The sequence below is a fragment of the Manis pentadactyla genome, chromosome 6 (genome assembly GCF_030020395.1).
Source record: "Manis pentadactyla isolate mManPen7 chromosome 6, mManPen7.hap1, whole genome shotgun sequence".
NCBI lineage: Eukaryota > Metazoa > Chordata > Mammalia > Pholidota > Manidae > Manis > Manis pentadactyla.
In genome coordinates this window covers 99,025,409-99,097,497 of record NC_080024.1, presented here as the reverse complement: position 1 = coordinate 99,097,497, position 72,089 = coordinate 99,025,409, and the positions used below count along the sequence as shown (strand labels likewise).

Sequence of the window (72,089 nt, the reverse complement as noted above, 5' to 3'; positions counted from 1 at the left end):
AAGCTGCAACAGCTTCAAAAGATTAGCCTTTTGAGACAGCAGGTGTTAGATTCAACAGGGTCCTAATGCCAGGAACACATTTACATTCAAATTAAACTGAACATAATTAGAAGTTATTTCTTCAAAGTAGGAACCCCTTTGTGTAAGAAAATAATTGCAACTCCCACTTATGCAAAATTTGAATTAAATTTTTACACTTAAAACACCCATCTTGGCCATACTAATAAAGATGCTGAAAATTGGCTTGATAATTTTCCCTTTTGAATACTACTATGTATTTATCCTTCCATAAACTCTCCCATCATTTACTTTGAATTCTAATGTGAAAAACCAAAAGTGTATGCCCATATGCAAGCCAGACAGTGACTAAAAGTCTGATTTTCATTATGATCACCAAAGTTCTTTGAAATTTTTAAAGAAAGGAGACATAAATTTCTATGGTCAAAGCAAACCCCCCTAACCACCCCCTGCCAGCAGCTACTATCAATACTTCCACTGAAACATACTTCCCTCAATATAAAGTCTGATTGTGATTCATCCAACCTGATCCCTTTGCCGTACTGCCACGTAACCACCCCTTAGAAACATTTCTATCAGCTTGGTTGTCTGTGCCCTCTGCTATTTCTCCTCTTATCTTTTATCTATCACAGTTTAGTCCTCGTAGCTGGCTTCTCTTTTCTTGATTGCCCATAAACTGAGGCATCTCCAGAGCTCTGTCCCTCAGCAGATGTCTCTTCCCAGCCTCCACTGTATAATCTCATTCCCTGATTCTTTTATATTTGATGGTCACTTGCATCGTCCCGTCTTCTAGAACATTCTAAGTCACTCATGTGTTCTTCTTCCCTTCTCTTGACCAGCAGACGTCTTGGGTTATTATTTTTGAATGTCTATCTTCTGCACATTAATAATGTGACATCCCACAAAGACTTAAATTCAGCATATTAAACACTGATCTCATTTTCACATTCTACTTGTATCCTCTTCTCATCATAGGAGCCTAGCCTGTTTCAGTAAATCACACTGTCTTCTCTCCTAGTTACTAAATATTTCTGTCTTCTATGTCTCCTTCTTCCCACCTCTCCATATGCAAGGCCAGTCTAGACTTCCACTTGCTGGCATTTCTTCAAATTGTTCTTTTTCTGAGACCACTAAAACTTCCATTGGATTTTCATCATTGTTTACCAAGATTCCTTCTTTAAGTTTCAAACTACAGTCCCTACCTCCAACTGTCTTTGTAGGTCAGATAATGAGCCTCCAAAAATGTCCATGGTCTAATCTCTGTAACCTGAGACTATGTAACCTTGCATGGAAAAGGGTCTTTGGAGTCACAATTAAGGTTGAAGACCTTGGGTGAGAGATCACCCTAGGTTTTCTGAGTAGACCCAGTCTACCACATGAGTTCTTGGAAACAGGAACATTTCCAGGATGTAGCCACTGACAAATGTGATGACAGGTCGGGGATGCAGCTGTGCTATTGCTGAGGACAGAGAAAGGGGCCAGAGCTGAGGACTGCAGCTCATCTCTAGATGCTGGAAAAGTCAAGGGAACAGGTTCCTAGCTAGCACCTCCAGAAAGAAATATGACCTGCTGACACCTTGATTTTAGCCCAATGAGACCTGTGTCTCTCATCTGACCTACAGAAGTGTAAGTAATAAATGAGTGTTGTTTTAAGCCATTAAGTTTGTGGTGATTTCTTAGGACGGTATAGAAAACTTGGACATATCCCTCTGAATAATTTTTCACTTCACTATCAAGGGATCTTGCTAAAATGTGAACATGCTCATGTGAATATGCATATTAATTTTCTATGCTGTGTAACAATTTACCACAAACTTAGCTGCTAAAGAAAACACACATATATTATCTCAGTTTCCATGGATCAGGCATAACTGAATCCTCTACTGAAAGTATCAGCCAGAGCTGTAATTTCATCTAAAGCTTATGATCATTGTCCAAACTCATTTGTTCTTGGCAGATTTCAGTTCCTTAGCATTGGAGGTCAGATGCCTTTAACTCCTAGAAACTACTGGCTGTTCCCTGCCAGGGACACCTTCTCCATATGCCAGATTATTTCTTTAAGCCTACAGGAGACCAGCTGCTATTCTTCTCCTTCCTGTGACCTCAAAATCTTCTCCTAAACGCTGCCCTGATTAGGTCAGACCCATCTGAAATAATTTCCTCTTTTTATGTTTTGCCTTCACACAAGCAATACGTATTTATTTAACTCACAGCTTCTGTGGGTCAAGGTCTGCATAAAAGTACAAGATCCTGGGCTCTAGGTGTCACTAGCCTGAAATCAAAGTGTTGGCTGGGGCTGTGATTTTGCATGAGACTCAAGACTCTCTTCCCAGACCAGGTCATTGGTATCAGAATCAGTTAATTGTGGATGAATGACCCTAAGCCTAACCCTATCCCTGGCCACTTGACCTGAACCCTCACCATCAGCATCAACATCACCCATGCTTCACCATAACTCTGAACCTCAATCTCGCGCTGTTGTGTTTTTGCTGTTGGCTGAAGACTGCTTGCATCTTCCAGAGATCACCCTCAGGCCCTCGCCACATGACCCCTCCTCTCACAAAATGCTTATTTTTCTTCCAGATCAGCCCAGTGTGAGTGTGTTCTGTCCGGTATGCTGTTGCAGTTAATTTATACTTTGGTTAATGTTCTGAATCATAGCTGATAATAATTGCGCAAATAGTAATGCTAGATCTATGAGAGACTGGTAGAGAATCAGAGACTGAGGAGAACAATTAATATAAAAATGCAAGTTTTCCACATAAACTTGTAGAGCAAAATAGAAGATAAAAATCATCAGACTATTAGGTAGATGAAAGCCATTTCATTGTACATTATACATATACATTTCATCACATCACATGTATTAGACAAATTATATCCAGAGAACCTTGGTCTTACAGCATGAGGCCTACTTAATTTTAAGGGTGTTTTGGATACCCTGAAGAAGCAGAATGGACACCGACCCACCTCAAATTTTGTCTGAATATTAATAATGCCACACATATACCAAGAGGGTACAAAAAAGGTTTATTTCTTATATAATAATGAGGCTTTCAGGAGCAGCAGAGCTAGTCTGGTGGGGCATGAAGGGGCAAGGAAAGTCAACCAGCTTGGAGTTTTTATTGTGATTAGGAGCTGGACACAGGCTGAGGGATCCCATACGCAGGCAGTAAGTTGTGTGGTCTGAATTTTCCATCAGTGCCAAAGGAGGGTGAATGTGGGTTTTCATAGCTTGCACGAATGTAGCATGAAAAGGGAGGGGCAAAGTTTAAAGCTGTCAACAATTAGCATCAAAATCAGCATCAGGCCCTATTGCAAAAGAATTTGGAAGATTTAAAGAAGACTGACAACATGTTGCTTGGAATTCATTTACATAGAAATACTATAAATACGTATATATTAACTATTACATGCACTACATCAAGTTTGCATGACCCACCCAACTCCCAAGGACACACAGGAACACAAGTGATTGTCTATTTAACATCCATACTTCTCAGCACTAGGCTTTGAATAACCTGAATGCAGGGAACATATTTCACATGTCTTGGTATTTCCAGGTTCTAGCAGAATGTCTGGCACATAGTAAATGTTCAGTAAATGTTCTGTTACAGAATAAATGTATCTATTAACTCTAATATACTACAACATTTTTTTAAGCTACTGGAGCATAAATGGTCTGATAACTGATATAATAGTTCACCCTATGAGCAATTTAATAAAATGTACAATACTTTTATTAGGATTACATACTCCAAAGTGGTTAGTTATCATTTTAAACACTCTTATCAGAAGTTCTCATTCCAGAGACAGTTTCTACAAGAGCTTTAAGTATATTTATTTTATCATAAGCTCTTAAAGGGTGGGAATTGGCACAAAGGATTCAGAAATTATATTTAATTGGTAGAATGAATTTTGTCCATGGTATGTGGTTTGACTTGAAACACATCACAAGTTCCTTGGCCTTGGAATGAGCATGATGTAGGACGCTGACACGCGGAGTAGCCTGTGGTGTTTATGACTTAGGGCTCTGTCCAGCCTTCTGCTGAGACATACAGAGAGGAGTCTGAACATCTGGGCTCCTGGGTGCAGCTGTAGGTAGCTGAAGCCCAAGGGCAAAGAATCTCCGGCCTGGGGTAGCTTCATCCTTTGCCCATAGTCATACCAGTTGATGAGGGTGTCATGATGTAGAGAATGTTGGGAGGACCTACTTTTATTGTTGCTTCTGCCTCAAGTGAACCTTTTTAGAAGATGCTTATCCAAGTGCCTAAAAATGATAAAGAGCTGGGGCTTCCTGGAGCTTTACAAGAACAACACAAATCCTTTCTGTGTCTGCTCTCTAATCTTTGCTTTGATGTATGCAAAGCTGAGTTTGTAACTTGCTTGATTTTAATATATAGCCAGGTAGTGAGGTTATGTAGGAAGCCTACAGCCATCATCTACCTCCAATAATCAAAGATGACTGATATCAGAGGAGGAAATATAATAAATGTAAACCACCAAACTGGCTTACATAAGTTCACAACACCCCATCTCTAAAATTTACTGGTTTATCATAATAAAAAAGAGCATTTCTTAAGACTCTGTCAGACTTATAATTAAGAAGTATTTCATGAGGAGAGTCTCTATTAGTTTCCTAGGGCTATTGTAACAAAGAACCACAACCTGTATGACTTAAAACCATGGAAATTTATTGCCTCACAGTTCTGGGAGCTAGAAATCCATACTCAAGGTGTTGATACTCCCTCTGAAACTTGGAGAGGACCCTTCCATGCCCCTGTCTAGCTTCTAGAGGCTTGCTGGCCTTTGGTGCTCCTGGGCTTGTAGATGTGATCTCCTGGTCCTGCCACTGCCTGGCCTTCCTCCTCAGGGTCAGGGGCCCACTCTACTCCAACATGAGCTCGTCTTACTTATGACCCTATTTCCAAATGAGGTCACATTCTGAGGTACTGGGCCTTAGGGCATATCTTTGTTTCAGGGGGAAACATTTCAACCCAGAACAGAGTCTGTTTGTGAACTTGCCCATCTGAGTTCTAGATCCCAAAAGATAGCTGATTTTTAATTTATTAATCAAGGGGTCTTTTTGAGTTTTTCTCATATAATGGGATTGAAATTTCAGGCCTGTTCTCAGTGAGGCATCAGTCTAATAAGGCTCGCACATAAGCCTGTGAACACTACATGTAAGGCTCCGTTCTGATGCTGGACATGCCTCCTCATGGTGAAGCTCGTCCTGGTGAAGCGTAAAATCTGAAAGATGAAAATAATTATAACAGACTGGGCTGCCCACTATTGAGAGATCAAATAATACGCACATGGCCCTGAATTCTAAAATGCCCTAAGCTCCCACTAAGAACTGCCTTCTGTCTAAAAGAAAGACTCTTTAATACCCTAGCTCAGAGAAAATAAGGCTAATAGCCTAGTGAGGTGACTCAGCAGTTCAGAGAGCTGTTCAGGGTGCAGACACCAGAGTGAGTCCATCAGCTCCCATCTCTCTTGTGTCATAGGAAGTGATCAGGGTCGTCAGCCTCAAAGAAGCAAATAGAATAGTAGCTCTTGTGTTTTCACTGACCCATCGAACAGTGTTCCAAGTGCTTCAGCAACAAGGCAGTTGGCTTTGGAATATATTTTCTAATAAATTTAATGCTGTGTAACCTGTTTTACTATGCACTTAACATCAGAAACTCATAGCAACACATTCATTTCCTGCAAAGAAAAACAAAACAATAATAACAACAAAACCTCCATGTAGCTCCTCAGAGCAGCAATAAGGTAGGTCCACAAAGGTGCTCAGAAAAGCTCTTAATTCCAGGCTCGAGCCATGGTATGCAAAGAACAGGACCCATGGTCAGAGGATCCTTGCGGCTCACCCACTTGCCCCTAGACTGGGGAGCAGCCAGGGGGTTCATCCCGAGGATGTCCAGCGCTCTCTCCAACACTTTCCCACTGGTTCCTGAGGCTCTTAAACCCTTTCTCCCTCTCCTGTCCTCCTACCCTCCAAGATCCCTCCCCTTCGCCGCAACCTCAGAGCTCTTGAATACAATGCTTCACGGTCATACATAGAGTTAGTAGCCATTTTCCAAGACATGTTCTAAAATGCATTTTTTAATTCAATATGAATGTGGTAGGCAAAATAATGCCCCCCACCCTGAAAGATGCTATATCCTAATTCTCAGAACCTGCATAGGTGTTACTTTACATGGCAAAAGGGACCTGCAAGTGTGATTAGATTAATGGTCCTTTACTGGATTACCCAGGTGGACCCAGGTGAAACACAGGGGTCCTTATAAGAGGGAGGTGGGAGGGTCCTGTCAGAGGAGGAGGAACACAGAAGCACAGGAATGCAGGCAGCAGCCAGAAGCTGGAAACTCAAGGAGTGGATTCTCTCCTTTAGCCTCCAGAAGGAAGATAGCCTTTGCTTTTAATCCTGTAGGATCCATTTCAGACTTCTGACCTCTAGACTATAAAGTAACAAATTTGTGTTGTCTTAGTCCAATAAATTTGTAGTGATTTGTTATAGTAGCAATAGGAAACAAATCTAGCGGGTCATGTTACTGGGTACAAGAGAATCCACAAAGAGTAATCTTTGAGTGTTTGAACACTGACTTCAGACAGACCCAGTGAATATGTGCTGCTCTGTCTTGTGTCGCATACTAGGCTGGGCAGTCAAGATCCTCAAGCCTAAATATTTCTCATACGTCAAATGAGCTTAAAAAATAGGATCATTGAAAAGTTTTAAGGAGATGTTTGTACAGTGCATTAAATAATGTCCAATTCTAGCAGGACCTTACTACAAATATTAGCCACTGTTAGCACATATTATAACTATTAGTACATATTTTTTACCAGACATTCATGAGTGTTTTTTATTAATATCAGATGAACCCTGGAACCACCATATCTTAGGTGGCCATTATTATCTCCCCATTGCTGTGAAGGAAATAAAACTTCAACAACAGAATTGAATGTGGTTAGCCAGAGCCACTGTCAGGATTTTATGGTTAAATATGAAGCAGAAGATAGAAGTGCTGAATCTGGAAAATATGATCCATGTATAACATCGCAAAATGGAGGGAAGAGCAGAAGATTAAATTGTAACTTGGATCACTCTTTTTTTTTTTCAAATATTCTTTTTTCAGAAACAAAAGCCTAATCAGGCAATTTGCAGTCAGCTTTCTATTATAGATATCAAACCATACTCTTGGAAAACTTGAAGGTAATAGACTTTTTATTCATTTTTAAATACCTGGAGCTATAACTTTAACCTACCTTATAAAACAAATGTGGCTTTTTATTTTCACATCAGGATATTTTTAAAAGGTTAGTGTGGAGTGCCTATAAATATGCAAAGATTTCAACTGCTAAGACAAACATCTCAGTAAATAACTTAATTGAGCTGTGAATATTTAGTGATTGAAATCCGATTACTTTGTGGCTTAATTTGTGTACTGCTCGACTGCTCTGCAGTTTCAGGCAATTTAACAATGTAGACAGTATATGAAGATGGAATGTTAAATAGTGACTGAGGCATTCAAAGCAAAAATGTCTGCCTTGTGTTCATTTTTTTAAGCATACCACTGAGTGGGATTCAAATCAACACTCCAAGTAGGCAGAATATATAAAAGTCATGGGAGGCATAGGTTTTCCCCCCATGTTTTGGATAATTAGTTTTGCCCCCTTGTTGAATTTTGGTGGCCATCAGGCTCATAAAGGTTAATAGCGTAGTGCACAAAATCACCTTCCCACCTGTAAAATACAGTCTCTGCGATGGCAAGTCCTAGGGTCCGCAAGTTTTTGTGATGGCCTAATGCTTATAGAAGACATGCAAACTCCAGGCTCTTCTGAGAGATTTGTTGTTATCCTAAAACCCAGCTAAACAGGTTTCTGATATTTGACAGAGCTCTATACCTAGCAACACTGAGTTTTCAGAGATTGGTAATAAGTTAGATCAATAAAGATAGCAAATTTGGACCCTGCACGACAGTTTTTTCTCAGTGTCTTTTTACTAGCACATTCCAGAATATTGCTTCTATCATCAGTTAGTTTATTCTGCCTTCGAAATAAAGCCGTAAGTTCTGTCCATCTCCACCCTCAGCACTCTAGCAGGGGTCCCTTGGGCTAATACAAGAATTTGTTTTCTGCATCAATCTCATCCCCCTGCCCCAATTCCATTCTTCTTAACAGAAGCTAAATAATCTCTTCAAAAACCAGCCTTGTTACTACTGCTTTCTGAAAAGCTGTTGATGTCTTCTTCAGCAGTTAGGAAAAAATCCTAAATCCTGCTTCCAGCCTCTTTATTCATACCAATATATCCACATGTGAATATTCCAACATGTAATCAATATGACAATGTCAGTAAGCTAGCTCATGTCCTTCTTGTGAAACTAAGTGTTCAAACTCTGGCTCAGCACTTCTCAATCCAGAGTGACCACACGCCTGGTGTTCAGAGGCCGCACGTGGGGCCCCTGCTGGACAGCGCAGCTCCCGCGGACTGATTACAGGGGGGTCGCTGAGTGTATCAAGCAAAGAAAAGCATAGGTCATGGAATAAATTGTTTCCTTCACAAATAAGAAAATATTTTTCTAGAGTCAAAAAAAATGTCTGAAAAGTAAAATCTTTTCTCCAAACCAGTAAGTATGAGTATCTTAGCTTAATCATTTTTTGCCAATATAAATTACAATTAGATACCAAATAGAATCTAATACCTTAGATTTAATGGCTGTTCTTTCCTGAATTTCAAGTTTTTACTTCCTAACAATTACATATTAGTGTTGTAACAAATTAGAAAGTTTAAATATAACTACCTCATACTAAAGTGTCTTTACCAACAAAGAAGTATGTCATTAAAACCATTTGGGGCCTTTATAATCAAATTAATGCAACAGCAAAGGGTAGCCAGTTCATAATTACTGTTCATAATGTGGACTAATTGAAGGAATTAATAACATCTATCCTTAATATATTAAGATCTTGCTATTAAGGGAACTGAAAATGAATTTAAACATTTTCTACTTTTTAATTTCAATAATTTTATAAGATTGAAAACTATGAAAATTGATTGTAGTGTGCACAAAATCAGTTCTGCCCTGAATTAGCTTTCTCTCTGGTTGATTATAATTTTTTGGCTCTTACATTACTGAGAACTAAGTAATTGTACCAACATGATGGGCCATTTACATGTGGTGGTTTTAAGAGGTCACTTGGACTTACTAAGTAAAACTGATTTGCCAGCATCTCAGTGGCAGAGATCTTCTGGTAATGGGCTGGTGGGTCACCTCTTCCCACAGCAGAAACAAGCTCTTCAAATGAATCAGTGATCACAGGCACAGCCAGAAAGAGGAGTTTAAATATAACTTCGCTTAAACCATCTCTACCTAAAACACAGAATTAAAACAACTCATTACATCCTGAAATGGGGGACTCCTGTGGGCAAATCACCGGGAAAGAGCCAGGCACTAAGGATGTGGCAAACCTTGCTTTCTCCTTACTGACATGTCCCAGCTCCAGCCCGAAGAAGCTATTTCTTGAGTCCTTGATAAGAAGTAAAGTTATCTCCATCTGTAAATCAGATGTGACTTCATGTTTCAAGGGGGGACTGCTTTCCTGAGACTCCAAGCTGCTGGTGCTGCCCCTTCACGTCAAATACAGAATCACATGAGACCACCCGTGTGCCCCTCGGGGACCTGTCCCGGCACGCTTCCTGGTCCCTCTTCCAGCTCCTTCTGGTTGGGTTCTGCATATTTTCCAGCTTCTGTTCCATCCCTTAGATCTTCAGACAGTGTTTCTAGACCCTTCCTCTCATTCCCTCTCCTGCCTTGATATTCTTTTCCTTTCCAGGAATTTTTCTTCTTTCACTAAGTTTTTGTGACTTTATAAAAATTACATCCCCAAGATCAATATGTTCATCTACATATTCATGAAGAAACCGATTAACTTGTTCAAACTGGTATTTTGGTTTTCTTCATGCTCTGTCGTGGCTGAAACTAGCAGCAGAGTGTGGACTGAAAGAACAGGTCAAGCCAAAATCAATTAAAAATGTGTATTTTTTTGTCTGTTACAAAGAAACAATAAACTAACTTAGGAAAAGAGATGGTCAAAGTGTATGTGCAGAAAATGGTGAAGGACCAGAGTCCCTTCTCCAGACTGTGACTGCCTCTACCCATCCACCTCCTCCTCTGCCCTCCGCGGCACAGCCGGCATCTCTGAGGAATGGTGCCCACCTCTTTGCCTCCCATTCTCTCATCCATCCTCGGGCATGGGGACTCTGAAGCCACCTGCCCCGAGATGGATAGCAAGCCCTGCGGCTTCAGCAGCTCTCAGGGCACTGGTGAGAACACACCTCATCTCCTGCACAAATATTTAGTCTATGCTCCGGAAGCTGCATGTTCTCTTATATTTCCCACAGGCACTTTACAGCCAATATGCACAAAACTAAATTTGTGATCTTTTCCCCAACTTTTATTACCAGAACCCCTTAGTCATCCTAGTCAGAATTAAGAAACCAGTCTCGATGTAGAATCTCTCTTGCTTTCCCCCACAAAATAGACAATCTTGCTCCACAAAGTATGGTCTAAGCACTTAAAAGTTTTGACATCATCTGAGAGCTTGTTAGAAATGCAGAATCTCAGCCCCTGCCCAGACTAACTGAAACAGAGTCTGAATTTTTTGCATTCTCTGTTTATTCTTACATACATTAAAGGTTAAGAGGAACTGCTCTACAATTTAAGCCTTAAAAACTCTCTAATTCAACTCCTGGTCTCCATTCCTGCTGCTCCTATCCTGATCTGGGCCTTGAGTTCTCAAAATTAGCTGCATTTTATAATCACTCGGGGATTTTTTTGTTTTTAATACCCCTCAGGTTCTGCCCCTGAGATTCTGATTTAAAGAGTCCATTGTGGAGCCCGGGAATCAGTAATTTTAAAACACTGCCAGGCTGTTTTGCATGTAACCAGTGCCGAGCCACTAGTCTAGGACAGAATCACCCTTCGACTAGATTCTTATAATCATCTGAATGGTCTCAGTGTCAGTCTTTCCAGCTTTCCTTATCCCTAACAGAATGATCTTTCTTAAAATCTGTGTTTAGAGCCTTTTAGTGGCTGGTGTGGACCCCAGCGTTAGGTACAAACACTGAAGGAGGACGTGCAGAGCCCTCTACCTGCTGTCCCTGCTTGTTTACCCAAAGCCATTTCTCCCCAGAACCTCCCTTCCCCTGGTGGTCCTTCTGCAGCACAAACCCAATTGTCTGCCCTTCACCTAACAAACCATGGTGTTTTGTGCCTCTCTCTCTGATCTTTTTTTTTAACAGATTTCTTGAGGTATAAATGACATACAAAGAACCGTACATATTTAATCTGCACAATTTGATGAATTTGGATATATGTAAACCCTCACCATACATCACCACAATCAAGTTAAGACATACCCAACACCTTCCAGGTATCCTGTGTCCCTTTGTTTATATGTTTTGTGTATGTGTGTGTGGTAAGAATAGCGAACAAGAGATCTACCCCCTTAACAGGTGCTTAAAGTACACAATACCACATTGTTAACTATAGACATCATGCTGTAGAGCAGATCCCTAGAACTCATTCATCTAGTATAACTAAAACTTTATACACATTAAACAACTCTTCATTTCCTCCAACCCCCAAACCCTAGCAGCCACTATTGTACTCTGTTTCTATGAATGTGACTATTTTAGATACCTCATATACATGGAATTCTGCAGTATCTGTCCTCCTGTATTGGCTTGTTTTGCTTAATATAATGTCATCAGGGTTTATCCATGTTTTTGCAAATGGCAGAATTTCCTCGTTTTTAAAAGTTCCACTACAATAAAATGTATATTCCACATTGTATTTATCCATTCATCTATCATCAAGGGACACTTGGATTGCTTTCACATCTTGGTTAAATTGACGAATGCTTCAGTGAACATGTCTCTGCTCTTAGTGCCCCTTCCGCCTGTAATGGCCTTCCTGATCCAGATACTGAAGATCTACTCTTTGAACACCAGTTTAAATATCACACCCCCTATTACAGCTGTCCTGACCTATCCTTCCCTCCCTGTGGTAGAATTGACACTCGATCCTTGCTCATTCCCAACAGCTCCCAACAAGAACTTAACTTTTCCAAAGACTATACCCTGAAGTAAAATCCCATCCATAGTATTTGCATATATCTGTCAATTATCTACCATGAGCTATAGAAATACTGTTAATGGAGAGTTAGTCTCTTTTTAATTCTGCATTTGGAGCAATTACAACAAACTGTAGACTTACTATCCTTGATAAAAGAGACAGTATCAGTGTGAAAAATAAAAGTAGGACATCCTGGAAGTGCAGAACTAATTGAAAGGTGAAGATTCAAAGAGGATGAACATAGAAATATATCCTTTAGTAACATTTTAGTAAAGTTTCCAAAAGTTACTTTGAGTACAGGTTTTGGAATTAACATTAAGTGGTCTTTATATTTTATTTAGATGTGTGTCTTAATTATAATTTGTTGTATACACTGACATTAACCTTTGACTTAACTATTTATTAAAATAATGAATTCAACTACATGGTTCCATTTATTCTCAATTACTTCTTCTGATTTTCCTTTTTTCTTAATTGAATTTTTTATTGAGATAATTGTAGATTCATTCATAGGCAGTTGTAAGAAATGATACGGAAAGATCCCTTGAACACTTTTGCCAGTTTCTGCCAATGATAACATTTTACAAAACTATAATATCGTAACCAGCATATTAACATTGATAAGGTCCACCAATTGTATTCAGGTTTTCCCAGTTTTAACTGTACTCATTTGTGTGTGTATGTGTTAAATTCTACAGTTTTGTTACCTTTGCAATTTAGAATTTCCACCACAGTCAGTATACTGAACAGTTCCAATACCAGGGTCCCTCAAGTTACTCCTTCATGACCACATCCTCCTCCCTCCAGCCTCTACCCCCATGCTCAACTTCAGGCAACCACTAAACCTTTTCCCATTTCTAAAATGTTGTCACTTTAAAATGTTATATAAATGGAATAATACATTATGAAACTTTTGGGGATTGTCTTTTTTTTTACTGGAAGTTGATTTAAGTCATTGCATGTATCAATACCTCATTCCTTTGGATTGCTGAGTAGGATTCCATGGTATATACATACTATACTTCATTTAACCATTTACCTGTTGAAAAACGTCTAGGCTCATTCCATTTTTTGGCTCTTTTTCTGGAATAAATGTTTAGGAGAGCAATTGCCATGTAACACTTGCATGTTTGGTATTATGAGAAACTGGCCAAATGATTTCCCACAGTGGCTGTAATATTTTATATTCCTATGAGCCATGTATAGGTGATATTCTTTCTCTAGATCCTTGCCAGAATTTCATGTTGACACTAGTTTAGCCATTCTGATAGGTGTTTAGTAAGAGCTCATGGTCTTAATTTGAATTCCCCTGGTAGGTAATGATATTGGATATCTTTTTATATGCTCATTTGTCATCTGTATATCCTCTTTGTTAAAATGTCTATTAATGTCATTTGCTCAGTTTCTAATTAGTTTGTTTGATTTTATATTGTTGAATCGTGAGTGTTCTTTATATACTCTAGATACTAGTCCTTAGAGATATGATTTGGAAATGTTTTCCCCCAGTCACACTCTTCTTTTTATCTAACACATGGGCTTTCACATAACAAAAGTTTAAATTTTAATGAGATCTACTTTATCAGTTTATAGATTGTACTTTTGGTTTCAAATCTAAGAACTCTGCTTAGCTCTAGATCCAAAAGATTTTCTCCTATACTTTCTTCTTGAAGTTTCATTTTTACATTTTATATTTGACTCTGACCTATTCTTATCAAATTTTTATAAAAGGTGTGCATTTTAGGTCATTTCCTTTTTTTCCCATGGATGTTCAAATGTTCTAGTAATATTTGTTGAAAGGTTATCTTTCCTATATTGAATTGGTTTTATGCCTTTGTCAAAATTAACTGGTAATATTTGTGTGTGGGGATTTCTGGTATTCTATTCTGATTCATTGATCTATATGCCTATCTTTCCACCAATACCATACTGTCTTCATTACTGAAGTTATTTTTAAAAAGGCTTTATACAAAGTAGAGTAATTCTTCCCACTTTATTTTTCTTTGTCAAGATTGTTTTAGCTGTTTTAAGACATATACTTTTCCACAGAAATTTTAAAATAAGCTTGTATATGTCAAGAACCCCTCACAATACCTTTCTGGAATGTTTTGGTAGGAATTAATTACTTGATTCTATTTTTCAAATACCAAGTAAGGATTTATTTTAATTATTACTGAAAGCTAGCACTTAAAAAAGACAGACTCATGGACAAAGGCAGGTATCTTGATGAATGTGTTCCTATTCAAATGTTCCAAAGATAATATAAGAATATGTATGGTCAGGCTTCTTCCCAGTAAGATTATATATAGGTCAGACCATCAAACATCAGGTAATTAGTAACCAATGCTTTTTTCTGTTTGCATGCAGAAAGTCATGATATGTAAACAGGTGAGCCTTCATACCTGCCTGTTCACACTGCTGCAGAATGAAAATGAACAGTTTATCTGTTCTCTTGATTCTTTAGAGAAGGAAATGGCATCTCAGATAATAGTCCTCATTTTACACTGATTAATTTTTAAGCTTTTATTCACATTCATCCTAATTAGATCAGAGTTCTATGTGAGGCAGTAGTAGCCTCCTTCAGAAAATCAAATGGTCTGTAATTAGGAATTGATGTGACTTTTGGCAGAACCACGGTGCTTTCTGGATGCCTTTCTGCATGTTCTTTATGAAGAGCCATCCACTCAGAGCAGCTGGAGCTCCAAAAGGACATTTGACTGGCAAATTGACTTGATTGATTCAAATTGATTACATACTGGAAACACATTTAGTTCAAGTTAAGCATATTAATATATATCAGTTAGAATAAAGACCCAACCGCTTCTTTGTTATTCATTAATGAAACTTAATGACTTCAACAAAACATTAATGGAGAAAAAAATATTGGCTTGCATAATTCATTTTGAAAAATTAATTAATTGTTGTATTAAGGACAGCCTGTTCCACAAAGTAATTACTGAGACTTTGATGGAGAATTGCTTTATGTTATTTATTTAGCAAGCTGTTGTTTACCTTTTTCATTTTGTATTGATTTGTTATTCATATAGTTTTTTTTCCTACAGAAGGAAATTAAGTATAATTTAAAATGATGATTGTAACTATGTACTTATAATTGATAAGGTGACTGCATGTTAATATGTTTATTCAATTCAACATGCATTACAAAGATAGAAGACTTATTCAGTGGTACTATTCTACCCAACTCAGTTTTCAACACAGTATGTCCTCATTTAATAAGTAATAGGCAGACATGGGATAAAACAAACTTTAAGTTAGCATTATGGCTTTTCTTTTGATTAGGTAAAGCCATGATTTGTTAATATTGTAACATAAAGGTGACAAAAATAAATATTTAAGAAGAAAATTGCAATATTCGATGTCTTCTGAAATGTAATTTCAAGGACTGTGTGAATTTGTAATTAAACATAAAGCTGAATCAATAGTTTAGAATTCTAATTTTCTTTCCCTTCCATTTTCTTCTATGACTTTGATCTAGACATACAAAACCTCACCATATCTATTTATGTAAAATAAAATTGTTAACAGAAAAATTATTGGTTAATATATACTAATGACTTTTATTGGTTTGACAATTAATACAATGGTAAGAATTACTATTACTAAGATTAATCTTTAATAATGTTCATTAAATTATTTTTTCATTAGATACAACTATGAAAGAGCATGTAATTTGTTTTAAACACAAACCAGTGATCAAATGCTACCCTTCTTAGAAGCTAACTCATTATCTGCTATGAATAAAAGAAAGCATTGCTACATTGAATTGCCTCAAAGAAACTTTCATTCCATTACAGGGTAAATTATTTTATAGGTAATAGCAAAGACCACTTGCATAATAGCACCATATTTCATTAAGAGAAAAAAAGATAAACCTGGAATAGTTGCATTCCAAAATAAATCAGCCCAGCTCTCTGCTGACCAGCTTTAGCTTTTTCATTACTATGTGGATATGATGGATATTGTTCAAAACCTAGTTTAGACAAACTGTTCAGAAAGGAATGAGTTCTCCTGATCAAATGAAAATTAACATGAAAATTGATGTCCTTCCTCCCTCCCCCCATGGAAATATTTAAGAATAAGAGACAATTATTTCTCAGAACTGTTAAGTCCTCTAAGGATTTGTCTGCTTCATACATTAAGCAGCAACTCTTTTAAACTCAGCCTATCACAAAGGGGTGAAAGGCAGAAAATGAACGAATGCCAGCGAGTATCATTCTTTCTGGAGAGGCAGAAGTCTGCAAGGGTCCCTTTTTCTATTATTCCACAGAAGCAAATAACTCAAACCATTTTTTTAAACATTAAATTTCTCCACTTTAGTCATTTCCTGAGTAACCACCGGATGGCAGCATAGGACGATAAATCAAAATTGGTCTCTTAATTCAAAAGCATTCACCAGAGGTTATTAATCAGACTTGAATCCTTTTGGTGCCTAACACATGGAACTGGTAGCAAATTCATTCATGGGGTAAATGTGTGTGATGCTTAGTCCACCTGTGAGTGATTGCAATTGCAATGATGCTTCTACAAGTAATTTCTCAATGTAGCCCAGCTGAGAGCATAACAGCATCTTTCATGCTTTACTATCTTGTAGGGTCACAGTGTTATCAATGTGAACGTGAATCTGTAGTGAAAAATATTAGAAGTTCAAAAATGTAAAAGATCTGTTCATGACAGTCTTAAAGTTTGCTTTTTTTAGAAACCAATATCCAGTTTCCTATCTCTGGTCCCATTTCCCTCTCTCATAAAAAGAAACTCAAATGTGCAAAAATCCATTCTATCAAATTATTAAGCTCATTAGCACAGAATTTTTAATATTCCCATTATCTTCTTGCAGAACAGGGTATAATTTATCGTTAAGCTGGATGAACAAGCCAAAGAATTGGAGGTACTTTTTAAAGTTTAAAAATCGCAATAATCAAACACTACTTTAGATTTAGCAATCCCACATTCTATATTTTGTTATTTCACATGTATTTTCTATATTCTCACATGCCTACAATTATTTCAAATTATATTCTTTGTCATGCTTAGAAATTCTCACTTAGAACAGTGCTTTCCCACAGCTGTTGAGGACTACTGCTCCCTAAGGAAATATTTCATAAAGACAACTCTGTCTGAGGAATTCTACATTGCCTTCCTTTTGATGCACTAACATTAAATCTCTGAAAAGAGATTTATACCTTTTATAAATCCAGCTTTTTAAGCCTTGTTGTAACTATGTACTAAGAAATTATTTTTAATTTATATGATTTATAACATACAAATCAAAACGTAAGATTACATTTCAAGATCATTAATATGGCTGCCATGAGAAACTGGCATTTTGCCAACACACATTGAATATCCAACCCACTTAGTTGTCAACCTATTTAACATTGAAAATCCCATCATTCCAAAATTTCTTAGACAACAGTTGTAACCCTCTTTTAGAGTTTCTCATATATCTTAAATGTTTCAAATAATTCCGTTTATCTAAAATAAAATTTTTGTGTGAAAATTGTGCACCATGTAACTACAATGTGGATCTAACCTTGAAAACTAACAATATATGTTGCCATCTAGTGGCCATTTCTCCAATTACAGTTTGGACTAAAACGGAGGACGTTTGCCTCAAAGATGTCAGGTACTAATTACATCCAGAAATAGAATTTTAGAGTGGATCATCCCTGAACTCAGATTAATTAATAATCCCATAAATTTAATTCATAATGAATATTTTTTCAGTCAATCTATTTGGTTTTCATTTCATTTATCAATTCTCTAAATTTATTAAGTACCTCTAAGTATAAATAATAGTTTACATTTCTCCAGGGTTAGATATTAGGCTGATTTTGAGCTCCCTCCTGATACATATTTCCACATGGCTGTTCATGTGTACTTAATTTACAAATTTTCCAATCACATCAAATTGGTGGCTGTCATATTGCCTCTTGGAAGAAAATAGTCAAGTATATCAGACAATTGTAATTAACTAACATTAAACTTGTGATCAGCTCCCCAAATGATGGAACGTGCCTACTTTAAATCTTAAAAATAGTGACAATTTCAATTATTTAACAAATATTTTGAAGTACGAACTTGGTGCCTTATTATATGCTAGTAAATAGCAATAAATAATAAATAAGATAAACCCAATCTCTGTCCATGCCATAATTAGGGAAGAAAACAAATGTTTGAAAAAATCACTATGCACTAAAAGTAGTCCACTGGAATTTACCAGTTCTATCCATTCAAAGCCACCTCCCTTAGCGTATTGGCGAAAAAGCAGCTTCCACAAATCCATGCATTAGGGCAGCTGACTGCTCCTTCAGTTCCACCCCTGCCGGTGAGAGCGGGTACCCCTCATCACCCCCAACCCCAGGCAGCTGCTGCTCTTGGGTGCACAAGTCAACATGGCAGAGCCCACTTCACTAGCTTCCTCCCTGGGGTCTCAAAATACCACAGCAAAGCAAGGCTACCAAATGTTGAGGGACAAGTAAAAGAATTACAGCCCAGAACAGGAAGCTGCATTAACCATGATCATCATCATAGTAAAAAAAGAAAACAAGGCACCAAGAAGCGTATGCTTCCAAACAGGTGCCTCCAGGTGGACCCAGAATCCTAGCAGTGCAGCCCTGTCCTTGGTCCGTGTTGTTCTGACACTTCCTAACCTTTCAAACCTTTGCATAAGCCTGTATTTTATTTAGAAAAATCCCACACTCCACCCCGAGGTGTTGGTCACCTCTAAGACCCAGTGGCTCCCCAGCCGGGAATGGCAACTGTCCAGCGGTAGAGTCCCAGTCTGCTCGGCGTGGGTGCTGACCCGTCCCGCCCCGTCCCTTCTGGGGGCCTTCATCCAGTGCAGTATTCAGAGACCCTTTATTCTTCCAGTTATCTGTCCAGCCGGTGACTATTAAACCCAACGAGTGCATACATGACACACACATACTCTCCGGAGCTGCGCGGCTTAAATGCACAATAAGAAAAAGCCCTATTTTCCTACAGCCACCCCTCTGGTCGTCCGCCACAGAGGCAACACTTTATGTGACTTACAGATTGGTGCGGGCTCCCTTTTGGGTTTTGTTTGCTTGTCTTTTTTAGAGCTATGTTCCAGGGCCTCATATTGTATGACAGATAATAAATTAAACCCATTATCGAACCCTATACCTGAGATGACTCTCTCTTAGCTGCACACAAGCACAGAGGACTATTTGAAACTAGAATTACTGGGAGCTCTTCCCCCTGGCATGCCAGGCCAGATCTATGAACAGGGCACTTTCTGGTCTTTTCCTCAGAAGGCAGAGTAAAAACCTTTTATTCTCTGCCCATTGCTGTACCCAGGGTACACCTGGAGGTGGGGGGGGGGCAGTGATGGTGCTAGGAGTGGGGGCGGACCTCCCCGCCTCACAGCTGGTCAGCACCACGGGGGTGGTGTGGAGGACCGCAACATTTAGGATGATTACCGAACAACGAATAGAAATTAGATTGAATAAAGGGTATCAAACATGTCAGATAATGAAAATAATTCTAATTAGACCAAAAAGCATATTCAGAGGTCTCAGGGCAGGAAGGTGTTCTCCATCGGTAACATCGCCATTCCGCGGGGTCAGCTGGGGGCACTTCAGCTCAGCCGTCTTGGGGATGTGCTTCTTCCGGTGACCCGTGTTAACTGTGGCATTCTCGTTATGTCCCTGGAAATGCTGCAGCTTTATCCGCCCCCCATTTTCCCCAGACCGAGCAGACTTATTACCCAATCCACCCCCAAAAGTGCGGAAATGTGAGTCCACCTGCGAGCACAGCCCCACTCCACACTTGGACTTTGTGACGGCGGCTCGACCCCGCCGCACTCTGGTCACTGGCTCTGTGCGTCCTGCTGTTTTAGGTCCGTAATCACATCAGCACATGGGCACAGCTCCCGACTGCCGGCTGTCTGGCTGGTCCACCCTTTTTTGTAATTATTGCTGGGAACTTCCCTCTCCTTCCTCCATTTTTCCCCCCCCTCTCCTGATGACAATTTCTTTCCCTTTGGGCCCCAGTAAAACCATCCTTAATTCTAGCAGATTCTACTGGGACATAAAATAAGCTGAACCATAGGTTTGAATGCTGCCCCCCGAATGCTGTTGCCTCCGGAGTTCCAGTTGTTCTCTGCTTTCTCTGACCTCTGGCATAGAATCTGTTCTTCTGGGTAGGAATCTTGGCTGTTTTGTTTTTACTTCCTTCTGTAGTAGCTTAGTTAGTGTACTTCTGACTCGGGTTTTGGTTTTGTGAGTCACAAGTTAGGATGCTTGTCTACCATGTCTCTGCTGCGCCCTGTGGTTGATTCTGAAGATCTTGGCCTGCACTCAACATTGCTTCTTTTCACCGTGTACATATTGATCTTTTTCATCAAATACCCTTCAACATATCCATATCAAACATCCCACCTATTACCACCCGTCAGAAAAATACCCGTGTCCTATTAGGATTCACCACTCTGCTCAGCTTGGACACTGCTGCCCCTCGTTACTGTCACACACGGATTCAAAATCTTCACCTTCATGGAAAACAAAACTGCCACATTACACAAGTTGGCTTACAAGATTCAACATCTGGGTTTTCAATATTTATAAATATGATTGACCCTTGAACACCCAAGGAGTTAGTCATGCCAACCCTCACACAGCCCAAGCTCCATGTGTGACTCTGTACTCCCAAAAAACTTGACTACTAATAGCCTTCTGTTTACCAGTAGCCTTACCAATAACATAAATAGTCAATTAATACTTGTCCTATATGGTATATGTATTATATCCTGTATTCTCACAATAGGATAAGCTACAAAAAATAGAATGTTTTTCTAACTGTCTCAAATCTCAAAAAACATTTTGATATATTTATTGAGAAAAAGCCACATGTAAGTGGATCTGTGTGGTTCAAACACATATTGTTCAAGGGTAAACTGTATTTATATTTTGAAAATATTCCTCTGGCACTCTCTTTAATGGAAAGAAATCTTGTCTAAATTTGCAATCCATTTGGGGAGAAAAATTTGTAATGAATAGGTAGATGTCATTGAAATATCAAGACTTTAAGGCATTTTTTTCCAGTGAGAACATCTGTATCAAAATGATACAGCAAGTAAGAATAAAAAGAAAATAAGTGCATAGGAACATGCTGATTTATATAAATAACTTTTTTTTTTATGTAGACTCATCTTCGATATATTTTTTAAATTGGCTGGGGTAATATTTTGTTCAAACACTACCATTGTTTTCATGGGCCAAAATAGGTACTTTATAATATCTGTTATTGAAAACACATGGAGTCTTAGTATGATATGAATAAAATGCCTGCAGATAAAGTATTTTTGATGGTAAACAAAGCTAGAATATGACATCCAAACATGCCATATGATGTCTGCATAAATCTATAAGGGTTTCTCCTCAAACTGAGTTCAAGAGAATGCCATATAAAACCAGAAAAAATAAATTTACCAGTTGTAATGAAACAAGGAATGAAGCTTAATTATATGCCCAAACATTGAAAAGTAGCACCAAAATAAATAAGGGAAAGTCTTATGGGTTTTACATGTAGCATAGCTTCAGACCAGCCCCCACCCCTAAAGAGAGAGTGTTCAGGAAAGAATACACATTATTTTATAAATCCTAGTATTCCTATTAATAGCCTTCAATTCTGCGATCAGCTGGCTGGCGCTTCAAGCCAGGAGACCTGAAAACTGCACAGGAGACACCACTGCAAGCAGACACCGCTGTAGGGACAAGTTTTGCTGCTCACCCTGAGCCTGGAGCTGAGGCTGGAAGATCACACACAGGTCTTCACCTTGCAGAGCACTAGGCTGAGCGCAGGAGGAAGCTTTGCTACCAGAAGAATAGAAAAGATCCCTAGCTGGGATAGGTACAGTGTGGGATGATATGTATTTTGTTATTTGTACTTTTGTTTCAGTGTTTGTATTTTTTAATAATGAGACTGTATCAATTTTATTTTAATGATAATTATTTCTTAAAAATCCACACGATAAAAAGGCTTAAGGTGATAATCAGAGATACTGCAAAATATATGCACAAGAAGACTTACCATGATACAAGATGGTCCTGGACTCCCCAAAGCGCTAACAGTTTGGTGCACTGTCACAGGCTGGCAAAGCCACAGAGCAGACCATCTCTTCCCAGTGTTTTCCCTTGTTTCATTATTAAGATTATTTTTTTAAAGTGTGTACTTGGTCATTCTCTCAAAAAGACCCCTTCATTCAAAGGTGTTATTTGGACAGGTTTTTATCCATGAAGCACTTGTTCATTAATTGAATAGGTAATTTAAAACCAAAACCAACTCCGAAGTCTACTTGTGAGGATATCTCATAATCACAACATTAATTGGGTTGATTAAATCAGCACAAATTTGAAAATTACCTCCACAATTCTTTTGTCCACTTATTATAGTTTCTCAGAAGGAAAAGTGTCTCATTCCTTTAAAAAGAAAAGGATAAGACATCTCCAAATACAGAAAATAGACTTTTAAACTAGACGGTAAAGCTGCTGGATATTTTACATTGTATTTTAGAAAAAGAGAAATGGGAACTCCTTCTTCTAAGTTGAAATCAAATAATTTCATGACTTGAAAGAAAATGTGTTATTTCAAGTGCATATTAAAGCATTTGAAATATATAGGTATTTACCAACTCTAGAGGGAAATCAAACATAGCATCATAAGATGTTTTACATATATAGTATCCAAATCAGAAAACATTTTGTAATAATTTCTATGCACAAATGCTATCATTGAATGTGAATCATCGGGATTTACTATCTTACTTGTGACACAGTGGGGAATACTACTAAACTTCTGGGCATTGGACAATGCAACTTTTGATTTTTTATTCTATTTGCTAGCCTGTCTTTCCACACATAATATGCCAGAAAGGAGGGAGAAACATGAGAAAAGGTGGAACTGTTAGGCTAGTTAAAAATTCTATAGAATCCAACATCAGCAAAATGGCAGAGTACGAAAGTCTAAACTCTTCTTCCTACATGAAAAAAACAACTAATTTTGATGAAACAAGCAGAAGCTATCTAAACCAACTTAGTAAGTGCTCTAGAAACAATGATTTGCAATCTAGCAAACACCCAATCAAGGAAGAGCCATCTCCAAACTGGTAGGAAATGTGTGGTGTTTTGACTTGTCCTGGCCCCACCTCCTCCCTGGCTCGGTGGCAGTGGAGTTCTCCATTGCCCTAATCCTTGGACCAGTGGGAGCAGAACACACCCTATTTGCAAATTGCTGTTTCATTCTGTAAAACATGACTTTTTATCTAGATCAAATGACTCTTCCAAATCTATTCCACCCATTTTTAATTTTTAATTTTCTTACGCATATATGGGACTTCTGTTCCAGTCTGGCCGGAAGATATTTGAAGGACTGACTCACTGTTCTCTGTCTTGCGTAACTTGGAAAGCAGGCAGATAAAAGTGGCAAACAATTCTCATAAAAGCTACAAAGGGACTACAAACCCACTAACACTGGGAGTAGCAGATGATGGGCAGATTGACCATGAAAGATCTGCAGGAAATCTGGGGTGAGACTCTGGAAAATCAGGACATTCAAAAGCAACTGCTTATACAGGGGATTTTGGAAAGTCATATGCATGCTTAGGCAACGTGCCTGCTTGGAAAAGCCCTGAGAAAACCTTACATGTTTGCCCTGGTCTGACCCCTGGGTTCAGAGCACACCTGGCATATCTGTGGACGGCTGCCTCAATGAAGCCTGGGCTGCACAGAGTGGGAGGCACATTGTTTTTCTCACTGTTTTTTAGTATATTTTTTGTTTGTCAGTTTTATCTCCTGGCATTCAAGGAAATCTGTCAAAGTGTTGTCTGAACATGAGTTAATGAACAGAGACTTCAATAATTACAATGTCATAGTTTGGAAAGTCTCAAAGCAAATAGATTACTAGAGTGCTTAACAAAAAACCCATAAGCCCTGGAGAAGGGAAAAAAATCTGATTTTCAGAGTTATCATTTTATAACAAATGCAGCAGGAAATATGATGTGTTTATTATATACATGTAAAATGTTACATGTCAGAAACTATAATATGGCTGAAAGAAATCATATCCCTCAATAAATCATTAAAATTTCTATAATGGACTTTCAGTATGAACACAGAGGTCTAAATCAGTGTTTTTCTGTCTTTCCTCTTAGAATTCCCAAGAGAGCATTAAGAAACATTAAAAAATAGAGCAGAATAGACATAAAACCCTAAAGTCCCCTTTTCAGTAAGTCCAAAAGACAGGCTGTGGTGACAGACACAAAGGTGACCCTTATTGATTCACTGGTGTCCACACTTCTGGGTCATTCCCCCCTTTGAATTCAAATTAGACTTGCGATTTGTCTCTAATCAACAGAATATGGCACAGATGATGGGGTCACTCCCATGATCAAGTTCCATTATGGAAAACTCTAGCTCAGCGGACTGGAGGGGCAAGCAACTGTGTGGAAGAAGCTGTGTGGCAGGACCTGCAGGGCCCCTGGGAGCCTGTTTTGCTGAAAGGATCTGAAGGCAACCTATAAAGACGACAGTCAGCAAAAAAAGCGGGAACCTTTAGTTCTACAGCTGCAAGAAAATTGCTAACAACCTGGAATAGCTAAGAAGTACCTTTTCCCTATCAAGCCTCCAGATGAGAGTGCAGGCCAGCTAACATATTGATGGAAACCTTGGGAGACCCTGAGGGGAGGACCTACCTAAGCTGTATGCACACCCCTGCCCCGTGGAATGGACATAACAAATGGGTGCTGTTTTAAGCCACGAAATTTGAGGTCCTTTGTCACACAGCACTAGGAAATGGATATACAGATAAAATCCTCAGGCAACAAAATCTATGCAAGGGCTACTAAAGCAGCTGGAATCAAACAGAAACCTTCTGAGGAAGAAAGAAGCAGTGAGTTGAAAGGGCCAGTGGGGAAATCCTCAGCAAGTGCCAATTAAAACACATTCCCTGAGAGTGACAGGTCTCCCTAAAACATGAAAGCCTCAGAGCTTGTTTTCAGAAATTGCATGGGGTCTAGGGTAAGCAGCCTTGAGGTCATCTCATAGTTGCCAAGAATGCAGAATTATAGGAAGCACAGTGCGGATGCACGGTGACCATCAGAAGAGGGGGAGCTCTTCGTTCAGGGATGTGATTGTGCCCTACCTTCTGTCCCCAGAAATACTCTCAACCAGCTGACTCAATAAATTTCATTTTATTTAATGCTAATGGGACTTACTCTTTCCAGAATGGAGAAATGCCATCAATTGCATTGAAAGAGTCAAGGATAGTTTAGGCCAATAAAAGAAACTTAATCAAGGGTCACTGCAGGGCATACATAACCTATGCCATGTACGGTATAACATCATTGCTTAAAACAGAGCATCTGACTGGTGTGAGTTGGTATCTCATTGTGGTTTTGATTTGCATTTCCCTGATGATCAGTGATGTGGAGCATCTTTACATGGGCCTGCTGGCCATCTGTATTTTCTCAATTAAAAAACAAAAAACAGAGCATCTTAACCATTGTACTATGACACTCAGGTTCTCAGACCACTAAGGATAAGATGCCAAATAGTGACGAAGGTTAGGGTTCTAAATGTAATCTGCTAGATCAGGCCCCTCAGTGTACTTTTCACAGGGTCCAGATATTAAGGCTATGCAACTTACAGCAAGGACATCCACAGGGACATAGATGAGGATTCCAGCAAATGATGAAGTTGGAGATTCAAATCCAGTTCTAACTCTAGATCTGGTCATATTAAATAACCACATAAATGCTGACAGTTGCCAAATGCTCCTCCAGGCCAGGCGATGAGCTATGTACTTTACACGTACCAGCTCAGTTAGTCTGCAGAGCACCCCAGAGAGGTAGGTACAGGTATTGTAATTCATATGTCTTCTCTGATTAAAAACTGCCAGTGGACTCTCACTTTATAGAGTGAAATCTCCGGCAAGAAATTTACAAGAGTTGTGTGTCACTTCCAAAAATTACTTTGCAAAATTCCCATGAGAAATTTTTAAGTCCAGAAATTATGCCAACTGGCTGTGTAATGCTGTTTCTAAAGAACAGAAAGGGACCTGCCCATTAAAACTGCCCCAGATGAAGTAATATGTTTGGTGCCACTGATACTTGCCCATTATATCTGCCTCCAGGGTCATGTGAAATTTAAAAAAAACACAACTCTGGTTGGAAAAAATTCTAGTGACTCCCCAAAATGCAATAATTCTGGAACTGCCTTGATTTGGAAAAAATTGTCCTTTCACCCACAGAGGTATGAAATGAGCGTGGACAATATCTGCACGTTTAGCAAGTATTATTTTAGGTAGAAAATAAAGAGGCAGGAAAAAGGCCACTTTTTTCTTGGGTAGATTGATCTCTATCCTGAAATCTTAACCTCATTAATTTTAAAATAGGAGTTTTGACAGATAAACCATAGCCCAGAACTGGGATTTTTCACCTCATGCTGCCAAAGTACGAAAAAATTAATTAATTTTCTCATAGAAACCACTTCAAGTACATTAATTTGATTCATGTTTAGTATAAGCAGCAGGAAAAAGCACTTACAAATAGCTCTCCACCACACATGAACTGCTCTGTGCTTTTACGGTGGGTGAAATAAAGCATTTGGTTTTAAACAGAGAAGGGAAAAGGAAAAAAAAAGAGAGTTATCTGCGAGCTTGGGTATAGCTGATGTAACTAAGAAGAGAGAACATGGATTATTGTTTCCTGCACCAGTGATGTGTGATGCCTTCCTAAAATTACCTGAAACATGTTATTTGGACATATATATAAAGTCAAAGTTATGATTAGCTCTGTGGTAAAATGATTTGACAAGTATCCTCATCTCTTCTTACAGTGAATGTCAGTAAACATAATGGAGATGGTTTTTAATTTATAATAAAAGTAGATAAATTTCCAAATTTAATCTTCTTGAGATCTTTATTTTAATCTCCCTAAGATTACTTAGAATATTTGTTTGGTAGGCCCCTTCGAGCCTAAATATTTGCCTTTTACCTTCCTTACCAGCATGCAAAATGATACTTGCTGCGGAGATGAGCAGGAAACCTCGGCTGTGGACTACAGGGGGCCCACATCCTGACCTAAGATTAATAAGGACATTCAGGCACTGCTTAAAAGGGATGTTTTTGAAGCATTGTAGCAAGAATGGATTGGCATGGGGTGGGGAAAAAAACAGTCAAAGGTAATGTAAGCTGGCCAGAGGGCAAACATCAGACTTGAAATCAGATCATGCTCGTGGCTGTAAAGACATGTTAGAAGACAAGTTAGATTCCCATGGTTAGAAGAGGAACAAGATGCCCTGTGCTGATATTGGCAGCCTAGGTTCTCAAAGGCACTTGCTGGCTCACACCTCTGCACGCATTCCCTGTGCTACTGAAGATAGACAAGGAAGAGAGGAGGAAGAGGAGGGCAAAGAAACCCTTACAGGCACCACCCCATGTCACCTATGTGCAGGCACTGATAATCATGCCCCCCAACAGGCTCTCCCCTTATTCAGAGGAGGTCCCAAACCATTACTGCAGCCACAGAGCCCTCCAGGACACCCTCCCCGTGGCACCTGCCCCTCGCCATCCTCACCCTCTATGTTTATGGAAAATACCAAGCAAAATCCTAAAAAAGCACTCAGGGCCTTTGTGTTAGCTGCTTCCTCTCCCCAGAATGTGCTCTCCCCTCTCTCCCCCCACAGCAACATGAATGCTCACTTATTTCAGGTTTTTGCTCAAATATCACATTATCATAAGGGTCAGAATCATTCTTAATAAAATAAAAATTTCCCAGAATTCTCTATGCCCCTTATTCTGCTTGATTTCTCTAAATAACATTTATTGCTACATGACATATTAGATGTGTATCTGTCCCTGTTTTTATTTTCTGTCTCCTCTCCTTCCTTAGGGTGTAACTGTCACGAGAATGGACTGTGGCTGTCCTATCCACCACTCTGTCTTCAGCATCTAAATTTATCTGCCTGGCATGTAGTAGCTGACCGAGAAAGAACTGTGAAGAATGAATGAACAGTAGTCTCGATTCAGATGACAAATTCAGACATCAAGTACTTTATCCAGATTACCTAGAAAGTGAAATATTTCTCCTGTGCTGGACCCAACAATGTCTATACTTCCTTAGATCAACATAAACTACATTCAAATTTGAAGCTGATGTTTAGTTTGTGTATATATATGTGTATACTTATGTGTTTAATAATTTGCATAATTAGACTAGTTAGCAAATCTGGCCAGAAGAATGGATTAGAGAACCAAGCAACTTTTTCAAGAATTAGTAAATACAGTGAAAAAGTAGGTGGGCACATTCTGGATCCAAAAATCTCAGGAACAGAAACCCTTCACTCTGATCCCCAACTGGGTGAAGTAGCATACACTCTGTGAAACTCAGACACAATCCATGACCAGAAGAGTGAGAGAGAACCCTAATTTTGATCTGATTGCTACAGTTTACATTTTTATTTCATTTTGCCACCCAGCTAAATGGGAGGTGAGGGATTAAGTTATAAAGAAATAGTAACATTCCTTCCACATTTGAATTTGTGATCACAGGTGCTATTCGCAGCCTAAGTTAACACACACACATATAATAGAACTCCTTCTAAATGGCAGATGAGCTTTCTGAATCCAGAGGGCAGAGGAGTGAGGCTCCCTTTAAAAGTGTTTTGAGAGCTGGACTGGAAAAGGTATTCATCTCAGCTCTGAGACGCCACTCTCACAGTGGGTCAGATATGTCCAGCTTCACCAGGTTCAGATCACAGAACAAAAACGTGACTAAACCAACTTGATTCTAACAAAATTCACATCACTTTTTTCGTTTCTTCTCCTATGCCTACTATAGTTGAGTCATTTTCTTGCCTTTCTCCAAGTAACTCTACATTATTACATATCTGGTTGAATTTCTCTGTGACATTAAGGAAAAAAACAAAAATTTCAATATATTAGGAATTTCTGGGAAATGCCCTTAAGCTTGAAACCCATTACATCGTGAGAAACGTGCGTCGTCTGTGATCCGGGAGCCGACGCCTGGCACAGCTCTGCCACCATCCGTTTAACTAGGGATTCAGGTTGACTTCCACACAGGAAGTGACGCTATTAAGATTACAATGGAAAACCATCTTTTAATAGGATAAATGTGTATGCACTTATATCACACAGTACGTGTTCCACCTTCACGTATTTTAACAAGAAAATAATGAAATCAATACAAATTATGTAAAAACTTAGTAGCAAATACTCAGGTTTCTTCCGGAATCATATCGCATCTATTAGTTTGCCCCAATGTAAGACACCAGCTCATAAGAATACCCAAACTGTGTATTTGCCTCCCACGTGCATGGTGCCCAGGGCACACAGGATGAGGATGACAGTAAGAGCTCAGCTGCAGGTGTTCCCGCCCATGTTCGGCTTTTCAATGGGCTTTTGTAGAGGTTCCTGTTTTGAAGTCGAATGCACCGCAACAGCGCGTCCCTGGCCCTGCCCGTGTGCGTGCAGCCCAGGTGTCTCCTCCTGCTTGTCCGCCAGCTCAGCACAGGTGTGAGCGACTGAGGGCGAGTCCTCGCTCGCTTGTGGGTGCCTGCAGAGGAACTGGAGGCAAAGGCAGGGCGCCAGGCACCCCCTACCAGGGACTAGGGGAACTTCGTTTACTTCATCCAAAGAACACCAGATGCCAGTTTTTCTTGAAGGCAAGTGTGTTTCTTTTTTTTTCCCGTTGTGGTTTCTAACATGATAACATGAGCTCTACCCTCAGCAGTGTTTACCTGCCCAGGAAGACACTGATGACTGTAAGCACAGTGCTGCCCTCGCAGCTTGCATGACTGAAACCGAGTCCCCCTCCCACTCCTGGTGGGCGGCCTAGGAGCAGCAGCCCCGGAAGTGCCTGCAGCAGCCCAAGGGGTTTCCTCCTGGGAGGTGAGCAAGGAACGGGTTCTGGGGCGAGATACGGTAACGGTCGCACAACATTTGAATGTACTGGAAAACACTGAATCATACATTTTTAAACGGTTTAAATGACTCACTCTATGTTATGTGAATTTTACCATAGCTAAAAGAAAATAAAAGTAAAGGGAAATGAGAGTTCTGAGGCTCAAGTAGATGGAATCAATGTAATTGGTCAGAATAGAGAGACCTGCACACTTCATCTGGATCCCATTTGGCTGAGCTGCTGCATCTTCAGGTTTCTGTCCACGCACTCAACCTCAATTCTGACTGACAACAAAAGCCAGACAGAAGCTGTCCTTGGGGCTGGGATTAACCTCCTCTGTTTTTTTTAATTAAAAATGTTATCAATGTTCATTGTAGAAAATGAACACAAAATATAAATCATCCATAATTCCATTGTCTGGAAAGATCTATTCAGATCTTTTTTTAATATATGCAAGCATAAACTAAAAAGAGATTAGATACTATTTTGCAGTATTTGCAGTATTATGCAACTACGTGATTTTATTGCCTACGTACCTAACACTTATGAATCTTTTATTATGTACAAGCCGTGTTCTATGTGCTTAAAATATATAAACACATTTACTCATCCCAACAAAATACCGTGAGCTTGGTATTGTTATCTGGATTTTAAACATGAGAAATCTAACATTTAGAGAGGGGATATGTAGCCTTTCTAAAGTCACACAGAGTAGGTGGAAGAGCCAGGTTTCAATCAAACAGTCAAACTTTAATGTCCACTCTTCTTGACCTTTGACCTAATATTTAACCAAATCGATTCTTCTGGATATTTGGAACTTACCCAAAATCTTGCTGTCACAGACAAAACCCAACAAGCACTCTTGATGCCAACTATGTACACACAAAAATAATAATCACAATAAAATTCCTGAAACTGAAATTGTGGTTCAAATTATATTAAAATGTAGAGCTTTTGATATGACTCATAAATTTTTGAAATGCTCAGCCTTACATTTGTGGGAAAGTACATGCACACATACACACACACACAAGATTTGCTGTGAAGCTCACAGCACCATAATTTGGTTGTGATTAAAGGTAGAAGATCGTATATCCTGTAGGTGGCAGAACCAAGATGGAATATAGCTTGCTTTTTTTCTTTTTTTATCTCTTCATGTTTCCCCTTGACTACAATGTTCCTCCAAGTAAGAATGTTGTATGAGAGTTTTATTTCTAGGACACTCTGCAATTGCAACCACCTTCTAATATTTCTTTACCCAATCAAAATCAGACAGACAGATGATGATAGATAGACACACAGATAGAAATCATTTGTAAAGCTGCACCCCCAATAGTGAGCATATAACTGATGCTGACAATCTGATGATTACCCACTCACCAAAATATTCCCCAGTTATATAGCAAAGCCATTACTGAGAATCTAGTTCCATGCCAGTCTTAAAAACAATTTTGCAACATGAGCACCTTGAAATCATTTAATCTCTAAATACAGCAAAGACAAGCAATCAAGTTAACATTGTTTAATTACATTCTAGATATGCAAATAAGATTTTATACACCCAATTTTTGCTTATTTTAACCCGCCATGTTTCTTTAAAAGCACAGTAACTTCTTTTAACAGCAAAACTAAAGCTCTGTTTAAAACATTGAAAAACAAACCTCACTGCCTTGTATAGATGCTTAACTGCTTCCATCTAAAAATGTGAAAAAATAATCTGTACACTTGCATTAAAAATTCAAGAACATCCTCTGGGAAAAAAATTGAAATTTTTTTAAAAGACATTTCCTTTCAACAATTAAATAGCATAATTTTACCCTACACATGTAAGAAGAATACTACATGTTAAAAATGTTTACACTAAAAATAAAAAAACCTTTAAAAGGAAAATGCCCTTTCCAGAAGTCTAGGTCTAAAATTTAGATTTCAGGGGCAAATTAGGAAACAGAAAATGCAGCATCCAATAAAAAGTCTTAGACACATATTTAATTGAAGGCTTAGTGCCAGCAGGCTGCATAAGGACTAACGCATTCCCTAAGAATGCCATGTTTGTTTTGCACAACCAGTTGAGGCCCATCCTGCAAATGCCTTCAGACTCATCCTGCCATCAGCTCTCTCCTCCTTGACTCCACACTCCAAATAAGGTGAGGCAGAGAGAAAGGGCTGGCAATGTTTCACTCAAATCAATGGCAGCTGCCACTGGTCTGGGAAAAGACAAGGTAGGGTCCGGCCTGGGAAAATCTAGGGAGCGACCTCCGCTGCCTTTCTTACCACCCACACACTTCTGAGGCCTCTACCCTTACCAGTGGAGACCTGAGTTTTCATGTTGCTCTCCCCAATTTTATATTTGGATAAAATTAAGTCCAAATACCCCCCTAGGCTTGTGATCTCCAAAAGGTCCCTCTGTCCCAAAATGACCACTAAATCTTTGTCTTTCCTATTTCCTATTTCTTAACCACATTCCTATTTCTTCAGCTATTTAAAAAATCCTCATAAGAAAGCAATCTCAAAAAAATTGATTCATACTGAAGAGTGACTGACAGTCTGGACTATTTGCTCCTAAGTGTTACTAACATTGGGAGAGAGAAATGTGCCAGACGGGGAGGCTGGATTTCCTCGATTGACATAGATGTCACTTTAAAACAAGGCAGTGAAGAGGGAACTGACACTTCACAGCTCCCAGGCTCTGACCAGAACACAGAGTGGGGAGGGGTCTGTGGGCTCCCATCAGAGACAATCATGCCACCTCCATCCTTTCAGTAAGATCTGCATCCCAACTCCCTTTACCCTTGAAAATCTGACCCAGAGGATATGGTTATTTGCTTCTAAAGTCTCAAAATGTCAGTTGACAGCAGAGAGAAAGAAAATGGTGATAGAAGATTTATGTTTACCATAACTAGGTTTAAAAAGGTTATTAGTATTAGTTCTAGGAAAACTAATTAGTTTATTTGGAACCTTGCTAGCCCAAGTCAGGGAGCCCTAGCCACACAGCCGTTCACCAGTTTGCGCCTCGCTTACTGACACAGAGATCTGCTGTCCCACCCGGCTCCCTCCCCACTGAAACCATCCGCTGTACACGCAGCTTGAGACACATCACACACATGTACATGAACCGGTTCCTGGCAGTGCTCAGTGACCACCAGCATATCACAACTAAGTGAGACAGGCTCTTTTCTAAACCCTGGATTCCTAGTGGGGCAAACCCAGCCTCGTTTAAATTCTTATCTTCCCCTTTGGTTTTCATTTTCTTTTAAATCTTTCTAGTTATATATATATGTGTAAGTGTGTGTGTAAATACCTGTGTGTGTGTGTGTATACATACAGGTTTCCCCAGTTACCTGAAAGTAGCATGTTCCTATGAAACTTTCATAAACCAAAATGGCATAAAATGAAGAAGCAATTACCATTAATTCATATTGAAAATCTGAGCATTCCCAGACCCAAAAAATCAATTCTTCTAGGCTTTTTGATACCTTAGGACACATGTTGCTAACAAATGCATAAAATAGATGACAAGAAAGACAGATGCTCTCAGTTGGGAGCTTGGTGGCTGCCTGCTGAGGGGCTGCAGGTGGTCCTAGGCAGGGGTCCTGGCCTGCCCTTCTCACCACCTGTGCTGCGCCTCCACAGCAGCCTCGCAAAGCAACGCTGAATGCCAGCTTGGCTTTTCACTTTTTTTCGTAAGAGTGAAAATCCTCTTTGGATTTCTTTCAGTTAGTGAGAGCAGGTACTAATTTAGGTGTTTCAGAAAAGCAAAGTGGTGTAACACAAACTTTCAAGAAGTGAGGGGTGTGTGTGTGTGTGTGTGTGTGTGTGTGTGTGTGTGTGTGTGTGTGTGTGTGTGTGTGTGTGTGTGTGTGCCTGAGCATGTGGTCAATTCAACCTATATACATAAAGAACACTGCAATTCGTGGCCTCACTCAACACATTTTGCCTCCAAGGGTAAATAAAGAATTCCTTGTTTGGGGCAAGGGGTCAGGCAGCAGGTCACTTCATAGCTGCAAATTTTTTAAGTTAATTCAGTCTTAATTGTTTCTCTTCCAAAAGTTACTTCAGCTGGTCATACCTGCTATTTCTTGTCTGTTTTGAAACTATCATTTGAAGTGAGTATACAATAACGTGATAGTAGATTTATCACAAGATTCGGTATTATGTTAAGTTTAAACATCACTGCTTCGGGGTATTTTGCAAGTCCTTCTGGGAGCTCTATCACATGAACAAATTAGGAAATCAGTACATTTAAGCAATGTTTTGGAAGAAATTAAATTGCACCTAGGACTTACATGTTCCTATGTTTTTTGATTCTTACAGCATTTGTAATATTGATCTGCCTTAATAAGAAATAATGTATTTTATTGGAAATACATGCTCATCTCTCATTGCTACTGGTAATTATGACAGGAGTCTGCTTCTTCAGAAAGCACACCTTATCTAAGGGTAACATTCTAACTGCAAGTGACTACAACTGACAGAAAATAAAGAGTCATATGTGCTAAACTTGCAAATAGAAATATGAAAATACTATATTCAAAGAGAAGAAAAATTTTTCTCAGGATAATTTTCACGACTGGCGTATTATCAATACTAGTCCTGAATTTCAGGGGAAAAAATATTAAAACTTGATTACAATCTCAATAGAAGATCTTTGATATTTTTCATTAAAATACTAACAATAACTCTGTGGTGAATATAGTTCTTTCTTGAGAAAAAGGAAACTGAGATATGTCCCCCCTAGTAATCCTTCTGTAAACTACAAAACACACACACTCAAAAGTATTAAAACAACACAGTTTTTGGTCTGTACTTTTCCGGTATAGCCTGACTCTGTGGTTATGCATTTTTAAGACTTTATCAGGGCAACTGCATACATAGGACTGCTCTTCACAATCTAGTCATAACCAGAAGGAAAATGAAATTCTAGTAGTCTGGGAAGCTACTAACTAGGTGCTACCAATATCTTAGAGATAAAAAATCCAACTTAATTTACCATAATATTTTATAGAATCCCATTCCACTTAAATCTAAATGTAGAACAAGAACAGAATTTTTAGCCCATACAGCTGTTCTACTATATTTGATCTAATATAGCTTAGCTAGCATTGGACTAATGTTTACCTATTTATTGGGCAAATATCTGTAAAGAAGAGCAGACCCTTTATAGACCTAAATCCCAGTGCCATAGCATGAGATCACTAGTTGTCTGTTCAAGGGTAAAGAAGGCAAAACATGCCGTAACATTTTAAACTTCTAAGCAAATAGAAGCACAAGTTGTTACAAAAATACAAATTGGTTAACAGCATAATTCAAATTTTAGAAAAATTCACATACATATACACATATATGAAACTGAAATTGAATTTTGTAATATTCCTTTTGGAAACCTCCAGAATGATGTCTCGCAAAGACCTGTCTAATTGTAGCACTTTAACATTATCTCTTTGAGCATGTTTCTGCTAATGCAGTAAATTTGGCTTCCAAATTATTTAAAAAGTCCAGGCCATCTTCTTCCTGCTTTTCACTGCAGCAACCTACAGACCCAGCTGGGGACCCTCTTCCTTCATAGTTGTACGTAAGGACATAATCTTGAGATGGCATGAGGTCTTCACTCTGATTACATAGATGCAATTTCTGTAAAATAAAAAGAAAGGGCTGCATTATTGTTTTAAACACAATTAAGCATATGAACATAGAATTTTATAGTTTTTTATTTACCTTTTATGTTTAATTTTTAACCAGTGTGTCCTCTAATGGAGTCCTATATACAAAAAATGCAAATGATTGGTCTGTATCACAACCATACCATAAAGTCAGTATATTTTACATTTCTAGTAATCCAGACAAATAAAAAATTATATACACAAATGGTATATTTAAGTACATTTAAATCACCATTAAATGCTCATTCCTGAGTCTTGTATCGAGGTTAGGCTAGTCCACAAACAGTGACAACACACATAATGGTTAGGAATTTGAGCTTGGATAGTCACCCTGTCATAGCTCTGGCTTCACCAACCAGGTCTATGACTTTAAGCAAGTCACTGAACATCTTTCAGGCAATACAGACAGCGACTGTCTCACAAGATCATTATTAAATGATGAAATAATAGTGCATGAAAGATACCTGTGTTATGCCCAGGACAAAGTAAATATTCAATAAACGTTAACTAACACCTCAATTACATGCAGCTATAAAGAAGGTGAGAAGGACCACATTGGCTTCAGCATCAAGTTCTAAGGCAACCAAAACACACACAAAACATTTCAGTGAAATTAAAAATAATCAACATAACCCACATTGCAAAAACCACACCTTCCAAATGCAGAGGCCAAGCCTTCAGCCACATGTGCCCTCACTCTGTCACTGGCCTGTCTGCCAACTCACCAAACCCCTGTGCCTCCCCCCATCCCGCCTGTGCACCACTCCCTCTAACCCGGAGCACATTTCCTTGGCTTATGTTATCCGGTGTCTTCCTCATGAACATTTAAGCCTCACAGCCCAACACTTGATGTGGACATGGATGAAACTCCCAAGAGTGCTTCTTAAGCTCCCCTCCTTCCCAACCTGATCTTACATGAATACTGACTGTTTAGAAACAGTAAGAGGATTAACACTTGAATTTGGCAGGAAAAAAATGCTATGGGCATGTGATAAGCTACAGCCGTGTCACAGAGTCATCAGAGAACGAAGGGCCTGTGGTCCAGCGTTTGTGTTGCCAGGGTCCTGGTGCCCTCTGATGAAAGAAGTGAACACTTAGTACCCGAAAGACTATTTAATCCCGTGGTTCTGGCCCAGGCTGCACATCTGAATCACCTGAGGAGCTTTGCTTAAGAAGAAAAAGCCAAACCAATTAAAGCAATCTTTCAAGGTGGGGCTCAGGCATTAGTATTTTTTAAAAGCTCCCCCAGGATTTTGATGCACTGCCAGAAGTTAAAATCCTCTATTTAATCCCTCCTTTCTTCCATATCCTTACTTTACTGTGAATAAAAGCACTTTGGATTTGCATGGTGCTTCTTCCATTAAAGATAGTTCATATAGATCATACTATTTGATGTCATCCTGGAATTGTGTACACGTTTCATATTCACAGAGAAACACAGATTTGATTTGAGGAATTCTGTGATTGTGAGGAATGAGGTTTTTTCATATTCTGCTATAGTAAAAGAGTTCAGGAGGTTAACACACATCTAATAGTGAAATATAAAATATAACTTTAGTGAGGAATATTAGAAACTCTAGTTTTCATGAGATTTTAGAAATTAAGAAAAATGACAGATGGAATAACTCTTTGATGTTAAATAATGTAACAAAACCAAAGAGCAGGGGGAGAAATAATCAGAGAGCAAAAGAGAAAGAATACATTGTAGAAAATGAAAAGGCAGTTTCTGAAAATATGTGTTAATTTCTATTTCCTATTGTTCTCCACTCCTACATTCAATTCGTAGAGCCAAAACCTTCCAGGAAACTCACTTCGCCGAGTCGGGGCTGAGTGAAATTGTGCCATTCTGAGTACGAGTATTTGCAGCCATCCACCTCCACGTGCCCTCCCCTGCAGGAGTCCAGCGGGGGCTGCTGCCCGGCCCCCCGGCACGAGTCCAAGGTCTGGTGCCCTCCCTTCACCATCTCGATGGTCTCCTGCCCTCCGTTCTTCACTCCTGATCCCAGCGTGCCACAGATTCCCTGAGCCGAGCAGCCCACAGTGTGGCTCGTGAAGCCATTGGCAGAACACTGAAATAAAATAAAATAAGACCATTAGTATTGGGAGGAAATGGAGTCCAAGTCAAGTCACAAGAAGGCAAAGGAGAGAGAATTTTGATTGCACCTTTTATTCACTCGTTCACTCAACAGACATTTCTCATTCTCCAATTATAGGCCCCATCTGGGAATGCAAAGACAGACACATGGCCCCAAGAAGGTAAAATTCCAATAGATAATTACTTAAAGATTGTGGTACTCAGATAAATGCTATATGGAACACAGAAGAAAAGCATTAAAATGCAAATCCAGAGAAAGTAAGTGGAGTAAACTGGGAAAACTGAGCCCAGGGACTCCTGCTGAGGAATGGGAGGAAAGGGTCTGCCTGCAGGAGGTGGAAACAAAGGCAAGCAGGGTAATTTGGGGGCCTCAGCATCAGCCTGCTGAGAATGGTGCCACACAGAGTTCAGAGACATGAAGAGGTTATAAATGGCCAGAGGACAGACCTATCTGCCATGATAAAAAATGTGGACTATCAGGCAGATCATGGAGACTCAAAGATGAGTTTTATGAACAGGCAAGGGACATTTTTTTTTAATCATTCTACTCAATAATGTGAAAGACAAATGAGGAGACCAGTTCAGTGCCATGGGTATCAGAGAGTCACTGAATCGCTGGAGGTGAAAGATGGTAAGGACCTGAGCCAGAGCAGAAGCAGTGAAGGGAATGGACCCCACAGAAAGCTTAGTGGTGGTGGGATGGGTGAGGCAGCAAGGAGAGGAGCTGGGAGCTATTTTGAGGTGTTCTGCTGGTGCAACCAGACAGATGGTACAATTCACTGCAATAGAGAAGATGTGGCTGTGGCAGGAGGAGGGTGAGCAATTCAGCTTTGGACATGCTACGCTTGAGAAATCTGTGGACATCCAAAATGGGTGTAGTTGACCTTGGAACAACACAGGTTTGAACTGCAGGAATCCACTTCTACATGGAATTTTTCAATAAATATACTGGAAGATTTTTCAGAGATTTGTGACAATTTGAGAAAACATTTTCTTTTCTCTAGCTTACTTTATTGCAATAATATATATGTGGGTAAAATTGCAGTATTTCCAGAATCTCTTGCCCAGCCTTAGTGCATTTCCATATCAATAGGTGATTACAGGGGGCAGCAGGGAGTGAGGGCACATCTGGACCCTAGAGATTGAGTGGGGTCCCTTTTTGCAACCAGGTCACAAGAGACATGGGTGAGCAGAAGTGGACAACTGCTTATAGGTTTCTCTCACTTTATTTCTCCCTTTGACTGATTTTGGCTTCAAAGGTAATTTTCCCTTAACTGGGAACATATTTTCCCCCCAGAGTTACAATATATAATGTGTAACATACAAATCATGTCAACTCTAAGGCTTCCAGTCAACAGTAGGTTATTAGTAGTTAAGTGTTTGGGGAGTCAGAAGTCCTAAGCAGATTTTTTTGCCACGCAGGGCATCAGCACCCCTAAGCCCAGCATTGTTCAGAGGTCAACTGCACATGATGTGGCTGGAGCTCAGGGGAGAGAGCTGAGCTGGAGCTCTATTCTGGAGTCACTACCGGAATAAGGGACATCACCCAGAGAAAACTGCAGACTAAATGAGAAAACGGCTGAGAACAGAGCCACAAGAAAAAAATCATGCTTTATCCCTCATGAAGTCATCTGAGCTGTGACAGAGTTTAGCTGAACAGAGGAATCCAAGAGGCCCAGCTCTGAGGCGGTGCCAGAGGAGATTGCGGTGGGGAGGCCAGCGACGCGGAAGGAAGGAGAGCCGTTCAAGACCCAGTTCAGACGACGTAAGCACCCATCGGCGTCGAGGAAAGAAGTGGCCACTGGTGGTCTTTGTCGAAAGAATTTCCAAGGAGTGCTGGGGGAATAGGAAGTAAGGCCACAGAGGAACTGAATGTAAGAAAAGGTTTTTTATACTCTCAAAAAGTTCCCTTTCAAAGGAAAAGAGACATGGAGGGACCTAGAGGAGAACAAAGTGTCAGGAAAGTTTTAAAATGAAGGATTGATTAAACAGAAAAGTGACGTGGGGCTTCACACCGACCCGCTGGGCTGTCGGAGGGAGGTTTGTTTTCAGCGCTGACCTCTGCATGTCAGTTCTGCCTGGGAACTACCACTTTCCAGAAGAGACTGCCATGATGATCAGGCCCACTGTGCCATCTTCTTACCGACTCTTTTTTCTATTTAATATGCAGAGTTGCTAGCTAAACTGGAAGACTTTTCAGGTTCAGATGATTTACTGAATCTGAAATATATCTATAAAAGATATATACCATCTCATTGCCTTAGAAAACAGTAACAGAAAAGACCCGAGGAGTAACCATCACTTTCAAACCTTTGTTATTCCTCAAGTTACAGAGTAATTTATACCTCTTTCGCTGATCCAAACAACATGAATAAAGTTACATATCATTAAGTATGTTCCAACTCCAACAGGGCTGTAGCATATCAACACTAATGGTGCACTGTTATGTTCCTATTTTTTTCCCCAAAAAATTAGAGAGTCGATTTCTCATAAATAAATTGAAATCTTTTTGAAGGATGAACATGCTTTATAAGAGCATTTTGTATATACTGGCCAAAAAAACGAGAAGCAGAGTGTCCAGCAGTTCAGAGGTCCCACAAAATATATAAGGAAAGAGAGTGGCAGTAATCTTCCAAGCCCCCCACCCTGTACACACACACACACATGCACACACATGTAAACTCATACACACACACATGCACACACACATTCACTTTTTAAAACATATATTTCTTTGATATTATCTTAGTTTACCTTGAGAACTTTTGTTTTATTAGTCTGAGACCTTTAAGAACAAGTATTTTTTCTATTATAAATGGTCACAGAATCAAATAAACAGGCAATATCTGGAATTATATACTGCAGAGAGCAGCCAAAAATGATTGTTACTATAATAAATTCGCAACATCAAAGAACAAGTTTTAGATCATAACACTAGAGAGGGGAAAAATGGTAACTAAAACAATACATCCAGTTTAGAAGTTTAATAATGCCACTATATAAATATTTGAATATTGAAAATAGAATACTTACGCCTACAAATTCTGACCAACCTAAAGGTATAAATTAACCCCTAAATTTCAAAGTAACTTTATGAGGATAAGTTAAGGAAACTATGGGAGATACTCAGAGACAAATATTCATTTAAAAAATGTTACTTACCACCTTATCATCTCCAGGGGCTTCTGTGTTTGATACAATTAAGTTTTGTTGTGCTAAATCCTCAGGAAAAGCCTTTCTTTTTTTGGCACCAACAACTCCACATACTAAGGTCAGCAGCACAGCTAAGTTAAAAAAAAAGAAAAAGAAAAGTTTAGCATATTCAGAATAAAACATTCATCTTTCATTTCTTACTACCCTGAGGTGCACGGGTGGAATATAAAGCCACTGAGCATAGTGACCTATGTGTTACCTGGGGCTTTCCACATTTTTAGCAGGCCATAACTTGAGCTAAGATTTTTAAATTTGAAGTGATTTTGTGTGTATTTTAATTATATCCCTTTTTAAGAGCTTGAATTCTACCCATCATGTTAAAGTATTTAGAATCATGACTTAAATAGTAATTTTTTTTTAAATGACACATTTTAACTTAAGTAAGTAAAGAAGACTTACAGAAGAGCAATGCTATGCCCAGCAGTATGGCCAGGATGGCCCACTTCCCGAGCGTCGCCCCCGCACTCCTCAAGGCTGCCCGGCATTGGCTGGGGTGAACACAGTCACATAAATTGACTCTCAAGGTTTTCATTGCAGACTGACCAGCTCTATCTTTTACAATAATAGGAACATTGTATTCTTGAAATTGAGCATTTTTCTGATATGAGAGACGGGCAGCTGTATCTGAAAGAAAAAAGCAATTACACTTTTAATGAACAATTATTCTTCAGCGTTTGTTTCACATTCTCTTATCTATTTACCTTCTGGTACCTTGGGTATAAGGTAATTTTTCAAAGCTCAATAGACTCTTCATATTAATGCCTTTGGGCTGGAAGTGATCTCGATACCAGAAAGCTAATTAATGTCACACAGGCAGGTATAAGGCTTACACAGGAACACGGGTCTATACCACTACAATACATCCTTAGTAACGGGGTATTCCCCCAATAATCCTGACACATTATTTAAACAACTCAATTATCACCTGACCAAAAACTCCACACATTTTCACTGGCGATTTCCACCCGGGGGGCGTTGCAGTGAGTGAAATGATGCAGTGGGAAGTGCACACCTGAAGTCACCGGAATTTCTCAGCCTTCCTCAAATGCACTGTTAGAGCTGTTAAGAACCTCAAGAGGGACACCTCATACCGAGTCCCTCAAGGAATGCGATTACTCTTACGGTTTATTTGGAGCCTTTCAGGATCATGCTGCGTCTCAGGCTAGACCCTCCCAAGCCCTCTCCTGGCTCACGAACAGAGGCGCGTCTCGACTTCTCGTACTACTGCAGCAGCCTCTTATTTTCCTGGTCAGTGAGCTCTGCCCCCATCAAATTGTCCTTCTGTCACCAATGCTACATTTTAAGACATAAATCTGGTAGCACTGCCTGACTTGCACACCCAGGGCACATCTGCTGTGGCCTCCGATGCCAAGGTTTGTCCCCTCCGCCTGCTCACAGGGACCTTCACCACCAGACTCCATCCTTCTTCCCTCCTGCCTCTCAGCATCCAACTAAAACTCTCTGAACACTAATAACACTGATTTATTTATTCCCCTAATATGTTCTTCTTTACACATATGTATTAATCAGCTATTGATCAAACAAACATTTATTAGTCAGCGACTAAGCACTGGGCTAGAGGCTGGAAATAACAGATGGATTACAGATGCCCTGAGAAGCTCAGGTACGGAGGAGAAAAGAAAACAAAATACAATGTGAACACAGCTGTAGCAAAGGCAGGGACAGGTCACAGGGCCACTCCTACAGCAAGAACGACTTCACACATGTGAGCATCTGATCTGGAGTTATGCCTGCCTACTCATCTCCATACATCTCCCCAGAGTTGGAACAGTGCCGGGTGGATAATAGGGGCTCCATAAGTATTGTGGATATCAGGCTAAGAATTGGGGCATGAGGTATTCTAGGAAGAAGGCACGGCCCATACAGAAGTCCAGCTGCATGAATGAGATGATGGAGGGACAGAACAGCAGTGACCTCTGGCTGACGCACAGGACATCACACCTCCAATGACCAACAGCACAGCAAGCTGCCCCGAGGGCCGCACAGCCATGCCTCCATCTGCACCCCACCATATCTCCTTCCAGAACACCCCCAGAGCACATATGCTGTTCGTTATCATCGAACTTTGCCTGTCCCAGACACTCCAATCCTCATTCCCACAATTTGCTCACACTAAAATCTAACCTGTTCACCTTCTGCTCTCTCCTAACCTTATTGGAGTTACTTTAAAAATACAACAGAAACAAGTTGTCTTAATAATAAGCTACCCAATATTTTAACAAAGCTTTCTTGTTTTTGTTATAAATGTTAATGTTGCCTTCATAAAAACTGATTTCTTTCATTTTACATACTATATATAACACAGGCCCCCTGGCAAAAGGTTAAGTCTACTAACATACGTTAATAAGAATATTCAAGTAACAGGTAAACCCACTCTGTTTTTCGAGAGCATATAAATCATTATTTTGGGTTGAATACCATTAAGCCTGGTGAGTGCCCATACTCGGGTGATCTCTGGGGAAGTGCTCGCCAAGCTGAAGGAAAATGGAGGGCCGTGGATAGGCTCATCGGGATCAGCAGCAGAAATGTCAGCGTACCCCATCTTCGGTTTGCAAACTGTTAGGTAACTTTGCAGCATTTCTGGTGAATTATCATTTTCATCTTCAATTATAACTGCAAGTGTCCCAGTACATGATCTACCACCTAGGAGGATAGGAAAAAGGCTCAGTGTAATTTTTAATTCTTTTACAGTTTCCTAAGGAAAAAAACAACTAGAGCCAACATATAATGTATTTTAAAATAAATGGATTATGAGAGGAAATGACAAACAAAAACACAGATGGATAAATGAAGCATGAAAGTAATCTGCACAAGCACAACTGTTGCTCGCATGTCAGACACAACTGCCAATAACTTCTTTTACCAGAATCATTACCAAGATAATAAAAATAAGTGTCTGTGTTTCAAACTCTATTTCCTTGGGTTGTTCTGGTGCCAATGTTAATAAGCAGTAAAGGGGCTACAGAAAAGTTATTCTAATCTCAGTACATTTAAACTACCTAGGAAAATTTTTTAAGTACAGATGCTTGCGCTTGACTTAAAGTTGCATAAAAAGATGTGGAAGAGTCTAGTGAGACCATGTCATCTAATCCTAGACAGACTTCATCATTGTCCTCTAATGCGGACACAAGCTTTAAGGCCCCCATGCTGGCAATATATAAACACAAATAAGACATGACTTCTGGCTGCCATGAAGTTTCACTCTGTTAGATGACTAAGAGAAATGGGAATGATCTTTTAAGTAATTTCTAAGAATCCCATATATTTACTGCAATAAATTTTACACAAGAATCAATGAAGTTTATTCTCCAATTCTTTTCTAAAATACCATATTAAAACATTTTTACCTTGGTCAGTCACCAGGACTGTAATATTATATAACTCATTTCTGGGAGTCATAGCCTCCCTGTCCAGGATTTTGGATGTTGTGATTGACCCCAAAGTTTCATCGATGGTGACCCACCCTTTAGGATCATTCAATATTTTGAACCTATCAATAAAAAATAAAAATAGCCTTTAGCAATATAAAATATATTAAAAACAAGTTACTGTCTCAAAGATTACAAATGCATGATTAGTATGTGGTTATAGAGCTCTCATTACCTTAAGCCACTGCTACTCCTGGTTTCGGGGTCATATGCCTTATAGCCACTGAATTTTGACCCCACTTTTAGGTTTTCTTTAATCCGTACAAACTGGGTGGCAGGGCTGCATTCGGGCCCCTCGTCCTGATCCCGCACGTGAACGGTGACCAACACTCTGCTCATGGCTGTCGTTCTGAGGGCGATGTCTCTGGTGAATGGAGCCTCGTTGCTCACTCCGATTTCCAGGATCACTTGACGGTTTTCTTCATAATTCAATGGCTTAAAGAAGAAAAAAGTTCATGTATGTCAGCATCGTGTAAAATACTTTTGGCATTTCAAGTAGCAAGTGAACTTCTGTAACTATGAACAGTGCTGCATATTCGCTCAGTATTGATGTTTAACTTTTGCAAAGGAGAGAGGTGATTCTTCACTAAGCCTTAACAAGATTGGTTCAGAAGTTTCTGCAGGTGGTGTTACAGAGTTACGGAAAAGCGATTCTTGAAATATTTTCATAGTTCATTCTTACTAAGGAAAATTATTACCATGAACTCAAACATAATGCAGCAAGATGACAGTGTCCGTGTGGCCCCGCTTTGGGACCCTGTGTAACCCCCCAGCCTAAGGGTCACCTGGCCAGGAGGAGGCAGTGCTTGTCCTGCTCCTTACTACTGACTCCAGTCTAGACGTTTCACAGCTCTTACAGAATTAGGTGTCAGCTACAACACAGCTGAACAAGACGGAGCCCTGACACCTGCTGCAAAAGACCAACCGCAGAGTTGGCTGGAACCAGAGAAGTTCAAGTGTCAGACAACTGCCCGGTTTCACCCCTGACCACCTTGTAAGCTCACTATGCCCTCATACAACGCCTCACCGTGTAAATATCCCCCCCAGAGGGGAGAGGCGCAGGGTCCCAGGCACAGCAGTGTAGTGCCCAGGGGCCTGTGGGACTGTGCATGCCCCAGCCACCCGAAGAGCCCCCCCTCCCCTGGATCCTGCCCCGTCACCAGCCCTGCCCTCCTGGCCCCTGAGAGACTCCCTCCCGCTCACTCCGTGGGAGGGCAAGGTGTATTTAGAGCCCAGGATCTCACCTCTCCTGTCCTTGATTAAAGAATAAACTTCTGCTCTGCTGCCCTGAACTTGGTCTTGTTTCACTAGCATAAGAGACCCTGGGCCAGAGGACCCTTGTAGGGGTCTCAACCCCTCACAGAGGGTCAGTAACAAGGGTGCAATGATTTCATTTTCTCTTTGATGGAAATGATACTCCAAATGCACACTTTAACTGTCATGGAAGGCATATAACAGTCATTTTATGTCGATTTTTCCTGTTACCGCAATCCATCCTGGTTCTCACTTTTTCTTAGGAATCTGCTTTACCTCTTTGCTGATTCCTTCGTTAATGAGTTAAGTAAAACATTTACATGTGCTCACTATCTACTTTTTTGAAAATTATGTTTTCGACAATTTGAGAATTACACTTTGGCATTGTCTGTAGTTTACGGAAACTCTCACAGGGAAGTGATGTGCCCAGTGGCACTGACTACAGGCCTCCCCATTTGGCAGAGCAAGAAGGTGGTGAACAGGAGACCCACTGATTTTCTCAAGACTAAAAGACAGTCATTTGAGCTGGAGTGTGAAGCCATTGAGCCTGTCTGAGCCCCTGTCCTTCACCACCACACCGTAATCCCTCTGCTTTACTATGCTGCTTAGCTGGTTCACTAGCCTCTAAAAGTTTTAAATCAACCCTTTGATGGTAATGGATTTTCAGACAGCAAATCAGGCAAAACCCAGAAAACACTATTTTACATCCTGCTGCAAAGTTGAAGCACTTTTTCTTCAATTCTTTCTGCTTCTCAAAACAATCACTGGCTGAACCTTGAACAAAATCAAGACTGACAAGTAAAATTTTTTTTCAAACCTTCCCCCACACCTAGATATTGCCAGGCTGAAATACTAATATCATGAGTCCACTAAGCAGTCAAGAAAATTTCTGAATCTTAGAATCCACAAAACATTGTAAAACTCTTAATTTTTTTTATCAACATCCCAGAAACTGGACAGTCAAGAGGAAAGAAGGATTAATCTCTGTTTATCTGCTGCTAGTGAACACTATCTCACAAAGTATACGTGTTGGTAAGATCATGCAATGAGCGCATCTGTTGGCAATGAGGAGTGGACGGAGATTCAGGACATAGCTGCGGCTCTGGGGAGGCACATTTATTCCCTACTGGCCAGGACCTTAAGATTTCTCTATACAATTTTTCCAGCTTAAGCTGCATATTGTTTTAGTAGCTTAACACTCTGCAAGAATAGAAATGTGGCAGGCTGACCTCAATGATTAATGAAAATCCATGAATTCTCTTCCACCACAGGGCAACTTTTGTTTCATCAATTGAAAAAAAAAAGTGTTCAAAAATATCCTCTATCTGCTAGCAACTCCCTAGAAAAACAAGCGTTGCACTCCTGTGGAGGATCCTGCATGCTGAGGATGATCAAGAACACTACCGTCCACACTCAAGCCCATACGCACTACTGATGCTGAAATGGAAAGAAACATCAGATATGGGAAGTTTACCCAAGACTGAGCTAAACGTTGTATCAGCTCATGCTCTTTGGTTCTATTAGGGAAAATCACAGCACTAGCCAAAACCACAAGCTAAGACTTTAAAAAATACAACCACTAATAATCCTACAGTTTACCAGGAGCCTTCACTGTCATTATTATAACTGAACAGCTACTAGGGAGGCAGAAGGAAGCATTGCTCGTACTTCACAGGTAATATAGAGGCTGACATTCCAAGACCGCACAGCTCTGCAAAGCAATTTAGCATAGTGCACAGGAGCACACTTGGAAATCCTGTCTCTACTGCAGCCTAGTTGTGTCACTTTTCCAAAGTTTCTTTATCTCTCTGAGACTAAGTTTTCTCTTCCATACAATTGTTGAAAGGATGGCATTTAGCATTCGAGCACGCAATTAGTGCTTTACCCTGTAGGTTTTAGTACTCTCTCTCTCAAGCTGTCACACAGGTAAATGAAGGGAAAAAGTGATGCATTGTTTGTTAACAGCCAATATAATGCAATAAGCTAACAAGGCGAATGGATGCTTTGTCCAGCGAAGGTAAGTACTCTTAAGCAAATTTGGGGGTGACCTCCTGATTATTTAATCCTTTAGGGGATAAACAAAGTGCATCCATCCTAAACACAACCCTGTATAACATGGAAAAATCAAGGCACTGGAAGAGGAGGGTTCCTGTAAGGCAGTCAACACACTGACGCATTCTTTTAACTTAATAGTAGGGAGGAGGTTGGTCGTCATCAGCCATGCAGCCTGCATGACAGAAAGACGGACTTCAAATGCCCTGATTACAGTGTTTGATTTTAAAATAGAGTACACCTACTTCATCAAGGTTACAAAGTACTTAAAAATATAACTTAAGAACGTAAACACAGATCTTTACCAAAGAAAAGGGTGAGATACCTTTAGAGACCGGTGTGGTTACCAAAGGAGCTCTGGAACGACTCACATCTTTCTAAGAATAGAGAAAGGAAGACCAAACATGGCAAACGCAAGTTTATTGGCCAAAGTGTTAGAGAACATCATGAATGGCTCAAAGAGAAGGTCCGATCAGCAAAGGAGCTGATAATGGAAGAGAGAGAGGGAGGAAATAATGCACAGCATAAACTCAGAGAAGTAGAAAGGAAAAGTTCCAGAGAGAGAGAAGACCTCCATGTAAGCAAGTATGGAAAAGACCCGGGGGCACCGAGCTGGCAGGAGAGAACGCTGTTCTGAAGAGCGTGTGCGCACCGGGCGTCTCTGGCTTGCTTCTGGCTTTATCCCAGCGCAGCCAGCGCCCTGGGGCAAGCACTGCGCTTATTTTGACTCAGCCTCCTCGTCTGGAGATGGCGAGAATGGTAGAGACCCACCAGGAGGTTGTGGTGAAGGTTAAAAATAAATCTTTTAACCCAATGTTTCTTGTTTCTGTTTTAGAATTCCATAGCATGAGCAAAGAAGCAAAATAGGTATTTTTGTGAAACAAGCCTAATACTGATATACAAACTTAGCAGAAATTGTGCAAAAGAAGAACACTATAAACAAACCTTTTTCTAGTTATAAAATGGGATAATAATAATACTGGACCCTAACGGGTATGTGACCCTAAATACAGCTTACCTGAGGAGCCTGAATAGCATTCCCTGTGGTGTAAAATTGTTCAGGACATGACAACCACTTTGAAAATTCTAAGAACACTTCTTAGATGTAAGGAGTAGGCAGTAATCATAAAATAGGTGCAACTATTACATGTTTAAAAATAATGGAAATAAATATATACAAATTTTACTGGAAAGTTTTTTTTATGTTCTTTTCATGTGAAATTAAATTAAACTGAACCAGAGACAAAGCAGTAAAGTATCACCATCTAGCTGCCCTCCTTTTTGGGGAACCCTGGGTGGGGGGCTCTTTTGTCCTCATTACCTGGACTCTAGACTGTAACAGTGCAACCCAAAATACAATACACAGAACAAGAATGAGTTCATTCACTGCTGTCTGACATAATACTGTAGTTCATCCTCAATTATTTTTAAACGGATCAGACACAACCAGGCTTATATTCAAGAGGGAGTCTGAGAAGAATATAGGCTTCTAAATTATATCATGTAAAGAATAAAGTAATTAGGAATATTTATCTTAGAAAACATCAGTCTCAGTGGACCTAAAAGCCTTTTCAAAAGAAGTATTCCTGTTCTGCATAGCATTAGAGACAGAACCCAGCACCAACACATAGGGTACGAGAAGAATTTAGGCACATTAGAAGCAAGGACCTCTGAGATTGGAACCCTCCAACTATGGAATAAGCTGCTGATGGAAATACACAGATCCCTGTACTTGATATTGTTCAAGTGTAAGCTGGGTGACTCATACTTGGCAACAAAATCATACAAGAAAGGCAGGCATTTGATGGGCACAGCTGTACTAAAGAGGTGAAGTTCCCTTCCAATTTATAGAAGGTACAATCTGAAACTTATTTAGTTTAAACCAGTAGTTGATTAAAACTTGATAACTAGTCAAGGAGTCAATAATTCACTATTACTGTACCTTTACAACACACAGAAGGCCTTCATTAGTTTCTTTGTCAGTACTGATTTTGAAATGTCCATTTTCATTGCCCTTTAAAATAGTAAAATTGGCTCTCCAATTCTCAGTGTTAATTAAATCCTTATCTTCTATAGACATTCGTAAGATTTCCACATTGACTGCATTTTCTTCTACTGACGCTTCATACTGAAACAAAGAATTCATTAAAAACTTACTTTACAAAGAGAACTTTTTTACAAAAAAAGTAAAGTGTTTGTTCCACTTCGAAAGTCCTTGTTCTTACAGTTTCGACCTACACTGTTTCAAAGCCATGAATCACAGACAGTATTGTTTCATTAAGGGTTGTCTTTTAAATAAAAGAAAAACTTCATTACAAACAAAAACTAATGATACAGGTCTTAAACAAGAGGTGGATGATATCGACACTACTATGAATAAATAAAGATTTATATGTCAGCTATTTAAACTTTAGTTTTATTCATGAAATGAGCATATATACTTCAAAGCATGATAAATTTTCTATTGAATCAGATTAACAAATGACAATCAACAAAGATGAACTCTGATACACTTACAGCATTTTTTTTGAAAGTGGGCACATTGTCATTTGAATCTTTTACTGTTACAATGCAGGTCGCTGTACTCATCAACCCAAAAAATTGGCCATCCATGTCTTGTACTTTCATTATCAGTGAGTACTTGTCTACAACCTGAAAACAAGCAAGTATTTAAATTAGTTTTGAAAAGCTTTGTTTAGACTTATAAATGAAACCTCAATTGTACACTCTTCTATTTGTGTGTATCCATGCTTTTATTTTATTTCCCTATTCGTATATTCTCTCAGAATTTGGTAGACAGGGATAGTGAAGAGACAGACAAAGGTTAAATTACAAAGGCCCTACTAGAAATTTAGACCTAGGCTTTAAGTAGCAGGCATAAGGTAAAAGTTTTATGGGAGCCATAGAGGAATTCAAGAACATCTGATGCCAAAGGTTATGCTGAACCTTAAGTTGGAATAAACTGAGCTGGAAGTCAAAGAAACCAGTTGAAGAGCTCCTGAAATAGTCTCAGGTGGTCCAAATCTGAGGTAATAGCAATAAGAATGGAGTGAAAGGGTGACAGCAAGTTGACTGAGGGGGTAGAATGCAGTAGAACTTGATGACAGATTCTGTATACAAGCTAAGAGAGAAAGGGGGGATGGAGAATGGTGTTCAGGGTCCTATGTGGACAGCTAGGCAGACAGGGGTATCACCAACCAATTCGGAAAATCCAGAGGGAGAAGCCAGTCTCCATGGAAGCGAGCATAGCAAGGATGGGCGGAAAGAATGAGGTGTTGTATGGCATGTCCTCAATTTAATGCACCCATGGGAAATCTCCAGGGAAAGGTTCGGAAGGCACCTGGGCAAGGGCCCTCTCTATACTCAAGAAAAGTTGGTAGGCAGAAATACCGATCTAGGAGCTATTCTTTGGCACCAAATTCCATTGATTTCTTCCTTATGAAATTGCTCCCAGTCACACTGACCCTTCTATTTTTGTTACTGTGGTTGCAGTGAGCCACTGAAGTGTTCTAAAGAAGCTGTTTTGTACACACAAAATTGACTAATCTCCCTCAGTCCATAATTCACAGCTCTGATTTGAATATAGGCTGGTCAAATGGACACAGCTACAGCAACAAAAATTAGAAGATGCAGGGCAGCAATGTGACTTAGGCAAGTCAGTGAGCCTTTCTGACTGTCATGTTCGTCTTCCATAAATTGGCTATAACACCGATCTAGTCAAACAATGAAATTATAAAGATAAAATAAATTACACATAAAGAATCTGAAACATAATGTGCTCTATACCTGGCAATATGCCAGTACTATAATCCAAATAGTGTTACATATTTTTAATAATCCATCAACTTTATCTCCACTAACTCTTTCCTGACAAAAAGCACACACCTGTGATAACTGCCTAGGGATCACGATATGATCTATACTCATGGAACGAGCATAACTGTCCTATGTGAGAACTGAAGATTTCGCAAAGTTGGAAGCAACTAGCCACATACAGAAATAGAAAACTATTCCATGATAACGACTACTGTAAGACTTATTTTTTGTTCCCACTTCTAAATTCCGACTGGTGTGTATTTCTAGATTAATGGTTTCTCTTACAGAAGGAAATAGAAGGAATATCAAAAAGATAGGTAACATGGCCAGAAATTCTTATTGTCTTACACCTAAGTGTAAATATAGTATAAACTCCTAATCCACAGGATAGCAAATTACAGTAAATGGGGTGTGGGGCTCAACTCCTGGCAAATGCTCTTCTGTGGAGGCTGACAGGTACCTCTCTGTCCAGGGAGTGAGAGACTATGGTGATGGTGCCTGTGCTGGGATGCACAGAGAAGAGCCCAGGTGCCCTCGGGGTCTGCTCCAGAATGCTGTACTTCAAGCGTGTATGCATAGTGTCCGGTTCATCTTTGTCCGTGGCACAAACCACTCCCACTGTGGTACCTACATGTTTAAAAAGAAGTCTTTAATTCCCAGAATTGAAAAATATACTTAAGAGTTTCCTACACTTTTCAAAGTTTAGCAGTGATGGTGGAAACCTAATTTTAAATATATTTCTTGCCAGTACTGACGGAAATGACCTCACATTTATCAGTCAAAACTCAATGATGCTGAGAATCAGGTGTATTTTTACTTTGCTCACTGTTAAAAGTGTTTGATGGTAAATTACTAAAAACTTACTTAAATGGTCATCAACTAATTTCAGTAAATGACAATCCAGAATAATTTCAATATATAGTCCCACACATTACAATAACAAACCTAGCTGTACAGGTTAAACCATGTCTCTTAAGTAAATCCAATGCTATACACTGAATTTTTGAGTAACAATTAAATCAAGACTGATTTGGGGTATAACTGTATAGGTGGTCGTACTGACCCCCCACAGTTCCATCCCTTTTCTGTGATGTTTTTCTCTGGTCTCTAATCGGCCTCACTCTCATCCACCAGCCTAGTATCCACATCCCACTGCCCGACTTAATCTCCAGGAAAGGATTTCATATGATTTACCATTCCGGGAAAATTTAAGTCAACTGATTCTTCGTTAGAGCTATGAGTATTTGTCATCTGGGGGAATGTAAGAATATTGCTCTGGTAAAGGAGTTCAGGTATCAAAGAGTACATACAAGTGGTATTTTTATGGTGTGAGGATAGTGTTTCGAAGCCCGTGAAATATCATATATAGATGCACTTTGCCTATAGTCCTGTATGTAAGACTGGCCTGAGGAACGCTACACAGACACATACAATCACACACAGAGACACACACACACACACACGCACACACACAAACACATATTATGCATTGAAATATTGTATTTGAAGCAAATAAAAACCAAGTAAAACTCTTAATGCAAGGAAATAAAAGTTTTAAATCATTTTATCACTATAATATATGCTTAAAGTTGATATTTATATGTTTATGCATGCAAATAAGTAAATATAGGCATATATACCACATGATAGCAAATGTCCAATTACACATTTATAACAAATGATAAGTTTTCTGCAGTGGATCAATGTGAAGACATGAAGGATTATCTAACTATTATCAGGAAATAAATGTTATTCATCTTTTTATAAGAAAAGTTCATAATCTCCGTAAGGCAGAGTCTTTTCTTCCTGCAGTTATTGGCAGGGAGACACAAACTCTATTTTGATTCTTTGGTTTTACTTATCACAGAAAATTTTCCTAAAATCTTGGCTTGAAGACTCCTTCCCCTGAGCGCTGTCCTTCAGGATCCGCTGAGCACCGTAGGTCCAAACCTTTGTGTTGAGTTAAGGCAACTCGAGGCAAACACCAATTAGTTCAGAGCATCACAGCCTTAACTGGTCTGAACTTAAGAGAGATGCTTGAAGTACCCTGAGTTAATCTGGGCATCAAAGAGTTTGCCCTGGAGTCTTCTTTGTTACTACCAAAGAGAGAAGCACACTCAAGAAAGAGTTCAAAACAATCATTCCTCTTTGAAAAAAAGAAAAATGCATCAAAGTCATACTCATCGTAAAGCTAAAAATACTGTAGGTCATCTAATGTGATTACCTCATTTTACAAGTCAGGGAACTCAAAGGGACTTCCATGGTTTCCCACTTTGAATTAACAACAGACCCTGAATTAAAAACTAGGTTTCTGAAATCAACAATTTTTACTTTTTTAATTGTACCTTATGAATAACAAAGAGCATCTATGATATCAAATTACCAAAGTAAAGTAGAAAGAGGACTAGCAGATGTAATAATGCAGTGAAGACATAGTAACTCCTAGAAACATTAATAGGCAAGTTAGGAAAGTGATCCTTCCTGAATGAGTCCACACTCTTTCAGCTTTATTGAGAGTGGTTATTCTCCAAATTGCACATCTCAGAAGACATCACAAATGCCACATGTAAGGGCCAACTAAACGGAAACACTTGTGTTTCCATATGTTCAAGTGTTCAAGATGGAGAACACGTTTCTCTAAAGTTATTCCAGATCAGGAGTCATAAGTCTTAAGAAGAGAGACAACATAACAAAGAGCTTAAAAAAACTGTATTGTCAATGGATGTCATTCAAGAGCCCCCTAAATACAGATGTCTACACTGATTTTAGTTTTACTATACATTCTACACTGGATGTCCTCTCTTGGAAGTGAGAACAAAGATAAATCCATGTAATAACAAAATGAAATAAAGCATATAAACCAAATACCATACAAAGCTGGAGTAACCATTGTCTGCCTTTATAAGTAATTGGTGTCTATTGACAACCCCACAAACTTCCATAATACGCTATATATTACACACAGTTTGAATTTGACAGCATTGAATGTATTCTGGTAAACAGATTGTCGCCCAATGTCATCTCAGGATGGTCTGGCCTTGAGTATAAAAACCTCAACATCTCAAAAAATGTGTACAAACATATTTAGCATAATACATTTTACTTTTATAAGTTGTCTTACCTTAAGATCTAAAAGGGAAAAGCCCTTCATAGACAGGTTCACCTAAATGAGAGACCCTCATTTCTGTGCCTCAAAAGGAGCTTTAATACAACTGTAAAGCAATAACTAACATGCTGAGAAAATATTTGCAGTGTGACAAAAGGTTAACATCCTTGATACTACAGAACGCTTTTAGGTAGATTAAAGACATACTTAATAAAAAGGTAAACACCAAAGAAAATAAGAGCAATTGGGCTACCCTGAAAATGAACTAAGATATGATATGAAAAAGAACTTCCAACATCAGCACTCTCTGGAAGACTCATGCCAGAAGATGATCATCAAAAAACCCCAACAAAGATCCACGCACTGCTACAGCTGTAGATGCACTCATCCCACCAGCTCCTGGACTTGCCATGGGAATGAAGGAGATATCTAAGCTGGCCTGTGCATACAGTAAAACAACAAATTTGACTGGATCTATACTGTCAGAACTCAATCAAGAATTAGGAGATGTGCAAATTGTAGCGCTCCAAAATCTTACAACTACAGACTATTTACTGTTAAAAGAACATAAGGGATGTGAACATTCCCCAGGAATGGGTTGTTTTAATTTGTCTGATTTCTCTCAGACTGTTCAAGTTCAGTTGGACAATATCCACCATATCATAGATAAGTTTTCACAAATGCCTAAGGTGCCTAACTGGTTTTCTTGGTTTCACTGGAGATGGCTGGTAATTACAGGTATGCTTTGGTTATGTAACTATACTCCTATTATGTTAATGTGTGTGCGCAATTTAAGTAGTAGTTTAAAACCTATCCATGCTGAAGTTACTCTACAAGAAGATATGTCAAAGAAATAATCAATCTTCCCATGTTTTCTTCCGCCTGCTACTTCTATAGCTTTTCTTCTTCCTTCCTAATTACAACCCTTCAATAGAATTCATGCCTCATATCAAATTTACCGAGTATCATAATTCTTCCAAGCGGTAAAGATACCTCAAGACAAATGCTGGGCATAGAAGCTACAGGGCATAAATATGCAAAGAAATAAAAAGCTAACCATTTCAAACAATAAGGCTTCTCTCTCACTTACCAACTTTACATTTCCCTGTATGGCCCCGGAAGATGACTGGTTAGCCAGAGACGGGTAAGATTCCTCAAGGGAGGAACAACCTAAGACAGGCACAGTCGCAGGGGGGTCATCAGGTGAGAAATTGGGGATCAACAGAGGTAAGGCTCAGAACCTCACCCCCCCATTCTGAGAGAAATCTTCTGCATACGTGGATGTTTTATTGCCCTTGTCTAGCTTGGATTAACACATAGTCTACAGGCACACACCTGATCATCTACGTTTGCTCTCTTACAACACTAAACTATGTTTTCTACCTTTATCTTGTATCTACCTACCACTTTAGCATTTTATTAAAAATAATAATAATAAAGAGAGAAATGTGGTATCCACATATAAATCAAGTATAAAAACCAAATGAGTATTCATATTTGAACTGACTGTTTATAGTTCATAATGCATAAGCAAAACCGAAAGTTTCTGTGATGACTGCCCTTGTACTGTTCACTATGTAACTTATTCATTATGTAAGAATTTGTTCTCCATGTAAGAACTTGTTTGTTATGCCTCAGAAGATTGGAGACTGATGAAAATTAGGCTTGGGGTGGATTAATGATTGTGCATTGAGCATTGACTCCCCTATACAGAATTTTATTGTTGTTAACAACCATTTGATCAATAAATATGAGAGATGCCCTCACACACACAAAAAAAAGTACAGACTTCCAATGGTAAAATAAATAAGTAACCGGGATGTAATGTATAGCATAAGGAATATAGTCAAGATATTGTAACAGCTTGGTATGGTGATAGCTGGAACCTAGAATTGTCATGTATATAAATATTTTATCACTGTGTTGTACACCTGAAACTAATGTAATGTAATACTGTGCATCAACTACCCTTCAATAAAAAATAATTATCTACAAAAAAAAAAGAAAAAAAGAAAATAAGAGCAATGGATATGAACATACATTTCACAAAAGAAAAAAACACAAATGGCAAAGGAAAACAGCCAGAAAACATCAGTGAAAAAGATTCGTCTTACCAAGTCTACTACTTTCTAGAACTTCAAAATAGTAAATTGATTCTGTGAAAATGGGGTGGTTGTCGTTTTCATCCTCTACTCTGATGGGCAGCGGGAGAGGCAAGTCTGCGGAATAGCCATCTGCAGTGGACGCGTAGGCAATCAGCTGGAAAACAGGATGAAGCAAGCTCAATAGTCCATTAACAGAGATTCTGGCAAGAAAGAATGCTATGCTATCTGCTACCTCCTCTGAAAGTCTCTGCAATAGTAAAACACAATTTTCCATTCAATGCTTTTTGAATCATCAAAGCATCAAATGGAACACTTTAGGTGCAACATGTGTAGAAATGACTACACTTCAAATAAAACTTCAGAGTACAGCAAGGTCACACACAACTGAGGGACATCAAACTCAGGAATTAGTGTGAATATAGAGACTCTGATTACAGTCCTTACTCCCTCCATAATCAAAAAGTTATATTGGGGAAAACAGATACCACACTAGAGAAATCCCTACTTCATCATCTGTTAAACTAAAGCAATGACCTCCACCTGCTAACTCCCAAGGCCCTTTCTTGTTTTACTTCACAGATCACAAATTTGTAAGAGTTTTTCTAACAGACATCATTTACCAGGTTCTGCATTTCTAATTCCTCAAAGGCCATGTGGTGTCAAATAGAACATTTTTTCAGTGTGTGGTTACAACACTGAGTTGAAAATATTCTAACAGAAAACAAAGACATGAAGTGGGCATCAATCACATTTCCTTCTTCTAGGAAGAGAATCCCTCTTTCCTATGGAGAAACATTCACACAGCATTTACGATACTACACTGGAAATTGTCTGCATCCGTCCCCATTGACTATAAGCTCATCCATATCAGAATGCCGGCTTACCAGCCCTTCTATCGGTTTGATCTCCCACTTTTGCTTCCTTATCTAGTTCTCAGACATGGTCAGAGAATCATATATATGAAAGGAAGGAAGATAAAAAAAAAAAGAGCAGAAAGGGGAGAGGACCCTTCTACTCAACTGTGGCCAAGTCTTGGGGAAAGGAAGCATACCACGACCAGGGAGAGAGGGTATCTCACGAGCAAACCAACCCCTGGCGAAACACCGGAATTCCAGCACCACTAAACCTGGTGGCTCTGTGTCAGGCTCACCTAGCAGAGGTTGAGACAGAGACCAAGTATTCTGAATATCTACTTCCTCTGACTTTGAGATGCCCTCAAAAAAGAGAGGGTGGGAAAAAGGAAAGGAAGAGCAGCTGGAGAGCCAAGAGAAATGTAAGTGAATCACTTAAAGTCATTGATAGCAATGAAACTCCTACATCAAAAACATCATATTCTTCACGATCCACGGGCCGGGTGCAAAATAGATTTCCAGTGTCTCTTTCTATGAAAAACAAATTTAAAGGTTCTTGGTCAACTCCACGCCCACTTATTGAGTAGAAGATGGTATAGTTCTGTGCTGCATCCGACTGAACCTAAAAAGAAAAACACAGATGTTAAAAAAAAAATGCTGCTTTTTTAAAAATGTAGCTTATGTGTTTATAGCTTTTATTGACAACAAAACGATAATCACATTTGTCATGTCATCAATACACAGAACAGTAAAACCATAGAGCAAAAGATTCTTTTAAGTCAAGTTTAATGAAAACAATATTCAATGTAACGAGTACCCAGAGAAACCTAATTAAAAACAGCAAGGCATCATTTCCCACCTAGTGATTTGGCAAAGAGAGCAAAGGACCATAAAGCCCACTGCAGACATGGTGGAGGCAGACAGGGACCCCATGAGCTGTGGAGACAGGGAGGCCCTCCCAGAGGGTCCGGGCAGGGCCCAGCCTGGGGTGTTCAAGGAGAGCCTGCCAACCAGCTCTCAGCCAAGGGCCTTTCACGGCTGCAGAGTTTTTCTCTTATTATTATTATTAGTTCTTTAATGATTTCTAGTTTTCCTCATTATTAGGTTATTTGTGATCTCACTGTACTCACTCTTATACTTCATGAATATCTTCAATCAAATCTGTTTACTTTTAAATGCTTAAAGAGTTATTGAACCTGAACACAACTGACTCTCCGTACTGAAACACAGCCATCGGAAGGGCCGTCCAGCCTACCTGTTGAAGGAACAGAGGGAAGGGTCCCAGGGAATTCTCCTGCATGGAGCAGGGAATCGGCGCCCATCTCCTCTTGGAACGCCTGAGGACCAGTTCTTTCACGTGCCTTTTCCTCAGCACCTGAATTTAGAGAAAGAGAATTAAAGAAAAACAGCATCACTGCCTCTTTGTTGTAAAAGAGTGGGGGAGCCCATAAACCTAAGGCCTCCCGGAGGCTCCGCCCTGGGAGTTTCCATGAAGCGAAAGGCTTTTTACCTTAATTATAAGGGAAAGAATGTATCCAGACTTTAAAGTTTCCCCTAAATGAGAGAATTTCATTTTGTGCACCTTCCTAACTCTGACCAAACTTTCAGATCTGAAAAACTGTCACTGTGCTCCTAGTGTTTCTTGTTCTTTCTTACATAGAGATAGAGAGCACATTCTCTCTGCAACGATCTATAGACAGCACTTTAACTTCATTTTTCTGCTGAAACTTCATACTCTCAGAACCACAGCAAGAAACTGCATGTTCTTCACTGTTCTAACACTCTTTACTCTGTCCAATATGTGTGACTATTTAAGTTTAAATTAATTAGAATTAAGTAAAATATAAAATGCCATCCTTCCATTGCACTAGCCACATGTGAGGGCTCAGGAACCATTCCTGTTGGGCAACTGTAACGGACAGTGCAGATTATAGAATATTTCCATTGTTGCATTAGTAGTCCATTTCATTTCATGGTATACCAAGGCAGACATTTTATTTCCCTGAGAATTAATTAATAGTTTTATTAAGCATTTATTAAAATGCTGAACAGTCATTTAAAGTAACATCATCATTAACACACTTAACACCACTTAGCTGTAATCTGCTCTAAATCTTTAACCACCCTTGTGAATACTTTCATGGTGGCCATCCCCATGTCATGGACTCGAGAACCACAGTGGGCAGTCACCTACAGGATGGCCAGTACCGTGCCCGACATTCTTCTCCACATTACGCATCCACCAGGATTTCCATTCACTGAGGCTGTAAATACAACAGGGCACAACTCGTGCCCTTAAGGAACTCAGATAGACTGTCTGCACTAGTAAAAACTTGCAAACGCTGTCACAGACGGCTGACCACACTAATCGCACAATAGCGATTAGTTAGATTCAGACTGGAAGAAGCCTTCACGGAGCAGACGTCATTTAGATTTAACAAAGGAAAATCCAAAGCCAATGGGAGAAGAGAGGAAAGGAGGAAGACAGGGAGGGACAGAAAGCACACAGAGGGAAGGGAAAAGAGGAGGAAAAAAAGCCTATTTATCCCTTTGTCATCTGCAATTTTTAATGAAAGTACTTAAATGAAACGAAGAACATGCCTGAAAATATCAGTGGACTTTTAATACCTTCTTCGGACGTTCCAGGAGCACAGGTATCTCGCTCTGCGTCTGCTTCCTCGGGTCGGACAGCCGGATGGTGAACCACCTCTTCTCACCAGAGAACACGACAGCCCTGGTGGTATACACCGACCCGTCACCTAGAACTCTGAAATCCGGGTCACTCGACTGGACAAGGTCTGCAGACCCCAGGCATTCTTTCAAATTAACTGCAAGCAGAAGTTTCCAAGTTGTAAAGTAGAAATGGATGCAAAAAGAAAAGTCTTGAAAGAATTAATACAATCTTCTTCAAAATTGAAGGGGAATAAATAAGGCGATCACTCTGCATGTACCAAAATATCTTAACCAGGCTCCTTATATGTATTAAAAAATGAAAATTTTCTTTCAGTTAAAAAATAAAAATTGCTGATTATATACTTGTATGAAATAAGGTATCTTCTATGCTTCCAAAAGGCTTATAAAAATGATTTTCCTATTAAAGAGGAGTGTGTGTAGCAATCACAACAAAACTGAACTACACCCCCCCCACACATACCTGAATAAAGAACAGAAAAGTTTTCCTTAAAAGTATATCTGAGTCTTTAGGTATACCTGTTTTCAGCCAGAAGTTATACACATGGGCCCAAAGGTAATGGAGTGTATGAGTTTGGTAAATAGTCGAGTGAGAAAAATCTATCATTCACTCCTTCCCATTGGCACTTTTCTGTCACACACCAAACCCCCAGACCCACCCCTGTCCCCCACCATAGGCCCACAGTTCTCTCTGTGTTCCTCTTTCTAGCCTTCCAGGACTCTCCACTGAAACTTTACATGGGATCTGCACCCCTCTAGAATTTTTCCTAGTAAAAAGCAAAATAAGTGTTTTGAAACATGTATCAAATCCATCCCATTCTTCAACTATGTGTTTTAACAGGACCGGAACCAATACATTAGCATTCACTTGAGTAACTACCTCCCATAACACTCGCAGGTAACCCATGCACAAGGCTTTCACTTCCATCCAAACCTGTCACCCTGAAAAGCTTTAAGCAGAAGGAAGAGAGCATCTTCAGGAGTAATGACATATTTCTCTCATCTTCACATTTTCAGGGTAATGAAAACCTCCCATCTATTGTGCTAGACCTCTCCTTAAATCCTCCTCTCCTTTCTTCCTTCCCATAGGAATAAAAGTGATAGTTGTTTAATAAAATTAAAGGAGGCAGTTTATCCAGAAATGGGGCACTATGTTGAAAAAGTAAATTTGGTATCTCTGGGAAAAACTATTATCTCTTTTTAAAAAAGACCCACGATGCTTTCCTCCAATATTCCCTGTACCATATGTAAAGTCCTTCCCTTCCCAACTTCCCAACTGTTGGGAAAGCACCTTCTCAGGGCATAAATGGGTGATTCAGTTCGGTTTGGAAAGGAATGGCTCCCCTTGCCACGTTCCCCAGGGCAGCTATAGCTTCGATAAAAGTACTGCTGAGAGTCTCAGCAACTTACCTGTATCTCTCTGAAGTCCTAGAGTCATGAAAGGGTGTGTCCTGCATGTAATCCTTTATGTAGTTTTTAAATTGTTAAAACATGAATGACTACAGAAACTCGAATTAGAACATTTGCACTGGAATCAACCACAGAATTCAATGTTATGAAGAATGGAAGATATATTTAAAATTATCTTGAATTGTATATAATTATAAATAGAGCCAGGCAAATTCCAAAAGGCAAAGATTGGGTAACATGCTCTTTCCAGCATAGGTAAACTAAATTTCTGTTTTAAAAACAGTTTTGAAATGTCTCACCTCTGCCAACCATTTTGTCTGCCTCTAGTTTGGAAGGCATATTAAATATCACCTTTTTGCAGGCTTCACAACCATAACTGAAGACCTAGAATTATAAAAAAAAAAAAAAAAAGGTCACACCAATACAGTATAGAGAACAAAAGTTTCAGATGTGCAAGATAAATAAGTCTCTAGGACTGTCTAGCATAGAACCTATAGTTAACAATACTGTATTGTATACTTAAAATTGTTGCTAGGAGGGTAGATCATAGGTTAAGTATTTTTATTACAAGGAAATAATACTAAGAAATAAAAAGCGTGAGAATAAAACTTTGGAGGCAATGGATATTTTTATGGCATAGACTGTGGTGATGATTTCACAGATCTATACTTAACTCCAAACTCCTCAAGTTGTATACATTATATATGTACAGCTCTTCGTGTGTCAATCCTACATCAATAAAATGGTTTAAAAAATAGTAAAGAACAAGACCACATGATCATCTCAATAGTTGCAAGTAACTGACAAAATCCAACACCTATTTACAATTAAAACCTTCAACAAAGAAGGAATAGAAGGGAATAATGATGAGTTCAGCAAAGTTGCAGGATACAAGATCAACATCCCTTTTGATTGCAATGCCAGTTGATTGTATTACTGCACACTAGCAATAAAAAGTCTGAAAACAAAATTAAGCAAACAATTCCATTCACAACAGTGACCTATCTGCATGCATCAGAAGACATGGTCCCAAAATTCACCCAATAGATTCAATACATTCACTAGGAAAACTACAGATACGATACCCAAGACAGAGTGGCACTGGGTTAAGCATAAACATGTAGACGAATGGAAAAGAACTGAAATCCCACAAATAAGCTATTACATTTGTAGTCATCAGATTTTGACAAAGGTTCCCAGAAAGTTCAAGGCAATGAAATAGTCTTTTCAATAAAGGGTACTAATACAATTAGATAGTCTCATGCAAGAAAATTAATTTGGACCCTTACCTCACACCATATATAAAAATTAATTTGAAATGGATCACAGATCTAAGTGATCTAAGTGTAAGAACTAAAACTATTTAGAGGAAAACTGAAGAGTAAAGCTTCATTATCCTGGGTTAGGCAATGATTTCTTTTAACACCAAAAGCACTCATTGACAAATAGCACTTAATCGAATTTTAAGTTTTGATCTTCAAAAAATATAAAGTAAAATATAACCCACATAATGGCATAAAATATTTTCAAAGTACACAATAATGAAGACTTTTCTCCAAAATATGTAAAGAACCATCACAACTCAATAATAAAGAGACAAGTAATACAAAAGAAAATGGACAAAATGTTTGAGTAGACATTATCCAAAGAAATAAACAAATATCCAGATGAAAAGATGTTGAACAGCATTAGGCATTAGGGAAATGCAAATCTAAACCACAATGAGATCCCCATCAGGGTAGCTAAATAAACAAGACAGAGAATAACAAGTGTGGACAAGGATGGAGCAAAGCTGGAGCCTTCAGGCATTGCTAATGGAAATGGGAAATGGTACAGCAAGTTTAGCACAGTTTGGCAGTTTCTTAAAAAATTAAACATAAATTTAACATACAATTCAGCAATTCCATGCTTACCCACAAGAAATGAAAGCCTGTGTTCACACAAAACCTTGTACCTGAATATTCACAGCAGCATTAGTCACAGTAACCAAAACGTGGGGACAATCCACATGTCTATCAACCCATGAATGGTACAACAAAATGTGATATATCCACAAAATGGACTATTATACAATTATGAAAAGAAATAAGGTACTGATACATGCCACAAATGGATGAACCTTAAAAACATTATGCTTAGTGAAAGAAACAACACAAAAGAGTACATAACATACGATTTTTTATGAAAAATGTCCCAAAAAGACAAATACATACAAAGTAAGTTAGTTGCCCAGAGCTGGAGGTGGACATGTGGAGTGGTTGTAAATGAGCATGATTCTTTTTAAGGTGAAGGAAATGTTCTAAAATTAGATTGTGGTGATGATTGTACATTCTGTAAGTTTGCTAATATCTGTTAAATTGTACAGCTAATATGAATGAGTTTTATAATATGTAATTTATATCCTAATACAATTTTTTTCATGGTTACATTGTCACTGACATAAAAGTATTCTTTCCACACCCACCTCCACAAATTGGCAGTGAGAGGCTTCTTCAAATTCAGCAAAATAAAATCAAACAATAACCACAGAGAAATATTTCACTTCTGATAACAGACTTCTTCACAAAATTAAAAGATTTTAAGTCATGGAACATAATTATACATACATACACACACACACACACACACACACACACACACACATATATATATATATGAATAATAAAAATTCTTACACATGTATGTGCTGTAAATGTTCTGCACTTCTGTAAGATCTATCTTACCTTGCTTGAATTAAAAGAAGTAAAAGAAAACAACTCCGAAGTATAGACAAATAGGGTCAACATGTAATAGTGTTAATTTAAATATAATAAGCTGAAAAGTCACTTTCAGAAAGTCTGAATCAGATTGCTAACTGTGCCAATAAAGTGGTAAGCTAGTTGCCCTTTAAAAAAATACAACCATATTTCATATGCTCAACTGAATATTGTCCCTAGGAATATAGTTGTTATCTTGGGGTGAAAAATCATTTTATTTAATAATGTACCCATTGGTCCAAATGTGTCTTAACTCTACAGTTGAATATCTTTGAGTAGCAAAAGAAAGCCATATACTATATATTATAATTACAACTCTTTTAAACATATTTTAAGTTAAATATTTAAATCAAATAGAACACAATATAATAAATGCTCATGTGTATATCCAGATTTTTAATTAATATTTCAATTAATTTCAATTCAAACATCTCAATTTTTGCTTCATTTTTTAATTAAAATTTACAGATGTGGCCAGTCTTACACATGCAAGATATATAGGATATATGTATATTATTTTATAAAACATATATATATAATATATATACACACATATATTAAGATACATAGAAGCATGTCCAATTTCATTGGAGCATCTTCAGTAGAAATACAAGAGCATCTCCAGTTTCAGTAACTATTGCCAACTTGCTCTCCAAATTACTAATATCAACTTACATTAATGCCCTAGAATATTAGATCTCCCTATTTTTTCATATCTTCTACTCCAATTAATTTTCCTTACTCTTCAAATTTTTGCCAGTCTCATGGCTGTTGCTTTAATTCGCATTTTCTTAATTTCTAATGTGACTGCTCATTCCTACATTTATGCCACTGTCTTTTGCAAACTGTTTATTCCTCTCCTTTAGTTCTTTCTGTATTATCTTTTTATTTTTTACTTGTAGGCTTATGTGGGTTGCTTTTTCAATCTTTTAGTGGTAACTTTTGATACACGGTGCTTCAATTTTAAGGTAGTCCAAGTTATTAATCATTTCCTTTAGTTTTTTTGAAGTAGTTAACTGTATTCATCATTTCTTCTGGCTTATACTTTTGTGTATTAATAATTCTCCCTCTATTCTGTCATAAATATACAGTCTGGTATTTTCATCTAAAAATGTAAAGTTACTTCCAACTTTTAAATCTTTCACTCATCTGGAATGCATTGTGTTTGGTTCACTGTAGCTCACCTTACCTTTTGCCACATGGATAGCCAACTGATCCAAAACCATCACTAATAACTCCCCCTTTCTTAACCAATAATGATTATGCTTCATACCTGATATGCACAGTCCCATGAACACAGAATCTGCTTCTGGCTCACTGCACTATTTCAGCAGCATGTGTATTTATATCCACATCAATGCTCTATAGTTTTACTCAAATAGCTTTACTATAAATCTTGGTAGTTTGTTATGGTGACCCCAATCCCTATCATCTTCCTTTAAAGTATGTTAGTTTTTCTCAGCCTTCTTCTTATGACCAGCTGATAAATTCCATGAAAAAAAATCTTTTCAGGTTTTTTTATCCCGGAAATTGCCAATAGTTTTATACTTTTATTAGTTCTAATAGTTGGTTAAAATAGATCCCACACTATCTTAGTCCATGTAGCTAATCCTACAGCTGGAAAAATGTCAATTAGATTTCTTTCCTTTAAATCTTTAACCTCTTTCATTATTGCTATTATATACTTTATCTCATGTATACGTTTGTTAAGACCTCCAGTAGAAAGTTGAATAGAAGTAGCTACAGTGACCATCAAGGATTTGTTTCTAACTTTAAACAAAATGTTTTTACCATTTCACCATTAATTAAGATTAATTAACTTAAATAATTTAAATAATTTCTCTCTTTCATTGTTGTTACATATGCTTCATTATGAGTTCATTCTCTTATATTCCAGTTTGCTAAGAATTTGTATAGCAATAAATGTAATTTCCTACTTATTTTTAAAATAACATACAGTTGCTTTCTTAATATATTACTACGTTAAAATACAGTAATAGCTTTTCTAATGTGAAACCATCTTTCCATTTCTGGGATAAACCTTACGTGGACATGATAACCTTTTAAATATGTTATTGGTTTAGATTGCTGCTATTTTACTACTTCAAATATATGTTCGTAAGTGACATCAGCCTATGTTTTTCACGTTCACACAATCCTTATAAAATGAGTTAAAGGGAATTCTAATTCTTCTGTTCTTTAAAGCAATTTATATAAGGTAGAAATTGTTCCACACAATTATGGAAGGATTCACCTATCACAGGTCTGGGCTTGATGGATATGAAGGTGTGTGTATAAGGAGTCATTTGGCTTCCAATTCAGTGTCTTCAATGGTTATAAATCTATTTATATTACGATTGTTTTCTCAAGTCAACAGTGGTGATTTGTGTTTTGCAAGAAATTACCTGTTTTGTGTGTGTTTTCAATTGGAATGCCATTGGTATTATTATTTTTAAAACATTTGCTTCTCCATAACTGTGCCTCCTTTTTTATTCCTAATATGTATATCTGGCCTTCTCTAGTTGTTACCTGTTCAGTCTTAGCAAGTTGTGTCTATGCTTCCCAAGAACAACTTTTGGTTTCATTAATCCACTCCTTTGCTTGTTTCTTTTCCTTTTCTTTTTTTAATGTTCTTTGTAAGATACATTATAAATACAAAAGACTATATATAGTATATATGTGTGTTTTAAGAAATAACAAAATGAACACTAGGGAACTCGCCTTCGGAGTTAAGAAATAAAACATTACTATTATTTTCAAAGTCCCTATAAACCTCTCCCCATTTCATTTCTTCCTTCCCTCAACACCTAAAACTCAGGTGATGACTAATGAACGATTTTGTGTTGATAATTTAGTCCTCTGCCTCTGCTTAATTTTATCCCATATTTTCCTAAAGAAAATACAGGTTTATTTTGTCAGTTTTTGGCTTTTACCTATATGCAGTCATATGCAAATTATACACAATTAGATTTCTTTGCTCAAATTAGGTTTGTGAAAATTATCCATGCTGAGTATGTAGCTGTCGTTCACTCATTTTCATTGCTATGTAGCATATCATCCGAAAGAATGTACGATTAATTCAATAATAAAATTTTTGAAAGGGATGATATTCATATATAGATTTCAGTTAAGTCATCCTTCTTGAAACTATACTTTGATACTGTATTTGTGGGGATGGGATATATTAATAAAATTTTAAAAAGTACAGTCACCATTAGATTAGCAATGATAAACTAATGACCTTTAAAGGTGTTTCAAAAATAACTTTTGTACAGGATGCCCAATAAAGTTGCATCTTACAAAATTTTATTTAAAGATTAATGAGTCACGGATTGACTATTTGAGTTATAAAAGAATCTCTTTTAATGGAGAACCCTCCAGAGCAACTATAAATATCTGATTTATTAAACACAGAGTTGCAATCAACTCTAAGTTAAAATGTAACAAATTAAGTTTTCAAAAATTATAATATACTGCCTACTGTAGTCCTGGAAAAATTAACTGCTTTGTTTCTTTTTACAGGACTATCCATATTCTGTTAATTGTATGATAGAAAGCTTATCATACAAATCATTAAATCCTGAGAAAGAATTCTAATACCAAAAGTAGAGTGAAAATGAAAGGGCTTATCTGAGATCGCTTTACTTTTTTGTCAGTTTGTCAGTCTTATGGTAAATACATGACATAGCTTTCTAAAATGACACCATTTTCCAATAGAGAAAGAAACTAAAGAACAGACATTTATGGAAAATCTAAAAAATAAAGGGGATCACTAAGCATAATAGTCACAGATTTTTTCATCTGTCATTTCTTTTACAGACACCTGCTTCTGAAAAAGGAAATATTACCTTTCAAATTCTAAATTTTAAGATTTACCTCTTTGTATTCTCAGTACTTAGTTCATTCTAGTACGTTTCCTTCTGACCAAACCCTTTGTAAGATGGGTATTCTAGTTAAACAGAAAGTATGATCAACCTTTGGTCACTACACAGCCCATACATGGAATGCCAACTGCCAAGGGGAGCGCAGCAGGACCAGAAGTTGTGCATGGCTTACGTGTATTTAGTGATTCAGAAGGCGTTTCAGGATCTAGCTGTATCTCAGCATGAACATCAACAATCTCTTCTTTAAAAGGTAGCAGACAATGCACTGAGCTAAATATATACTAAAACTTTGACTTCCTTAAGGTCATGGTTTTAAAATAAACTACTTCTCATTTACTTCCTTTATTATATGCCTTAACCTTTTTTTCACTAATGCAAAAGATTAATAGACATTATTGTATTCTCATTTTAAAAGACGAATATATCAAACGTTATCAAAAAAAAAAGTCTGGTTGAGGAATCACATCATCTCATTAATTAGTGCTATAAAATCTGAAATGATAGAACAGTCATTTGCCAACCTAAGTTACAGGTGAGATTCACACACTCCAGGGGAAAAGGTATGTTATACTATAAAAGAAAAATATTATTTTAAGTCGTTTTGAAGAGTCCTTTCAGCAAAACGATAGATCAACTGTCCAAGTTACACCGTTTATAGTATGTAATAGATAACAATGTGTTTATTAAAGTAGATTTGATGTGGTGGACAATGTTAAACACATATTTAAAAGGATCTCATTATTTGGTCCGGGTGCATAAGACATCTGAACAACTGAGCTAATGCAAATTAGTTTCACCGCCATCCCTGACAATTTTGTTACTTTAAGAGAACCATTTTAAGAGACACTCGCTAATTTCAACAATAGTGGGATGATCTGATGTGTTTCTTTTCTAGTTTCCTCCACTCCTTTCTTTTTTACTTCCTTTTTTTCTTTTTTCTTTTCTGTGTGTGTGTCTGGGGAGGATCATTAAGACCTGTGCTTGTAATTGCTGTTTGAGTATAGTGAAGACAGAGGGGTGGGAAAGGAATGCAGATGGGGCAGAAAAGTGCAAACGGAAAGTTCCTCAAGCTGTGGGACATCCCAGCTGGAAGACTAACATGTTAAAAGTCTCCGTTTTGTGTTAAAAACTTGCTTTGAAGAGCTCTCACTTCAAACAAGCAATCTTTTTTTTTCGAGAGATCCATTAAAGTAATTATAAAGTGAAAACTGTGTATCTAGAAGGTTATGCCATTAATATTAAACTGAATAGTTGAGAGTCCTATGAGTCAAAAGAAAATATGTACAGAGCACGGTGGTCAACAGGGGTCTTAATTTACCCATCTGATCAGAAATTGAAGATGTGTTAGTAAGGGATTGCTGCTGAAAGAAACCATTCTGTGCACACTCCCCAGTATTCAAGTCTCCAGATATACCACTTAATTTAAGCTTTTAAAAAATAATCCTAAATGAGTAAGTCATATGCTATAGCTGACGGTATCTATTTAGCTTACACGCACCTTCCTGCCTCGCCACAGCCCAGTCCGCCCTCTGACCCCCGCCCTCGGGACCGTTCGCGGGGTTCCATGCCTCCCCTGCAGGGAGAGCAGAGGGCGCTGGGGGCGTACGGCCACTCTTCTCCCCACTCTCACGTTCATGTCACGGAGAAAACAGAACACTAAAGTCATGCATCTAAACATAAAGGCTGGAAACACTTTCAAATACATCACAGAAGAAAACACTGAAGCAGTTCCCGTTTGGAAAGAGTAATTTCAAAAGCTGTCTGTTCGTTGGAATAGATGCCTCGCAGGCCTGTGCGCTCGGTGATATAGCTCCTCGTCTATAAGTACATCTCGGATCGTAACCACCAGGCTATATTTCACAACTCGCTGATTGCAAAAGAGGGCAAAGCTGGCCACCCCTCGCCCTGCGTTTGGGGGCGCCGGGGCCGCCGGAGAGGCCGGGGCAGCCCTGGTCGCGTCCGTAGCCCCCGCGCGTAATCGCGCCGGCGGAGCTCCCAGTATTTCGCTTCGGTCTCCCGAGTCCTCGGGGAATTGTCCCCAACTGCCCCTCCAGGCGGCTGTGGCCCTGGGTGGCAGGATTCCTGGCCCCGAGGACCCCCGCAGACGGTGAAGAAGTACGACCACCCACGCCCCTCGCACAGCCCCTCCCCGCACTCGGCCTCCTCCGCCCCCCACGCCCCCACCAGGCCCCCAGCCCGGCCCGGCCCCGACGCGGCCTCCCCACGCCCCGAGCCCCGGGGACCCTCCCGCCCGGCCGGCACGGGAGCCCTGGCCTGGGGGCGCCCGCGGCTCGCCCCGCACGTCGGCCTTCCGCTGGCTCGGGGCTCCCGGGCGACCTCACCCAACGCCCTCCTCGTCCGCCCAAACGCGCGCCGATCGCCGGCGGAGACCCCGGCCCGCCCAGCGGCCGCACGGGCCGCGGCGGCACCCGCCCAACACTCACCGCGAGGGCCAGGAGCAGCCGGTAGAGCGGGGCGCGCGGGGCGCGCAGACGCCGGGCGGCAGCCATCAGGACCGCTTCTCGCCGCGGCGGGTCGCGGGCGCTGTGACTTCTCGCAGGCGGCCTGCCCGGGAGCGTGCTCGCTCCTGAGTCGGGCCTGGACGCAGGAGACGCCTAGCTGCCCCTCCTAGTTATTCCTCAAGTTTTATCCCCGCCGGAGCGGCTGGGGAGCTGCCCGAGCCTGCCCCTCGCTCCGCGGCCCCGCCGGCCGCTGGCCCTCAGAACGGCGGGGCGGGCGCACCCCGCTGCTTTCCCACGCCCCCGGCCGCCCCGCCCTCCCGGCGCCCGCACCCGCGCCCCGGGGCTCCCCGCACACCCGCCCACCCGGCCCGCGCTGCAGGCGCCCCCCACAGGGCTGCCCCCACCCCGGCCGACCTGACCCGCGGCCCAGCCCAGCACCCTCCCCCCGCAGCCCCGTCCCGCGACCCAGAGCGCCCCCTGCAGACCCGCTTGGAGCCCCTGACCCGGTGCCCGCCACCCCGTCTGCCTGCGAGGATCCCCGCCCCGCCCCCTGGGCGCTGGGAACACCCTTGGCGCTGGATCCCTGGATCCCCTCCTCAGCTCCTGATGAATCCTGGGCAGGTCTCCCTGTTAATACAAAGTGTATGCTTGTTTTCCAAATTCAACTGATACAGTAAGATAAATGACAGAGGAAAATCATCCCGAGTGGCATGAATAAATTGGTGTTTGGTATCCCGGAGAGTAAAACCATGTAAGAAACTCTGATTCCTGGCCGTTTTTAGGCACCAACATGTGAGCGATCACACACGCAGCTTTTCATCAGAACACAGCCCTCTTGAGAAACCAAAGCGGCCCGCGCCTTGATTTCGGACGCTCAGCCTCCAGAGCGATGAGAAATGACGCTTGCGGTAAGAACCGGCAGAGAAAAAGGCGGACTGGGACGTGCGCCAGGCACACAGACAGCCCGGGACCAGCAAAGCTCTGGAGGGTCTTGTGAAGGCTTCGCATCCAGGACACACGAGTTTCTTCAGAACCCCTGGACGGAAGAACTGTGGCTGGGATTGGTTTAGAAACGTAGGCAGGCTGGACAAACCAAGCTGAGGAGTTGACTCATCCTGCGAAGAGGAAGAACCGTATGCTCAGCCTGTAAGAGCGGCTACTAACTACAGTT

At 39.4% G+C, this 72,089-nt stretch overlaps 1 protein-coding gene across 2 annotated transcripts; it reads right to left on the bottom strand.

The window, feature by feature from the left end:
- Positions 1-31,580: 31,580 nt before the first annotated feature.
- DSC3 (desmocollin 3) lies at positions 31,581-71,186 on the bottom strand. Of its 2 annotated transcripts, XM_036885930.2 has the most exons (17): positions 70,901-71,185; positions 62,116-62,200; positions 60,344-60,543; positions 58,971-59,090; positions 58,182-58,337; positions 56,874-57,018; positions 52,114-52,280; positions 50,355-50,489; positions 49,780-49,965; positions 44,707-44,966; positions 44,451-44,593; positions 43,522-43,746; positions 41,482-41,706; positions 41,032-41,153; positions 37,586-37,843; positions 35,830-35,872; positions 31,581-35,745 (listed from the first exon to the last, which is right to left on the bottom strand). In XM_036885930.2, the coding sequence occupies exons 1-16, from the start codon at positions 70,964-70,966 to the stop codon at positions 35,846-35,848; spliced, it is 2,520 nt and encodes an 839-aa protein (XP_036741825.2). In that variant the 5' UTR covers positions 70,967-71,185; the 3' UTR covers positions 31,581-35,745; positions 35,830-35,845. The 2 variants fall into 2 exon arrangements, with proteins under 2 accessions (XP_036741825.2, XP_036741815.2); XM_036885920.2 differs by lacking the exon at positions 35,830-35,872 and having other exon boundaries at positions 70,901-71,186.
- Between the last annotated feature and the right edge of the window lie 903 nt (positions 71,187-72,089).

Bases quoted from the DNA above. Each gene is read 5' to 3' on its own strand.
- DSC3 (XM_036885920.2), bottom strand. From the start codon at position 70,966: ATGGCTGCCGCCCGGCGTCTGCGCGCCCCGCGCGCCCCGCTCTACCGG. The intron at 59,091-60,343 runs GTATTAAAAGTC...CTCTAAATTCAG, and splicing joins TCCTGGAACGTCCGAAGAAG to GTGCTGAGGAAAAGGCACGT. The intron at 41,154-41,481 runs GTAAGTCTTCTT...TTTTTAACTTAG, and splicing joins GGGCATAGCATTGCTCTTCT to CTGTGCTGCTGACCTTAGTA.